The sequence below is a fragment of the Saccostrea cucullata genome, unplaced genomic scaffold (genome assembly GCF_032062105.1).
Source record: "Saccostrea cucullata isolate Sc308-1 unplaced genomic scaffold, CSIRO_AGI_Scuc_v1 ctg820, whole genome shotgun sequence".
NCBI lineage: Eukaryota > Metazoa > Mollusca > Bivalvia > Ostreida > Ostreidae > Saccostrea > Saccostrea cuccullata.
Window position 1 is genome coordinate 10528 of NW_026919509.1, and position 69843 is coordinate 80370.

General features: G+C 33.1%; 9 protein-coding genes across 12 annotated transcripts in view; 2 read left to right on the top strand and 7 right to left on the bottom strand.

Annotated features, from left to right (window-relative positions):
* Nucleotides 1-2787: 2787 nt before the first annotated feature.
* Nucleotides 2788-5176, bottom strand: LOC134232843 (perlucin-like). Its single transcript, XM_062714820.1, has 5 exons — nt 5164-5176; nt 4104-4243; nt 3853-3952; nt 3486-3741; nt 2788-2912 (listed from the first exon to the last, which is right to left on the bottom strand). Exons 1-5 carry the CDS (start codon nt 5174-5176, stop codon nt 2891-2893), a joined length of 531 nt encoding a protein of 176 aa, XP_062570804.1. The 3' UTR covers nt 2788-2890.
* A 32-nt stretch (nt 5177-5208) lies between these two features.
* Nucleotides 5209-6648, top strand: LOC134232852 (C-type lectin domain family 17, member A-like). Its single transcript, XM_062714830.1, has 5 exons — nt 5209-5335; nt 5431-5534; nt 5863-5953; nt 6143-6365; nt 6584-6648. Exons 1-5 carry the CDS (start codon nt 5284-5286, stop codon nt 6612-6614), a joined length of 501 nt encoding a protein of 166 aa, XP_062570814.1. The 5' UTR covers nt 5209-5283; the 3' UTR covers nt 6615-6648.
* Nucleotides 6649-6965: 317 nt separating this feature from the next.
* LOC134232921 (mini-chromosome maintenance complex-binding protein-like) lies at nt 6966-16519 on the top strand. The gene is made up of 15 exons (XM_062714920.1): nt 6966-7063; nt 8165-8244; nt 8447-8629; nt 9410-9511; nt 9680-9863; nt 13274-13347; nt 13514-13614; nt 13738-13904; nt 14163-14286; nt 14541-14658; nt 14835-15000; nt 15347-15480; nt 15842-16006; nt 16107-16195; nt 16302-16519. The coding sequence occupies exons 1-15, from the start codon at nt 7006-7008 to the stop codon at nt 16414-16416; spliced, it is 1860 nt and encodes a 619-aa protein (XP_062570904.1). The 5' UTR covers nt 6966-7005; the 3' UTR covers nt 16417-16519.
* A 105-nt stretch (nt 16520-16624) lies between these two features.
* LOC134232911 (uncharacterized) lies at nt 16625-22835 on the bottom strand. Its single transcript, XM_062714910.1, has 11 exons — nt 22781-22835; nt 21586-21654; nt 21218-21473; nt 20730-21076; nt 20514-20576; nt 19672-20022; nt 18665-18976; nt 18262-18516; nt 18056-18136; nt 17047-17142; nt 16625-16915 (listed from the first exon to the last, which is right to left on the bottom strand). The coding sequence occupies exons 1-11, from the start codon at nt 22833-22835 to the stop codon at nt 16749-16751; spliced, it is 2052 nt and encodes a 683-aa protein (XP_062570894.1). The 3' UTR covers nt 16625-16748.
* A 357-nt stretch (nt 22836-23192) lies between these two features.
* LOC134232862 (uncharacterized) lies at nt 23193-28266 on the bottom strand. Its single transcript, XM_062714840.1, has 4 exons — nt 27996-28266; nt 27526-27688; nt 25284-25359; nt 23193-23520 (listed from the first exon to the last, which is right to left on the bottom strand). The coding sequence occupies exons 1-4, from the start codon at nt 28124-28126 to the stop codon at nt 23348-23350; spliced, it is 543 nt and encodes a 180-aa protein (XP_062570824.1). The 5' UTR covers nt 28127-28266; the 3' UTR covers nt 23193-23347.
* A 1499-nt stretch (nt 28267-29765) lies between these two features.
* On the bottom strand, nt 29766-32121 carry LOC134232872 (protein shisa-4-like). The gene is made up of 4 exons (XM_062714848.1): nt 32011-32121; nt 31687-31807; nt 30198-30322; nt 29766-29995 (listed from the first exon to the last, which is right to left on the bottom strand). Exons 1-4 carry the CDS (start codon nt 32057-32059, stop codon nt 29811-29813), a joined length of 480 nt encoding a protein of 159 aa, XP_062570832.1. The 5' UTR covers nt 32060-32121; the 3' UTR covers nt 29766-29810.
* Nucleotides 32122-35004: 2883 nt separating this feature from the next.
* LOC134232880 (protein shisa-like-2A) lies at nt 35005-38027 on the bottom strand. 4 transcript variants are annotated; one of them, XM_062714870.1, is made up of 5 exons: nt 37796-37965; nt 36883-37044; nt 36160-36307; nt 35551-35693; nt 35005-35308 (listed from the first exon to the last, which is right to left on the bottom strand). In XM_062714870.1, the coding sequence occupies exons 1-5, from the start codon at nt 37857-37859 to the stop codon at nt 35172-35174; spliced, it is 654 nt and encodes a 217-aa protein (XP_062570854.1). In that variant the 5' UTR covers nt 37860-37965; the 3' UTR covers nt 35005-35171. The 4 variants fall into 4 exon arrangements, with proteins under 4 accessions (XP_062570854.1, XP_062570863.1, XP_062570873.1 ...); XM_062714879.1 differs by having other exon boundaries at nt 35007-35311; nt 36160-36304; XM_062714889.1 differs by lacking the exon at nt 37796-37965 and adding an exon at nt 37972-38027 and having other exon boundaries at nt 35009-35311.
* A 6022-nt stretch (nt 38028-44049) lies between these two features.
* LOC134232940 (uncharacterized) lies at nt 44050-59208 on the bottom strand. Its single transcript, XM_062714938.1, has 4 exons — nt 59025-59208; nt 55184-55361; nt 45014-45171; nt 44050-44714 (listed from the first exon to the last, which is right to left on the bottom strand). The coding sequence occupies exons 1-4, from the start codon at nt 59074-59076 to the stop codon at nt 44575-44577; spliced, it is 528 nt and encodes a 175-aa protein (XP_062570922.1). The 5' UTR covers nt 59077-59208; the 3' UTR covers nt 44050-44574.
* Nucleotides 59209-62955: 3747 nt separating this feature from the next.
* LOC134232930 (dynein assembly factor with WD repeat domains 1-like) overlaps nt 62956-69843 on the bottom strand; it is an 11308-nt gene continuing 4420 nt past the window's right edge. The window contains exons 7-13 of the mRNA XM_062714931.1: nt 68767-68866; nt 66960-67067; nt 66388-66494; nt 64663-64784; nt 64114-64286; nt 63702-63864; nt 62956-63384 (exon numbers count right to left, since the gene is read on the bottom strand). Of these exons, the coding sequence (XP_062570915.1) occupies nt 63350-63384; nt 63702-63864; nt 64114-64286; nt 64663-64784; nt 66388-66494; nt 66960-67067; nt 68767-68866 (808 nt within the window). The 3' untranslated portion in view covers nt 62956-63349. The remainder of the gene's footprint in view (nt 63385-63701; nt 63865-64113; nt 64287-64662; nt 64785-66387; nt 66495-66959; nt 67068-68766; nt 68867-69843) is intronic.

The window sequence follows — 69843 nt, forward strand, 5'->3', positions numbered from 1 at the left end:
GATAATAGTAAATTCACACTGATGTAAGCTTTTCAGCTAGAACAACATTTTGACCACAACCTTTCCTTTGACTTCTCTTTTCTTAAAACAAAGTGTTAAGCTCAGTTTCATTAAATCATTCAAGATATTTTTATCAAACATAATAAGCTAATATGTATTAGTGAGAGCTATTCAGCTGCATCAAAAACTTCATCTTGCACATTCCTGTGACCTTGACCTCCCTCCTCTTTAATATGTATTTTGCTTAGTTTTTAAGAAATAATTTAAGACATTTTTATGTTTAACATGCACTTATACATAATTTGATGAGAATTTATTATCTATATCCAATTTATTTATATTTTAGTTTCAATTCTGAAAAAAAAACTATTTAAGATATTTTCATCAAACTTTATACACAAATACAAATTTTAGTTTTTAGTTTTTAGCTCACCTGAGCCGAAGGCTCAAGTGAGCTTTTCTGATCATATTTTGTCCGGCGTCTGTCTGTCTGTCTGTCTAGCTGTCTGTAAACTTTTCACCTTTTCGACTTCTTCTCAAGAACCACTGGGCCATTTCAACCAAACTTGCCACAAAGCATCCTTGGGTGAAGGGGATTCAAGTTTTTTCAAATGAAGGGCCATGCCCTCATTCAAGGGGAGATAATTGGGAATTAATGAAAATTTGGTGGCATGTTTTAAAAATCTTCTTCTCAAGAACCACTGTGCCAGGAAAGATGAAACTTATGGGTTAACATCCTCAGGTAGTGTAGATTCAAATTTGTTCAAATCATGACCCCCGGGGGTAGGGCAGGGCCAAAATGGCCGACCAAAGTTTTATATAGAAATATATTGGAAAATTCTTTAATAATCTTCTTCTCAAGAACCACTGTGCCAGGAAAGATGAAACTTATGGAGTAACATCCTCAGATAGTGTAGATTCAAGTTTGTTCAAATCATGACCCCCGGGGGTAGGGCAGGGCCAAAATGGCTGACCAAAGTTTTACATAGAAATACATAGGAAAATTCTTTAAAAATCTTCTTCTCAAGAATGACAAAGCCATAATTCATCAAATTTATATGGAAGCATCCTCAGGTAGTGAAGATTCAAGTTTGTTCAAATCATGACCCTGGGGGTAGGGCGGGGCCAAAAAGGCCGACCAAAGTTTTACATAGAAATTTATGGGAAAATTCCTTAAAAATCTTCTTCTCAAGAATGACAAATCCATAATTCATCATATTTATATGGAAGCATCTTCAGGTAGTGTAGATTCAAATTTATACAAATCATGACCCCAGTGGGTAGGGCGGGGCCAAAATGGCCGACCAAAGTTTTACATAGAAATATATGGGAAAATTCTTTGAAGAAAAGCAAATCCATGATTGATCATGGGATTACTTTTGGATTTTAACTTTTCAATAATAAAGCAATTTCTACTTTTTCTTAGCTTCAGTACTCAGGTGAGCGATGTGGCCCATGGGCCTCTTGTTTAATGTACCATTAGTAATACACATCTGTCCTATAGACATATTTCTAGTTTTTCAAATCATCACCTCAGGTTAGGGTCAGGCCACAATTAGGGATCAAAGTTTTATTCAGGAATAAAAGGAAACACATCTTTAAAGTTCTTCTTTTCAGGAACACCAAGAGCATGATTAATATGGAAATATTCTCAAGAGGTGTAGATTCAAGTTTGTACAAATCATGACCACCAGGGTTAGGGAGGTGCCATATTTTTCCAGCCCCTTTTTGCCATCCATATGAAAATTCAAATTTTGAAACCATTTTACACATACACAAAACAAACCAATCATTTTCTAAATGATCATGGTTTAAAGCTATTGCAGCATAAGATATTAGGGAAGTTCTTGAAAGCAGGGTGATTAAACATGTCAAATATATGTAAAAAAAAAAATATATATATAAAAATTCTACCTCGATTTGATCCCCATCCCCCCCACCCCCCGGGCAAAATGAAAATTCCGAAACCTTACTGCACATCTACATGACACCACCAACCATCTCTTAAAAGATGATAAGGCTTCTGAGTAAAATGTAGAAGGAGTTCAGGGAAGAAGGGGCTTTTTGTATAAAAAACGTCATTTTTCGACCCCCATTTGATCCCCCGGGGCAAAATCAAAATTCCGAAACCTTACTGCACATCTACATGACACCACCAACCATCTCTCAAAAGATGATTAGGCTGCTGAGTAAAATATAGAAGGAGTTCAGGGAAGAAGGGGCTTTTTGTATAAAAAACGTCATTTTTTGACCCCCATTTGATCCCCTGGGGCAAAATCAAAATTCCGAAACCTTACTGCACATCTACATGACACCACCAACCATCTCTCAAAAGATGATAAGGCTGCTGAGTAAAATGTAGAAGGAGTTCAGGGAAGAAGGGGCTTTTTGTATAAAAAACGTCATTTTTCGACCCCCATTTGATCCCCCGGGGCAAAATCAAAATTCCGAAACCTTACTGCACATCTACATGACACCACCAACCATCTCTCAAAAGATGATTAGGCTGCTGAGTAAAATGTAGAAGGAGTTCAGGGAAGAAGGGGCTTTTTGTATAAAAAACGTCATTTTTCGACCCCCATTTGATCCCCCGGGGCAAAATCAAAATTCCGAAAACTTACTGCACATCTACATGACACCCCTAACCATCTCCCAAAGGATGATTAAGCTACTGTGAAAAATGTAGGAGGAGTTCAGGGAAGAAAAGTGTGACAGACGGACGGACGGACGGACGGACATGAGTAACAGCAATATACCCGAACTTTCTTTCGAAAGTGCGGGTATAAAGAATAGGGAATTAGTGAAGGGTATCTTCGACTGTCTCAATCATTAGAACTTTATTATGTTAGTATGTACATAAAATATGTCCATAGTTTTTACTGTGTTATGTTCAATCCTCTATTAGACCCAGACTGAAAAGAAGAAATGAAGAAATAATAAATAAATTATAGCAATGCTCAGATGAAACCTTTTCTAACCTTTTTCTCTATATGTAGGTCATCTTTGTTAATTGCAAAGTGTTTTTTTTTTCTTTTTGTATGAGGACATTAAAAATACATGATTATATACATTACGTATATGATTTTTTCTCATAAAAGGAGTTGATCCCTACACTGTTCATAAGAATGATAGAATGTTACGGACAGCTGATACGTTCCTCAATAATATATAATTTTTTCCAAGGTTTTGTCATTGAAGTATTGCTACTTTAATATGTTTACTCACAAAAAATTGAGGTACCTTACCAGACATTTGTGCAAGATATCAGAGGGTAGTGTGTTTAGATAATCCTTAAACTTATTTTTTTTAAATCAAATTTTTTGGTGTTTCAATTTTTTTAAGACGATTAGAAATAGAAATCAGAATGTACCTAAAATTTCTGAATATTTTTCATACATTACAAAAATATAGAAAAACAGACATTTGAGGAACGTTATAGTCTGCCCTTAAGGCAGAAAGTATCTACCTCTTTTTCGTCACGTTACCTGTCCTCACAAATGGCGTGCAGTAGTGCACTACACGGCCAGTCCCCGTACAGAAATCCACCCTCAGCCCACAGTCCCGCGCAGTCCTCGTTAGGGTGGTCGTCTGGTTGATGTGGACCCCACTTCACGTACGTAGCCAGCTCGTTGTTGGGGGAGTCCTGCGGTGCGTTCAGTCTTGTGTTTCCCATCCACATCCACTCTCCCTGTACAAGGGCGTCTGACAGGTTAATCCAGTACTCCTTTACATCGAAAGAGGCTAACAAAAAAAATAGTCAATTTCAATTCACTGAAAAAAATGCTAAATACGCTTCAAAATTTAAATAATTTGAATAATGAAGACAGGTTGTTGTTCCTTAATTGTTCTTACTGTCATTTGCTTTTAATTGATTTGCTACTTGAATCAAAAAGTTGTGCTCTGCGGCTGACTCGATTCGAACAAGTTCGCCTCCAAGTGTTGCACAGTACGTCTACAAAATCAGGATTTGTATGTGTATTTTCTGTAGGTGAATGTAACAAACAACATACATTTACATTGTATTAATTGCCATCGATAGGGCACACTACATTGCACACCTTGTTCAATTGGTACTCTGGGTTTTCAAACTAGTATATACTTACGATAGCTTCTGGCCAACTGAAATGTTCATGCACAAATTTGTAGCATGACTGGTGAAAAGTATAAGTGTTTGATCCCAGCTGACAATTCGGTTGGCCTTGACACGATATTACGAATGCTAGAGCTACATGTATTGCAATACCTAAAAGAAATCGACAAAAACGAGCAATGTATTACAAAATCCAAGCAGAATCAAGATGTGTTTGTGAAACACTATGCGCCCGGCGGCAGCAAAGTTCGAAAAAGCTACTTTTTAGTATTTTTAGCATATAGATCACAGTCAAGGTCACAAGGTCATTGACTTTGGTTTTATTTGAAAGAACTTGATTAGTGGAGAATGCAATTCAAATATGCAGTGTCTATCTTCTGTGGTTTAAAAGTTATGGCGAAGTTACAAGAAAGCTTTATTTAGCATACAGGCCACAGTCAACGTCACAGTCATTGAACTTGATGTCATTTGAAAGAGCTTGATTAGTGGAGTATGCATACCAAATATGAAGTCTCTAATATCTTTCATAGTTCAGAAGTATATATATGGCGAAGGTTAAATTAAGTTTGCAGACAAAAAGCTATTTTTAGCATATGGGTCACAGTCAAGGTCACAAGGTCATTGACCTTGGTGTCATTTGAAAGAGCTTAATTAGTGGAGTATGCATACTAAATGTGAAGTCTTAATCTTTCAAAAGTTATGGCGAAGGTTAAACTTTGCAGACAAATAGACAGACAGACAGGACAAAAACAATATACGCCCCGGATCTATCGATCTGGGCGCATAAAAATCGGTTAACATTTATACATCTTCGCTAGCCAAGGATTTCTGATACGCTTCTCTCATTTATGAGGGGAGTAGCGTATCAGAATCCTTTGGCTTCTAGCGAAGATGACATTTGTAAAGCTAGGGCTGTCTTAATTCATCTTTTCCTCTTGCCATACATAGAGGATATATTAGTATTATTCCACAACTGTTGAAGACGTTAGGTCAATTTTTGATAGAACAAGTGTTAACAAAATTTTGATTTTATTTATAAAAAGAATTTTAAAAAACTATGGAAATGTACTTACATAGAAGTAACATGTTTATCAAAGCGGCTTTTATTGCATTAGTGTATGAAATTATACACTCTCCTTTCCTTATCATAGACTATTAGATAAGAAACTATATGGGGAATAATTCACTTACCGATGACAATGAACAAATGTGATTTATTGGGACTTTTTCTCTACTTATTTTCAAGTTAGTAAACAAAAAAAATTCTCTCTCTCTCTCTCTCTCTCTCTCTCCAGCCTTAGGCATGCGTTGTGTGAGCCTATATAATTGTTGTCTTGTAGTCCAGGTCACAGAATCTATAGAAGTCTGTCCTGATGGATTCATCAAACATCACGGTTCCTGTTACAAGTTCCTACACCATCATCTCAGCTGGCCGGAGTCTATTGTCGGTTTTACACAATATTACAAAATTACACACTCCTTTATGTTTTTGATTCCCTAAAGAGCAAGGCCTGTAAAACTCAAATTCATCGACATTATAGTCAATATTTTGGTTCATACCCCAATGTACTTTCAAAAATAAAGTTAATTACTTTCTCTAATCGAGTAATTATTACATGTACACCGAGTTAACGTTAATTGAACACGTTTAGATTACCAACATTATAACGCAGGTTATTATCATAGCCTTTGAGACTCCAAAATGTACAATTTTTTCTTATAAAATATATCTCAGAATACTTGTATTTTAAAGAGTGTACTAATCTTTCTAGACTTTCTGTAAAGTGATTGGTGCTCACCTTGTTACCATAGAAACAGAAAATGAACACAATTTTCTGATACAGAAAATTCATGAAATCGAAGGTATTATCTTCAAATATACATGTAAATACACATTTGATACATGTATATACTACTACCAAATGTATTATCTTATTCTCATTTTTTATCTCTAAATTTGAAAATGGCGTACGATGCTAATTAGTGTATTGAATTATTATTAATATTCAAGAATACGTGATCCAGTTATTTACATATAGCCTATACATGTAGGTTCTTTCGATGTCAAGGACTTTTGGATTGACCTAAACGACGCAGCAGACCAGGGTACATGGATGTGGAGCCTAACCCACACACAGGCCACTTACCTCAAATGGGGAGGGGGTAACCCCAATTATTTCGCCCGGGAGGACTGCGGGGGGCTGTTTCACGGTGGTCAGTACTTCTTTGGAGACTTCGTATGTGACCGGAAACAACACCTTATCTGCGAAATAAAGTACGTGGTTGTTAGATTTTGATATATTTTTTCAATATATTATTAAGGAAGATTAATTTTTTGGAAAAATATTTAAGAATTTCAACAATGTATACATTTTTCAATAATTAATAAGTTTCTCTCTCTATATTCAAAAATAACTGAGTTAAAAGTTTTACCAGATTGAATTTTATTAACTTCTTAAAATATTAATTATCAATTTTTTATGTAATTTTCAGTTTAAACTTTGGAGAGGCAATTATTGGATAAAATTGCTGCTGTATACAGAGGATTTCATTCAAGACATATAAGAAAAATAAAGCATTGTATGACAAGCCAGCACTGGTGTCTTTTTTTCTCTCTCGGGAAATAACATAAATTATCATTTTTTATCGAAAAATGATATAATAATATTAAATTTTTACCATTTTTAAAGTGATAGTGATTAGACTTGATCTAACTCTGTTGTGGTTAGTATTTTTGTCAAACGGCATTTTTGAATGACGCGTTGCCGTTTGGTAAATCTTCTCCCCATTCGATTGACGCTCTTTTGCGTTATGAATAAGAAAATCAAAAGAACGACTTATCTAGCGCCCACGTGACTCTGTCATTTCCCGCCATAATTCATCTCTTTGTAAACATCAGAAGGAAAAGGATAACCATGCCTGGCGTTGAAGATTGGACAACTAACCCTTTAGGAATCGTTCAGAGTATTTATGGTAGGCGTCATTTTGATGATTATTTTATTAGAAATCAGCAGCACCTACGGACGTGTGTTTAAAGTCGCACATGTGCACACTATATGGCACGTCCAATCGCTTGATTCAGCTTTATAGCTTTAATGCCATCAATAGCCCCAAAACTTATAGAACTTTGAGTACAAAGTCTCACAAGGAAACGCAATTTAGTGACTGATTTCTGTATATATATACTTCACATATAAAAATACACAAGGGAAGAATCGAAAGTAGCACACGATTTTTAAAAAAAGTCAAAAAACTTACTTGAGAAAAGTTACACAAATCCTGAAAGGAACTAGCGTAAATAATGTCCTAGAACTTATCCAGGCTAAAATATTCCAGATATATCCATCGAAAATAGCTTTATCCAACTAAAACCCCAGCTTTCTGCACAGTGTGAAACTCTTCGCCCAAGAAAAGATAACTCACCCGGATGACAATAGAGTAGTACCCGAAGTCTTCCAATGGCACTCGGAAGGCCTCGGGTCCTACCCTATTGTCATCCGGGTGAGTTATCTTTTCTTGGGCGAAGAGTTTCACACTGTGCAGAAAGCTGGGGTTTTAGTTGGATAAAAGCTATTTTCGATGGATATATCTGGAATATTTTAGCCTGGATAAGCACTAGGACATTATTTGCGCTAGTTTCTTTCAGGATTTGTGTAACTTTTCTCAAGTAAGTTGTTTTTTGACTTTTTTTAAAAATCGTGTGCTACTTTCGATTCTTCCCTTGTGTATTTTTATATGTGAAGTAGAGAACAGAGTGGATAAGATGCCCCTGTGCTTTGAACTTCAAAGTAGAATATTATCAGTACACTTTTTGTACACGCTGAGAAAATAACACATTTTGGAAAAAGTGTAATGAAATAGCTTAATAAAGCTATTCTGAATAGCTTAATAAAGCTATATAGCTTAATCAAGAGATCGTGCCGGACCTGACTAATAAGTGTTGCAGCTTGCATGTGCTTAGATCTGTAAAGTGTGAGTAAATGTGAAAATGATAGATGTTTGTCAAGACTCAAGACCACTTATTCTGAAGTTATTCATAAACATTCCATTATTAAATGATTTTGTTTATTGTAGACAAGCATGGATCAGCAAGTTCTGAAAAGGTCCAAGAATACTTTCATAGCAAAACAAACTCAGAAACCGCTCGCCTATGGGTAAGATTAATTTTAAGACGATTTTGGTTAGACCTTGAAGGTGAGAATTATTTAAGATTGGTGAATGTTATATTTTCTATTTTAAATGTTTAATAAAGTACAACAACTGAACAAACTTTAACCAAACACCCCCCCACCCCCCACCCCCCGACAATTATTTAAAAAGCAGATTTAAATATTCATACCTGTTTTGATGTTTCAGATACCCAGTTTAAATGACACACCTCTTCACTGTCTCCTGCCCAATTCCTTGGTGCGATACCGGTGTATGGTCCAGGACATGTTTGACCCAGAGTTCTACATGGGGGAGTATGAAGTGTCAGATGTCAATACAAAGGCTACCTCCATGAAGTCGGGGAAATACAAGGATATAGCAGAATGTGCTGTATGTAATATACACACTACATATTTTATTTAAGAAATATTTTTTTGTCAGGCATTTACAGAAAAAGGCCTGCAGATTAAGTTTCAATATGATTCAAAACATATTAGACCTAGCTGCAGAACTGTAGCATTATGGTTATACATATATGTATATATTAGTATACATATATGTATATATTAGTGAAGTCTTTGACCATAAAACTACAGTTCTCGTAATGCAAAAAATGTGCAATTTACGGTGCAAAATTTTTTGCGCACTGTTTGTGATTATGTCTCCTCTTTCCAACTTTGGTAAATCATCTACCTTTCACTCCCTAGTTCCAGACACATTCTTAAACCAATTTTTATATTTTATACAACCCTTTACAGTCGCCTCTACAGGTGATTTGAATTTTCTGAGGGATTACAGCTAATTCTAGTTCAAGGGAGTTTATCGCTTCTAGAGACCATTATGAAATATATATATAAAGGTAGATGATTAACCAATGTTACACTGCGCAAAAAATCTTGCGCCCTAAATTGCACTTTTTTTAGCATTTCGGGATCTGTAGCGTTATGGTCAAAGACTAACATTTAAAACCATAACGCTACAATTCTGCAGCTATATTAGACCATGAAAATTCCCATACTTTAGAATAGGACAATCTTGTTAAAATAAATTGAATACTAATAAAGAAAGAAATGGTAAATGTCACTCAGCAGAGCAAAAAAAAAAAATGCTATGGATGATGTGATTGTGAATTGTAAAAGAAAAGATTTACCTTTTTATGTTACTTTGTAGAAGCATCAAGAAATCAACATGGATTCAGATAAAAATGTTACAATGGAGAGACAGACTCTGTACTGTGTCCCTATTCCAGGAGAAACTGAATGGGTCAAGTCAATATCCTTTTGCAATAATATTAGTTAGCTGTAGCCGCATGCTGTCTCCACATTAGCAGCCATGGCATGCACAATAAGTTAGTAAAATTACTCTCAAGTTTGTGAAAAGTTCATTCCAGCAAGCTCAGTGGGATTCAGATTATAGTACAAGATTCCTTAACTTTGTAACGGTTACTCAGACAAAGCCGGGAAGAAGAGTTTTCCCACGTCCTCTGTGTCCTCCGGTAGGACCAAGCGAGGACTGGAGGAGGAGGAGCCTCGGTCTGATACTCACATGGAGGAGGAGTCTGAGGGGACAGGGAGGAAACCCGAGGACACCACCAATAAAAGACCACGGCCAGATAGTGGGGAAGGTGAATAACTCAAATCCTGTACAACCTCTGTAACAATTGCACATGTAGTATCTAATCTGTAGCCATTATTTATAATACTGTAGATTCCTAAATATAAGCGTGGAATTAATTATCGCATAATTTCGCATGAAGCACAACACGCCAAATTAAATTACTTGCCTTTATTTTTATGGTGCTGAAATCTATGTTAAAACTCTTGATCAACCGCCCATTCGCGAATTCTTATTCTCGCGATTTGCTGTTGAAGAGCTCATTCGCGATAAAAAGTACTCGCGAACAATAAGGAATCTACAGTAATTGTCATCAGGTTTGTAATTCTGAACTTATATAAGGTGATTCGTTCATTGTGTTAGTTTGGACTCCCAACAAATTTTCTCTATGATTCGTGCACAATGTAATTACACAAATGGTGAAAACACTTTATTAAGGTCTTCCGTTTCCAACGGAAGACCTTCTACTGAGTCTGTTGGTAAAGATTATTAAGGTCTTCCGTCTTCAGCGGAAGACCTTATTGTTTTTCTTAGGTTTCTTTTCCACTATTTTTATTATTATTGTTTTTTTTTCTTACCGATTTTGTACGCGCGATTTCTCGAGAACGGCTCGATCGATGTTCATGAAACTTTCAGGTCTGATAATACATCAAAAAATCTAGACATATATTTTTTTATTTTGATGACGTCACTTCCGGTTCGGAGTTTTCTGCGATTTAGTGATTTTTAGAGGGTCACTTTGTCCGGCAGTTTTCTCAAAAAGCACTGAACACAGAAGCTTGAAATTTTCAGTGATGCTAGAGCAACCTTTGGAGAAGTGCACTAAGTATATCACAACTACCGGAAGTACGAAGCGCCGACGCTCGCTATGGCCCGAAAATAGTCCTATCAAGAATTTCAAAATTTTAAGCACCTTTTCAACGATAACTTTTTACCTAGAAATATTTTGTTAAAGCATGTAGAACAAAAATGGTTTAGAATTTAAAGATCTTTCAAATGACATCTCGAAAAAAGGGCTGGCCCCTTAAATCAGGGGCCTGGTGGGGCCAAAAGTTTTTCCTTTATATCTCAAAAAGTATTGAGAATTTGTGATGCGTCAAAGAAGCAAAGTTGTTGAAAATGTCAAGCTTAATCTATTGAAGTCGTCAAAATACGTCCGGCGTCGTCACTTCCGGCCAAACCGGAAGTAGTCGGAAAACGCGTATTTTTGCCGTTCTTGACAAGTTTTTTGGTTACACATGTCTCTGGGAGCATTAAAATTAATTTTCCGTCCGTTGTCGTCACTTCCGGTCAAACCGGAAGTAACAGAAAATGGCTTGTTTTTGCAATAATTAACATGGATTTAGAGGAATCAAACAATTTTTGGACGTTATTTCTCATTTTTGTTAAAAATGAAAGCCACTTCCGGTCAAACATGACGGAAGACCTACTCGTTGCTTTGCAACGAGCTTTGCTCTAGTTATTCTTTTTTTTTCTTCTACTTCCTAGACGCCAACTTTGAAGCCTCGTATCTCACTCATTTCTCAATAGATTTCGCTCAAAATTTCAGAGTTTATAGACGTTGCTAAACTCTATTAAAATATTGTCTATTATTTCAAAAATTCACTTCCAGTTTTGAGTTATTTCCCTTTAAACGAAAATTTATAGGCTTTCATTTCCAGATAAAGGCTCAGAGACCACAAGGGCTGGAACAGACATTTTACTTATTTTAGATAATAGAAGTATTGAAGTTGTGCACATCAGTTTTTGTTTCTCGATTTCTCTACTGTAAATCACTTTTTATTCGCGAGAACTTTATTTTCGCATAATTACGCGAGACAGTGTACTCGCCAAAATTTAATTCTCGCGTATAATAGTATTCCTTAAGAATATATAGAGCAATAACCACAATTCGCGAAAATTTTGTCTCGCTAATCAAGAGTCAATAACTATGTCACAAAAATAAGGTGTCGCGAAAATTTAGTGATCTACAGTATTCAAAATGGCGCTATATAGGGGTAAAAAATTAGAACGCCTAAAAGAGCGAAAATTTACACATATTTTCCTTTTTATCTTCTAAACTAAATATATTTTGTTAAAACATATATAGTGATGGGGAATCGGAAAAAAATCAGAATCGATTATCGGTAATAATCGGCTGGGCATAATCGATTAATAATCGATTATAATCGAAATTTTGAACTTTAATAAAATTAATATAGAAAAGTTGAAACTTATTCAGATTTCTGTCAGACTTTTACAAAAAAAAAACAAACATTTACTTACATAAAATATTCAAAAATGTTATTTAAATTTCTTTTATAAAAAGTGGAAAATAATATTTTGTTTACTTTAAACAATATAGGACTATATAAGACTATTGAAACAGAATGGGAATTTATTTTTTTTTTTTATAAAGTCCATGCAATGGGTATTTTACTGATATTAGTCCCACCTTTCATTTAATACATGTATATTTTTCTTAAAATTAGTTTTAATTAGTTAAAATAATAAAATTGCAAGTCTTAAAAGTAAATATCCAGAAGTTAGACTTGTATTTATGATAATGATTACGTTTAAAGATTGACTAGACTAATTATGTTTTCCTTTGTATAGTAAAACCTTGCAATATTAGCGTTTCCTGGTATTAGTCTAACCACATATTTAATCATGGCGGTAAAAGTATCAACAAGACACGGAATCCTTCCATGTTTTCAACGTTCATCACTACTTTTATGCTCTTTGCGCTTAAATTTGGTAATAAAATTAAAGTATGACAATTTTATTTTTTGTTAGCGATGTCGGCGACATTTATTTTATAATCGATTAGTAGCATCGAAGAGCTTCTAACGACCGACAATCGATTGTCGGCGACAATCGTTCCATCACTAAAGATATAGAACAAAATTTGTGCAGAATTACAAGATCTTTCTAATGATGTCTCAGAAAAAGGACTGACCCCTAAATTAAGGGATCTAGAGGGGCCAAAAGTTTTTTTTCAGATATCTCAAAAAATATTAAGAATTTGTCAAACATCAAAGAAGCAAAGTTGTTCAAAATCTTTAGTAAATTCTATTGAGATCATCAAAATACGTCCTGTTATGTCACTTCCGGCCAAACCGGAAGTAGTCAGAAAATGCATATTTTTGCCGTTTTTGACACGTTTTTGGGAAATATTTGTCACTGAAAGTATAAAACTTAATTTTCCGTCCGTCGACGTCACTTCCGGTCGAACAGGAAGTAGCAAAAATTGCTTACTTTTGCAATTATCAACGTAGATTTGGAAGATTTAAATCATTAGAGACGTCATTTTTCTTTTCTTTTTTTTTTTAATAAAAGTTACTTCCGGTCAAACAGGACGGAAGACCTACTCGTTGCTTTGCAACGAGCTCGGCTCTAGTGTTTAGTTTTATAATAATATTTGGTTTTCTCTGATTATAGGATCAGTGCCAAGAAATAATACAGATCTAAATTTCCCTTTGCATGGAGAAAAAGGAATGCCATGTTTAGTGAAGGTATTTCCAAGATTTATGTTATTTAGTAAAATCTTTCATTCGTTTAATCAAATATTAAAAATGTAGAAAGATGATGCATGAACAATGTTTTCAACATTTATTTTGTTATTTGTATATACATTGCAAATAAAAGGGGTGTTATCAGTGTATACTATTCTATCTACAGATTTATGAAGATATGGATGGATTTGCAGTAAATGATATGGTGGAATTTATAGGGGTTCTTTCAGTTGATCCATCATTGGCTCATTTCCATGAAGAAAACAGGTACATATAAGAAGCAGTTTGAATTAGATATATGATTCTAGCATTTATTTCATATAAAGAATTTTTACAGAAAATTAACTTACTAGTGGTGAAGTAATTTCTTTTGATTTTATGTTGGAACAGGTCAGATGGCATACAGAGCAGTATAGAGGGTTATGAGGAACCCATGGAAGAGAAGGATGCACATGCCCCGCCCCCTTCTCTGGTGCCCAGACTTCACGCTCTGGTTCACCACAAACTGAAGCACAATAACCCCCATGTATCCACAGAGAAAGACAAGTTAGAGTCAGGTAAAGGGGATCCTTTATGTGCCGTGCTCTTGTGCATTGTAAAAGAATGTGAATTTTTATACTTTAGCATAGTTAATTTTTAAAGACAAAATACCACATCAAAAGTATTGAAAAGAAATTATCTCTCTCTCAAATATGGTTAAAGCAGAGAAATAGGAAAGATGTATTTAAGGTTTAAGCTAAATGATATATATCTGTGACTCTGTGTAATTCCGTTGTGAATAGTATTGATATGATGTTTTTCTATGGGTTTTACAGATGTGAGTTCCCTTAGGACAGAGATCTTCACGTTACGACGTCAGATCCTGTCAGCCCTGGAGCAGGTCATGCTGGGAGATTCTCTGGCAGCCGAGTACTTCCTGTGTCATTTGATCTCCTCTGTGTAAGACAGTCATTGATTTATTGCTTATTCTTTCCCATTATAACATAACAGTTGTGTTATCTTCAGAAAAGTATACTGTTTAGGTAGAATTTTTAGTAAGGATTCGATTCTGGTATTAACAAAGGTTCTGAGATTTCTAATATAAAATATAGCATTTTAATTTGTTCCTTATTGGTTATTATAGCTTTCTCTATTGACTTTTTAAAATCCCTTAAAGATTCCAATTTCATTTTAAATGTACTTTTTGCATTCAGGTATGGAAGAGCTGATGTGATGCCTTTAGGAAAGTTTAGTTTGAATATCACCCACTGTCCCCCAACTAAAGAGTATGGACAACTAATACACACTTTTATGGAAGCACTTACCACTAAGGTAGCAATTTGATGATTGGATAGAAAGAAGGGCATTTAATATTTATATTTGAAATTTTTTTTGGAAAAAAAATGTTCAAAATAATCTTTCAAGTTAAAGAACATCTGATAAGGGATAAAAGGGGAGGGGAAATCATTTTTTTCGAAGTGTTTTTCAAGTAATCTTACAATTCACAGTGCCACTTTCTTCCCTTGTCCATTGAAAACATGAACAACTTGAGGCTGTGTCCAGAGAAGGACTACACAGCTAACCGGCTGAAGAGTGGGGTGTTACAGCTGTCTGCAGACACCTCCCTTATCATTGACGAGACACAGCTACAACCAGGACAGCTGGAGGCAGTAGGTCAGTCACAGTGTAAAACTTAAAAGCTGAAGAAATTGAAAATGTTTAAGAACATGAAAGGGGTTCATGAGGATCCTTATCTGACACTGTTTTAAAAGTCAAGAATATTTAGTTTTAGTAACTAATGCATAAATCAAACTTGTCAAATACATGTGATGTAATATTCCACTAATATCTGTGTAGTAATTTCATGATTCATGGCATAGTTTGTACTTCATGCATTCATTTCAAAAAGGCCAGTATTTAGGCAGGATTTCAATGTTCCTGCACATTTAAAAAATCAGATCCAAATATTATTTGGTTGTACCAGTAATAGATAGTTAACTGTATTTTCTTATCTTCTCAGGTGTGAGAAACATCACAGCTCTTGGAAACCTCATTAGTTGGCAGAAGGTGGAATATGATTTTCGTTTCCATAGACAAGATTTCTTGTCCAATGTTTCTGTTCTGATTTTATCTGAAGCAAAGTCTATCTTACCAGTAAGTATCAATTAGGCAACATCCTCTACAAGATGTCTCTCACAAAAATAATCAAATTTTGGAACTTCACTCCCCCTCTTATGAATTGTTCTTATTCTACATGTAAACTTGCTTAAACTTGTATGTGAACATAGAAATTACATAATTTTGGGGTAACTTTCACTGTATGAAACTTTGCAGTTTGGAACTGTTCTTTGTATTGTTGATGTAAACCAAAAGCAAGTTTGATAAAATCCATGAAAAATGATCCTTCACACCACTCTTCAGTCTGTTGTGAATTTTAAAATTAAAATTAATAATCAATGTGTCCAAAATCATGAATATTTGTCACTTGTGAATAATTAAACAATTATCATTGCAGAGTGATTGCCTGGTGCCTATGAACCCAGCCTGTAAAGTAGAAAATCTCCAGCGACATTTCTCACAGCTTGATGTACTTCTCACCCCAGAGTTTCTGGGTCGTCTGAGGAGCTATCTGACCATCTGTAAACTTTTGGAATACACAATAGATGACACCATGCAAAAGGTAAACTAAATGATAAGGAAGAAGTAAGGACTCTCTGCTAGCATTTAAGAGTTTCTTAGAAGTATATAGGTTGATGCTAATTTTAATTTTATCATTTCAGTCAATACAAGATGACTTTGTAGAAATAAGGAAGACCGATCCAAAGTCCATGTCTGTGGATGACTTTCACACATTGCTAAATTTAGTCAGGTATAGATATTTTTAAACATTTATTACAAGCCTTTGCTATGGCCTTGAATTTGTCATTTAGGTCTCTGTTTCATCAATTACTATTTTCTTTCTCATTTACTAACAGGTTGTTATCATTGAGTGCTATGGAAACTGCCCCAACACAAAGTACATGGGAGAAAGCTAAAACCATGGAGTCGGAAAGGAAAAGGAGAATTCTAATGATGAACAATAGTCAGTGATTCTGGGTCTATGACAGTTGTTTAGAGTTTGTGAGAGAAAAGGGACATTTCCAGGAATGGAAAATGGCATATGCAATATTATATATACAAGTATATTACTTTGTTTACAATATTTACTTCTTGCATGTATATACATGTAGTTTTGTACATTTTGTTTACAAATAGTACCTCTATTTTTCAAAAATTGATTTTACAAATATGATACCTACAAGTATAATAAATTATGGTAATGGATTTGCCAATGATTAATTGTAAAATGTCAGAATAGAGAAGCATCACTGGAGATCACAGCAATCATGTTGTATTTTCCAGTCAGTGCATTGAACACCTGATTATTTTTTCACCATCTTTTTTGATGCACTTTTGCTTGTTTTCTTCTGAATCTTGGTATTTTGAATTCCTCCATTTTGTGTTGAGTAGGAATGAACTGTTATTTCGTCTACATTGAAGGTGACTATCTTTGGATGTAGAGATGTAAAGGAAGGTTTGTTGACCGTTTCTGCAGGACAAAAAAGTTGGTTGATTTCGCATTTATTAATGAATAATTGAATGCTTATAGATACAGAGTGAAGGCTTTAAATATTATTGAATAAGAATACACTTTAAATATTCTCGAGTTAAAATACAAACTGTTTGTTAAAGAGGACTTCTCCCTTTTTAGTGCAGGGACTGGTAATGAGTCTTTTTCTGGAGAGTTGTTTAATGTCTTCTTGTCAGTTGGTTTCTCTGTATCAAGGCATAAAGTGAATAAATTAAAAATAAAGTTCCATTGTTGAAAAACACCCCTTTTAGCCAAGAATTGCAAATATTATGGTCAGTAATTCAGAATGTCATTTTTGAGTCCATTCCCGAGTAGCTATAACCTTCTTGGACCAAACTTGCATGATTGATGCATCTAAGAATGTAGGCCTACTAAATACATTTGGAAGCAGCATGAAACCTACTATTAAAGGCTTGGAAATGTTATAGGTTTGGAGCAGGTCAGTTCATCAGTATTATATCAACACCATTCTTCGTCCGAAATATCTGACGTTTTCCTGGCATGTAAAATATGAAAATCGTAAAAAAGTCTGGAAAACGTCAATTTTTCGGACTAACCATTCTCAACAAACTCGGCTGGATGTTGCCTTCAAGTTTTAGATGCTCACTACCACCCTAGCTTAAATTGGATGTTTATTCCAACTTTTAATACGGCATTAGTTGTCTATCCCAGAGCTAAGCCACCACAGTTTAGCACTGCCAAGTTCGAGTTGGCAGGTTGCAAAACGGTCTTGGACTGAAATATCTTGCAGAACATACTGAGAGTTCATTCTTGACACAAAGTTTGTGTACTATGTATGTCCTAATCTTGACTGACAAGCACCATTTGGAAAGGAATCTAGCAGAAAAATGTACGGACTTTCATATAATAGAGAAACTAAGAAATCTACTTGATAAGATAATAAAACTAAAGAATGTGATGTAACTTGACAAGAAATGTTGCACAAATCAATATTGGAATGGAAGAGGGTGGGTATGCTTTCTCACAAGCCCAGTTAAGATACTGGTTATGATGTCCAAAAGGTCATTTGATGAAGATCTACCTCGACCAAGGTAAAAATCGGAAGTAATCTTGTAGAAAGGTAAGTACTTAACCAACCTTTCTTCAGTAAGACGGTTGAAATCCGAAAATTGTAGACGTTGTGCTTCCTCTGGGTATAAGTTGTAAAGTTCTTGTCACCTGCTAAGAAAAGTCAGATGTAATCTTCCACTGCAGTGGATAACAAGCCAACCAAGATACTAGCACCTAATGCCTCAATCTACTTAAAATTAGCGGTAGCGGATTCGGAACCCGCAAAATAATACCTGGGCACTTGCAGTCATATTCTGTAAGCCCGGTGAATGATGTTATGGATCTAGTGACCTTACTGAATCTGTCTAGAGCCGTGTCACACTCCAGCACATGTTTGAGGAGGGCCTGGGGTGTTCTGTACTGCCCCCTGCTGTCTTTGTAGTTCGTGTGATGTGAGTGACAGGGCGGGTCAGTGTAGTCAAGGATTCTCACATCTATTTCATCGCGAACCTCCTCGTAATTCTTCAAAATAGTTCTGCGCTGGCATTCTGTAATAAGATTATATAAGTTGTATAAAATTTTAGGTAGATAATTTAATTTTCATGTTTGATTTTTTTATAAATTGAACACATTTAATGCTAGTATAGTGACGAAAAACTAAAGCAAAATACATACAACAAATGGTGATTACTCTACCTTTGCACTGAAAAGTTATGGGTGTTGAAGGAAAAAGCTGCTCCAATAGAAAAGTTTCTTTTGACATTTTTAGTTCGTCCACGAAGACTTCCAAAGCAGGTTTTCTCTTGACTTGCAATAAACTGAGGAACCCTCTTGCTCTGCTTCGCCTACTACCCAGCCCCTTAATCCAAGTTACCTCTTTTTCTGAAAATATGTCATCTTGTTGGAAGCGTGAGAGAAAATCGAATGGTTCTAACTCGTCTTCTAACAGCGATCTGTTGTCTGCTAATAGCTCGACCAGAGAACTTCTGTCTACTTCCCATTGCTCTCCTTTCAATCCATAAAAAGAAATTGAATTTAGACTTTATTGTCTTCGTTTTATTTTGAAAATTCTTTTCATGAATGCAAATGGAACACTTGGGTAGTGTTGATATTAAATTTTAAAATCATGACCCCGGGGGTAGAGCGGGCCCACAGTAGGGAATCCAAGTATTACATAGAAATATATAGAACAAATCTTTAAAAATCTTCTTCCAATATCTTCTGGAAGTCTTGGGTAGGAAATAATTAACCTACAATGTTCAGAAATTTAGAACAAATCTTTAAATATCTTCTTCTCAAAAACACTGGGCCAGTAAAGCTGAAACTTATGTGGAAGATCCTGCATAAAAGTGTTAAAATCATTTGGGGAAGACCATTAATTATAGGCAAATGCCTCTTGTTTTTTTTTTTTTTCATTGCCACTTTAGCAGGAGACAATTTCCCGGAAAATGTCTAAAAGAACCACGAAAGTATATATCTGTAATCATTTTATAGGTTTGCCATTTTGTTTGTCATACGTTATTTTTGTATAGCAAAATGGTGGAACATAATTTTGTAGGTAACTCTACGCTGTGCATTCATTGATTCAATACGTTTGCAAAATAACGGTGGCTGAGGGCGACTGAATGACCAACCAAATCCACGAACATTGGACCCCAACGAACAAAGTAATGATATTTCCTCAGTAATAAACATGATCGAACCTTCCATGAATCCATTTGTTATTGTTTCTACTTGAAGCTGGAGAGTTCCCAATGGCAGGATCTCCGAGATTTGAGGATCCTCTAGTATCTTCTGGATAAACATCTTCAGACTGTTTTTGTCCAGATTCTCTGCTGCAGTGCTTGTCAGGGCTTTCAAGTATAGAACTATGGACCCGGCATGACCATCCTGTATGCTCATATGCATGAATCTATTGGCCAGTTCGTCTAGTTTTGAATCCTTGTTTTGGATTCTGCGAACAAACGTCTTTTCTAATGCGTGTATTTTCCGCAAATGTTGATTTCTGAATTTGAAAATGATCACATGGTCTCCTTCGTCATCTTCACTGTTAACTGTAAGTAAAACTGTGTAATTAAAGTAAAAAGGTTTTAAAAAGTTAGCAAGAGAGCAGATTCAACCCAAATATTACATGCAAAGCCTTGGTAATATGTTTCATCATTCCAGTGTAATGTTTTTTTGGTTTTATTACATGTTAGAGATCACCAATCATTCATGAAGCTTTAAGTTTTTTTGTGCTACGTAATATTTATGTTTGTGTTTCATGCTTAGATAGACCTATAGTTTTGAAGAAGTTCGACGTAGTAAACGGTTTAAGGGAAAAATTCTATATCCTATGTGTGCTCGTTAGTTAAAAGTGTTCTCCCAAATCTGGTGTTCTTTACTTTTTAATTCTCAATAGACAATAGACACTTTTAGACAGCAAGTCTATACCTATCTGTATGTCTCTTGGTTTTAATAAAATCTGAAAATTGTCTTTTAGAAAGTTTTTGGAGAAAAATCGTTAACTTTTACACGCATAAGTTAAGAAAACTAATTGTCTTACCATCGACCACTTTCAGCAAATGCTCATCTTGGAATAACACTCTAACATGTTTTTCACGTACATCTGTGTGATGAAAATAAAATTTTATTTGTCAAATAACGCATCATGGATATGATGTAATTATTTTATTCATTTTCTATATGTTTTCGTAAAGTATTAGTGTTCTGACAACCTCTCTTGGATTCATAGTAATTAAGCAGACGTTTACACTTGTACCTTTTGTCTTGCTGAGGTCTGCTTTCTTTAGATTTTCGACGACAGACACACCGGGTAAAACATGACGTAAGCAGTCGACAGCGCAAAGGAAACAGTTCAAAACGTCAATATCATCCTTCATAACCTTCTTAAGAAGTGCTCTAGCCCGCCTCGATTTGGAGTTCTCATTTTGGATCTCGTCATGGTCATAAGTAGAGAATTTGTCATCCTCTAGCTCCTGTAACAAGAAATCAGCGGTGGAAACTGCTTCAATGGTTTTGCACAGGAAAGTTTCTTTCATGTTTACATGGTCTATTGTTATTTCTCTTTGCCACTGCGACCAATCTGTGTGTAAAAGGAAATGTGTTTATAGTTGTTTGATAGAACTCTATAAAGAATTCTTATATACCTTACAATTTAATGAGAAAGACTAAATAACAATTTAAGAAAGACTAATTTTCATATACCAAAAATCATTACAATGTACCTTCTTTAGTTTTTAAGTCTTTGTATTTTTTAAAGTATGAAGAATGTAACCATATCCATTGGCTGATAACATGTTGATAAATTTGTTACATGCAGATCTTCCCTGACGAAGAAGAAGTTTTAGCAGGATATCTACCTGCGCACACCTGGGGTTGGGATTACAAGCAACATTTATTTCAAGTTCAGATAGGATTGCTTCCTGATACAGAAAAGGCCAGATATATCCAACTGACAGCTCCTCTTTAAGGAATATGTAATTTCTGCGGACTATGATGTCCTCTGAGGGTAAGATAAAAATATAACCATAGTATTGTCAATAAAATAGCAAGTTAAAGAAACTGAAGATGTATTCGTGCATATAATAACTGGCAAATAATTACATTTTATTTACCTGGTAATATAGATATAACTATTTTAGCTTCGTTTCGTATAAGTTCATTTTGTTCTTCATCAGTTTCATCTGAAAAAAAGAATGTTATCAGTATTATCACTTTAATTTTTTTAATGACTTTAACAGATTATCAATTACTTTATAACAAAATCTCATAAACCGCTCCACACAATTTTGTCAAACTTTGCCTTTAATATCAATGTGTAAAAACATATTCAAAGAAATTCCGATTCCTTCATATTTTCGGGAATTTTTCAAACTAGATTTTTGCTATATCTTGAAATATACAGTTTGTCAGCACAAAAAAGCTGCACACAATTTTTACAAATTTACAAAGTGACACAAATTTACATGTATATTCAAAAAAATCCGATTCCTTTATTTTTTCCACGAATTTCAGCACTCCGACTTTTGAGGGAGCGTGGGGTATGTGAGCATTTTTTTTTATGAATTTAACAGATTATCAATTAATTTATAATAAAATCTGCCAAGGTTCCGTTTTACAAGAGAACTTACGACACTAAGACCAAAACTTTTGCTTTTAATATCATGCAAAAATAACCTGTTCAAAGTACTAGTACTTGAATAAAACGTCTTCTGTTTTTTTAAACGATTAAATTGACAACAGAAAAGGAAAAAAAATTAAATTCTTTTGAAAATGAAATATACAATTTTTAGAAAAGAGAGACAGAGAGAGATAGAGAAATTGTAAAAGCACATGTATATTGAACATTTCCTTCACCTTTCTCTTCTATGAAAGAAATAAACGTGATTCATTCTCATACATGTAAAAATATACACAGAAGAGAGAGAGAGAGAGAGAGAGAGAGAGAGAGAGAGAGAGAGAGAGAGAGAGAGAGAGAGAGAAATGGTAAAAGTGCATGTATATTGAACACATGAACATCAGAAATATAATCTTTTTGTAATAAAAACGAAAATTGATGTCAGCTCAAGAAGTGAAACTGTATTCATAGAAGATCATTATTTTATTTTTAAACATTAAAAAATGCATTAGTGCATTATACTCATGCATTAATGAGTATATATGTAATACAAATATTTCCAAATATGTGTAAAAGAAAAGAATATGATTGTTTTAATCTTAAATGCCTGCCACATAGGGGGAAAAATATCAGTTACTTTGTAATTATGACAAATAAACCAGTTTTAAAGATTTCTACTCCAAAAGCTTTACCATAAAATCCACTGGAATAGGTTACACCTCGTTCAAGATCTATCAAAGGATCCATTCCTTCGGCATCGTAAGGTGCAGCATAATTTAATCTGCGGTTGACATATCCTTAATTAATTTGTCGACTTGGTATTGAAATTCTTAAAGACACTTCTTTTACTATTTGAACTGTTTAAAAGTTTTTAACTGTATATAGTACAATGAGCAAACATCTCAAGGCTTTTTAAACCATTTAAAATCATTGTTTTAGTACGTTATTTAGAACAATATAAATGTACTTCCACGTAAACGCTTTCTCTTTAAATCTTAATGTAATAATACTTTATGGTAAAGACTAAATCATGTAAATAAAATGATAAGCTTGAAAAAAGGGCATTATTATTAATGAAAGCAGATATAACGAAAATATCTGTAAAGCAAATAATTTAATGTCATATTTACAGTATTAATAATAACATCAAAGATAAATAGCATAATTTACAAGTTGTACATTTAAAGGTTTAACACTGAAATGACATTCATTTGTATTTGTCCCTGTTCATTCTTTAAAATTGAAATTTTGAAAGTATTTTAACAAGCATATTTCGTCTCCACCCGGAAGTGGCCCTGGTTCGTGTCGGCTTTTACATGCTCCATGATAGGTTTGGGAACATCGACTTTTGGATTACAAATGAAGTAGACATTTGAAGAATACTTTGTCGGGTGGTCGATCACACTGCCATGGAACATTTGTAAAAATACTCCTTAAAAAGAAACAAACAATTCGCTATAGCCAAGTTGTTGGATTTACTCACCTGAGCCGAAGGATTATTTTTTGTCAAAATTTTCCGTAAACTGTCGTTGTCGTTGTCGTCGTCGTCGTCGGCGTAAACTTTTCACATTTTCATCTTCTTGTCAAAATCACTACCAAATTTAACCAAACTTGGCAAAAAGTATCCTTGGGTGAAAAGATACAATTTGTTCAAATGAAGGGCCACGCCCTTTTCCAAGGGGAAAATTGAATTTATTAAAAATTAATGGCACTTTTAAAAAATCTTCTTATATACCACTGGGCCAGGAAAGATGAAACTCATGTGGAAGCATCCTCTGGTAGCGAAGATTCAAATTTGTTCAAATCATGACCCCCGGCAAGGGTGGGGCCAAAATGGCTTCCCAAGTTTTACATAGGAATGTATAGGAAAAATCTTTAAAAATCTTCTTCTCAAGAACCACTAGGCCAGGAAAAATGAAACTCATGTGGAATCATCCTCAGGTAGTGTAGATTCAAGTTTGCTTAAATCCTCCGGCAAAATTCAAAATGGAACCCTAGTATTACATAGGAATATATAGGGAAAATCTTCAAAAATCTTCTTCTCCAGAACCACTGAGCCAGGAAAGATGAAACTCATGTGGAATCATCCTCGGATAGTGTAGATTCAAGTTTGTTCAAATCATGACCCCCGGGGCAAATGGGGCCAAAATGGCCCACCAAAAATTTTACATAGGAATATATAGGAAAAATCTTTAAAAATCTTCTTCTCAAGAACCACTGGGCCAGGAACTGGTGAAACTCATGTGGAATCTTTCTCAGGTAGTGTAGATTCAAGTTTGTTCAAACACACCCCTGGGGCAAGGGTGGGGCCAAAAAAAATTGTGTGTTTTAAATAGGGATATATAGAGAGACCTTTTAAAATTTTAATTTCAAGTACTTCAAAGCTATGATTAGTGATATTTATATGGAATCATCCTCAGGTAGTGTAGATTCTAGTTTGTTCAAATGATGAACGCCTGGAGGGGGGGGGGGGGGGTAAATTCAAGCCCGATGTGCTCAGGTGAGCGCTGTGGCCCCTGGGCCTCTTGTGTTGTTTTGTTTTTTTGTCATTTTCCTTTAACATTATTAAATACACTGTTAAGAAAAGAAAATTCTGTACTTTTTTTTTTTATTTTACACATTGTGTTGTATTCCTCTCTTTGATGATACCAATACTTATTCACTCCAGTCCATAAAAACCAAACCATAATGAGAGTAGAACATTGCGGCAACTATCTTAATCACTAAATCTTACAGCTATAGTACCCAGCTGACTATTCTAAACTCTATTTTGAACCATTTTACTACAGTTTATGATTGAATATGATGAAGATAACGAACAGTAATCAAGCAAAAAAAGTCCTTTGAAACTAAAAAATTTGAAACAAAGTAAAAACATCAGAGGTGGTACAAGGTGCCATGAAGGAGTAAGCATCCCCTATCGACGAGTCACATCTGCCATGTGATCAGGAAAACGGGAAAATCCGTTGACAATTCTGTGTGAAAAAATGGCGTTACAGATTACGTATTCAAAAATATCAGTCAACATTCGACTTAAAAATAGATAGTGCTTGCTGACTTTGACAAGGACATGGCCAAATAGGGAATCCGAAAAATGTTGGCCTTAAACGAGACTGTTGATTTATATTATTGTACCATCATTTTATTTCTCAATAGCTTGCCTTGTTTTAGAAATTGTTTCTAAGTTTAACCTACCATCTTTATATGGTGCTTGATCGAAAGCTGCCACTTCAGCGTCTCCCCAAGTAATGCAACCATTTGTGGGGTCCATCTGTAAGAAAGTAATAAGACAAACTGTTGAATGAATTCTCTATTTAAAGTTTTTGTCTTCTTATTCATGTTAAGTCCAAGTTGTTGCTAAGATTTTTCAACGGGCTACTCTTGCACTTGGAAGTGTGTATATTCATACGTTCTACTTCGTATTTATCAACTTAGCATTATCAAAAAAGTAGCAGTAATTGTAAGGGAAATGAAAGATAAGGAGATAAGGAACAGTATTCAAGATGAAAAGTCCATAAAACAATACAAAATAGGAGCTAAAAAACTTAAATATTTCATGTTATCAGGAAAGAATAAACATGCATTATACATTTTATAAAAACAGACGAGGTAATTGAATCTAAAATGTGAATGTTAATTTGATGTTAATTTCGGGACGCGAACAAATTCTTCGGCTTATACCGGTAATTGCTAAAAATATAAAGATGCACACATGTCTTGAATATGAAAAAAAAACCCATCATTTCCCTTCTAAGCGGGGTGAATCCTCGAAAACACTAATAGTATTTAGAAATTGACATCTGCAATATGTATTTTATAATTTATATTTTTAATCACAGTTTCTTATTTGCATGCTTTTGAAGAATCATTTCGTATATATGTACAAATTCTATAGCATATGAGGGCCGTTCAAAAATTACGCGGACTTGTTGCACAGAAAAAATATTTGACGACATAATCGGGCAAAATGTCACACATAATTAAAAGAATCTTTACTTATATGGTCTTCAAAATTTCATATCAAAATGTTGTAAATTGGTGTAAGAGGGGAGTAATAAACCCACAAAAGGGTAAGCCGCATTTTCCATGCCTATATGATGCATATCTTTCCAAAATAAGTGGGGAGGGGGCTAAACTCCCTCTCCTTGCCCTTCGCCTGGTTATGATGCCTATGCTATACCCAAACAATGGATATGTATTTAGACTATTTACATTACCGGTATGACGTTGAAAACTATCAATACTTTGATTAACTTAAAACAGTTGAAAACTAGAATTTTAAAAGTACTGTAAAACGCACGAGATTGAAAGAATTTTCATATATAGTCTTGGAAAATCAAATTGCCCCTTTTTCTTAAGATAAATGCTATTCCTTAAGTCGTTCACATTTAGCCCCCGCTCCCTACATCAACTAATTACAGACTAGAAATTTTAAAAAGAAACGAAATAATGATATTAAACAATCCTCTCTCTCTCTATTTCCTTTTACAATATTTATCAAAACCTAAAATATTTAAAACGTCAATACCTCAGGTCCTGAAGTGACCTTATCACCAAAAAGTTGTCCAACCAGGGTCAATTATTTATCATACGATACGATACGATGTCGATTATTTGTAAATACATTGATCAAGCTTTACATTTTTTCAAAGTGCGTTAATATGGTCGATATTAACGCACTTTGAAAATAAAAAAAATATTTGTTAAAGTGCGTTAACATCATGTCAAATTTAACGCACTTTGAAAAATTTTTTCAAAGTGCGTAATTTTTCAAAGTGCGTTGTAACAGTGGTGCGCCGTCAATTCAGGAGACGTCATTTTCACAGTCGTTTTCATGGGAATCGCAACAGAGAAAAATCACTATATTTCTGTTAGTACTTCAAATACCATGTCAGAAATCTAAATACATAATAATAGAACAATTTAAAAATACATTTGAGAAAATTGTCGAAAAATATCGCGAATTATAGAAAATTAATGAGTTAAATTTTGGATTCCGCATGCTTTTGCTTCAAATTTTTTGTCGTGCTGCTCCGTACCTCTCCATCAGCGATATCAACATACCGATAATTTTAGTAGAATTTTTCTAAAATATAGAAATTTTGCCCAAAATTTATTGGAATCTTTAAGATACACATTTCTGTGAAATTTCATAACTATATGACCTCTATAAGAGTAAATAATACCACAGTCCGCGTAATTTTTGAACGGCCCTCGTAAAATCCCCTTTTTTTGAACACCGAAATAAACAACTTTGAGGTATTTCTTAATTACAAAAACTTTCATGCGCTTTTAAATCATTGTTAAAAGCACAAAGGTTTTTGTCAGTCAGTTGCAGTACATAAGAAATACCTTTGCTTGTTTTATTCGGTATTCAAAAGAAATGAATCTTTATGTTATTTATATTATGTATATATATATATATATGAATTATTACAGTATATATAGATCCATTGGTGCTGCAGTTGTTGCTTATCATTGGTTTTTCATTACGACAAACAGACAACTGAATTGTGACGTTCATAGTGCTGTCAGCTGCTAAGTTGTCCCATTTGTTATTGCCAATCACGTACAATGTCTGCATCCTTATGAACGGCTTTCTAGAATAATGTGAAATCTAGAAAAGTAAGGATGAAATTAATATTCACTTATAGCATCAACTTATTAACTACTATTATATTAGTCCGATGGAATTTAATGAAAAAGGTAAAGATGGAGAAATTTTTTCACCAATGTAATGGTTTTGAAAAACTGTTTATCCTTTTATTGCCCTATTTAATTAGAAGCTGGATAGGAAGTGAAATGAAAGAGAAAACAATAATGCTTTGAATTTTAAGTTGTTTCTTTGTATATTCTTTAACTGCATTTAGTCAGATATATAAAATGAAACATAAAAAGAAAACTTACACATTCACTAAAGGAGTCAAATTATACGTCTTTCCCGAAGCATCTGTATATCTACATTGCTTAATTTCCTCTCTATAACCAAAAACTACGACAAAACAGGCAGCCAAAACTAAATATGAAGTAATTCGCATCTTGCTTGAAGAAAATATTGTTTGAGGACAATCAAACCCTATGATATATCACATGATTCCGATATAGATTCCACGGGTACATATAGGTCATGTATCAATAGTCAAATATCGTTTAAGACGGTGTTATCTGACACAGTTGTCTAATATTAGATTATTGTTATTACTGCTCTATCATGTTTGTATATATACAAATATAAAAGAGGTCGTCAGGTTCTGATGAATTTACCACAAAGTCATACCTTTACTCGGCATTCAGGACTATTGAGGATGAAGGTTCTTAAGCTTCTAATGCATGTCGCGTTTCGGGGAATCTGTTTCCATATTCAAAGACCCACAAAAAATTCTGTATATTATATTAAGCACATCGTTTCAAATATTTCTATATAAGATGAACAAAATATTTGCTGCGGCTTCCAATTAGAAATTAAGATACTAGTATGTCGACGACGTTTTCAATTAATGAAAGTAATTACCAATAATATTTCACATCGATATACTAGTATCCCAGTGCAGTGAATAGGCAGACATCACAGAGTTTGCCACATCTGTTGCATATATAGATGTTTTACTAGAAAAAGGTGTTGACGAATAAACCTAATAATTTTGAAAAAAAGAAATTTATGATAAACTTGATGTCTTTTAACTTCCTTTAATTACGGTATGTTTAGTACATGTAGCAATATACCATCATCGCCGGTAGATTTTTTCTGTTTTGATTCGATACACAAGAGAATGCTCTATACATGTACGAAGGAACAAATTCTAAAACGAGGCAAGCTATTGACAAACAAGTTGATAGGACAGGGATATAGTAATTCTCATTTAAAGTCAACATTTTTTATGTTCTTTGGTCGATACAATGACCTTGTCAGAGAACACAATTTATCATTAAGTCGAATGCTAAATGAAGTTTTAGGTCATTTATTATACACTAAATTGTCTACGGTTTTTTTCCTGATCATTGCAAGAAACATACAGCGCGTCTGTCAGGTCGATAGGGGTTGCTTGCACCTCCATGGCACCTGATCCCACCTCAATTGTTTAAGATCTCCAAGTGTGCTCTGCTTCCGATAACGAGGCAAGCACTTTGCCATTAGGCCACCGCGACAGGTAACTTGTTCTTGAAATCCGCAGTTCTTTTCAGAGGAATAATACCGGTATATTCAACAAGGAAGAAAAATTTTCCTGAGAACATGCATCTCTCGCATCTACATTGTTTAAATAAAAGAATTTTTATCCATTTCATTGTTTAGTTTTCCTTTATTATTTATTGTCAAATACTTCATGATGTATATCATATAAAATTTATATTTGAATTATATTATTCACATGAAATACAATTTTAAAAAAGGAAATTCCTATTTTTTATATAAATTTCCAAATTATCAAAACATCGAAGTCATACTGTACACTGTACAATGTATGTGTTATTGCTTCTCATACATTGACTTAAAACTAACATTCTGTCTTTTATTATTGTTGATTCAAATTGGAATAATGATAAAAATACGTATAACACAGAATAAATCATTTTGAAAATTATGATATTATGTCAACTTATGACCTTAAAAAATTCTATTGTAAACATTTCATTTTAACAACTCACTTGAAGCAGTGAATAGAAAAAGAGAAATGAATATATATTTTACTCAATGTTTATTGCTTTTAAAATTTATAAAGATTATCAGCTGTCCTCCATTGAGCCTGGAAAGTGATGAAAGTCTGACCCCGGTAATGGCGTCATATAACGTGGGGGCGGATCTGAGTGATATTCTGGCGGGCTGGGGTGATGCTGAAATTCGTAGGGTGGGGGCTTCGGAGAATCATGACGATAAATTCTTGAACACTGAAAATGTTCATTTCCTGCATCTGAAATGATACACTGAAATTATGCAATATGAAGTTTCATTATGCATAATATTTTAGAACCATAAATTAATATTCCTTTATAGCAGTTTGCAACATCAGCACATATTTTCTTATTCCAAGTTATCCGATTCTAAAAGTTTTCCTGATTGTTACATTAGAAATTTATTTAGGATTTGTTTAAAATATGTTTAATTTCTTTTACCGTTGTTTATATGACGATGTCGTCTGACACGTGTTTTCCCTTTGTATACACAACAAACTACGATTCCTATGATTAGGGCGACACATATCACCCCTCCCGCTATCGCGCCGACATATAAGGCTGTCCTGTGAATAAAAAGGCGAAAGATTGAAAGTTAAAGAAGGCATGGGTTTATTGTCAATTTTTTTTTGCTACCATAAATATGCATGTATTTTTAATATAAACTGTAATACGAGGTTGATCCAAAAGTGATGTGAAAATATGTTATTTTTTATTTTTGATAATTTTTTTAAAATTTTTTAAATTTGATATCATTTGATTCATGATTTTATGGCAGTTGTGACATTTCTTTTAAATCAACCTCGTTCATTCAGAAATAACTTAAATATTTTTTAAAGTATATTTTGCTTATTGTAAGCACAACTGCTTGATTATCATTATTTTTAATTGCAAGCAATCATTATAATTTATTTTTTATCATATTTTTAATCATATTATTTTATTATGATGTACATGTATATTTTTAAATGCACACTTTCATTTCATTAACCTTCTTCATGAAACATATTGGGATTACGAACAGTATTCAAGATCAAAGGTCCATAAAACAATACAAAAAAAGGAGCAGAGCAATTACGGACCTCCGAAACATCAGAGGTGGGATCAGGTGCCATGGAGGAGTGAGCTTCCCCTGCCGACCGGTCACACACCGGGAAATAACGGGAAAATCCGTCGTCAATTCAGTGTATAAATAATGGACTAACAATAAATATGAAAAACGTCAGTCAGCATTTGACTCAATGATAAATTGTATTTGCTGACAAGGTCATTGTATCGACCATAGAACTTACGAAATGATGACTTTAAATGAGATAACTGAAATTCTTGTTTCATCAACTTGTTTGTCAATAATTTACCTCGTTTTAGAAATTGTGCACACGTAGAGCATGCTCTTGCGTATCGAATCAACTGAGATATATAAACTCCGTATGCATGTGATGAAGGTATATTGCTGCATAGGTAAGGGATTATCATAGAGCTTGGTTGTTAGATTACCATAAATGTCTTTTTTTGTAAAATATCCAAATATGAAACAGATGTGTCAGATTTGGTGTATCTTTAATCTCAAGCTCACCAGGATATATCGTATTGACATAAGAATGGAAATTACTATTGTTAATTGACAGTACGTCGTCGATATATCTAAATGTCGAGTTAACGGCCACAGCAAGTGTTTTCTTCTTTTCACGCATAGGATTTTGCACAAATGAATTTCCTAAAAGTTGCTCACTTTTGATTTCAAAGGATACTCCAGGGATCAAATAAGGATCAAATAAAGAAAACTATCATATAGTGTCTACTTGGATGTAATCATCTTCCAAAGTCAAGAGTTTCAGATTCATTCCACTACATATAAATCGGAGTGGATCAAAAACTCTTTATATTTCTGATGATGTGATATAATAAATTAATAAATAATAATACATACGATGTTAGAGCACAACAGTACCGCTCATAGTAAGAACCACAACATGTGACGTCACAGTACATGTATTTAACACCACGTCCACCATTGTAATTATAGGAGCAGTACTCTCCCCCCAAACATCCTGAAACAATTACATTATATATTTTTAGTTTTTAATAAAATCAATAGAGATAATGAATTGATTCTTTGTACATATTATATAATTCTTTCTACATAGTAAATGAGGTTAAAAGGTGACATTTTAAGAAGAGAATTTGAAAAAGCATCATAATTTCTTTGGAGGTCACAAAAAAGAAATTTAGGAAAAAAGAAAAAAATACTTACCAGATATCAATATCAAGATCTCTGCAAAAACTACATTGTTTCTTGTCATTCCGATATTTTTTGTGTCTCCATAATATTGTAAACAGCTTTAACAAACGTACATGTATATACCTAATTTAAGCTAAATAATTATCAGGAATGATGTCTGTTTAGATTTAAATGTCCAAGTATTAAAACAAAAATCAGATAATGGTTTGTTTTATACAGAGCTTTTGACGGCCAGACCATCAAAGGTTTAAATCTCCGAGTTCGTTTATTTCTCAGTGTTCATTTAAAGAAAAAAATACGTATGTTCATTTCAAGGCATTGAAATTTACACAAGTGTTACAAAATGTAGACTTCTCTCCGAAAAGCGTCGTCAGAGCTCGAAGTGCTCAACCCTCCTTCTAAAGAAAGAATTCTAAAAGGAGAGACCTAATTGTGAATTGATTTATATACCCCCTCCCCAACCAGCACTGTTGTCTTTGATGGGAGTTACTATATCTCAGTGTTGAAAAACAAACAAAACGAACTATAAAAAAAAAAACGTTTAAGTTATACCTGATAATTAACTACTATAACTTTCGTCCAATTTAATATATATATACAACCTAATTTTTCAGTGGATAAAAATCCTATTAAAATCATTTTGTTCCATTAAGCATAAACTTTTAGTTTAAAAAGAAACTCTCAATATTTTTGACAGAAAAAATGAATTACTGTAGATTCCTTATTTTTTGCGAGTACTTATTATCACAAAATTGTTCTTTAACGTCAAATCGCGAGAACAATAATTAGCCAGTGGACGGTTGATCAGGATATTTTACATTGATTTCACAACCATAAAAATAGAAGCGAATAATTTTATTTCACGAATGGTGTTTCTCGCGAAATCACACGATTATTAATTCCTCGCGGATATTTAGGAATCTACAGTAACATTCGAGAAACAAAGACAATACGTGCAATCTAATTGCACATTTTCATTAAATGATCATTTATGTTACAATATAAATTTTGTTTCGTCGATACAGAAATCTTTTATTATGAGGAATTTGAATGTATTTTAGGTTTATATCAAATGAATTTTAGGGCTTGTTCTCAGTATTTTGTATGGTTAAGCTATTCTTATAAGATAAAATATATTATTTGTACATCAAGGAGATATAATCTTTGGGGAATCTTACCTTTCAGGTAACATTTTTCACTTTTGTAAAGAAAATCCTCATAAAATATCCAATTTCCTGTATGAAAATTAAAATTATTGACTTATTTTAAAAATCTTATGACAGTTGATCGATTTGATTAAAAATATTTCAATATTCCTACAGAATTAAAATTTAATTTCTTGGACGAGTTTACTTTCCTAAAGAGATAAAAAGAAAAATTTCATGGAGAAGAAAATGTCTCCATAGGTATTTTTTCGCTCTTTAAAAAGCACTTAAATAGAATAAAATTTTACAGGAATTTCAATTTCACTTCTGTAGGATTTTTTTTCTTTACATTATTTTCTAATTAATAAATGTTCATTTAAAACAAATCCATTGGGATTTTTTTTTAAATTACATGTACCACCATAGGACTTTTTGAATCATTTTATTTTCAGTGTGGTTATGTTTTATAAAATGTTTATTCTATTTATATGTGTGTGAGTGTTTCAAATTCGCAGGCAAGTTAAACAAGAGTAAGAAAACTCTCATCCTCTTAATGCAAGTACTTTATAATATTATATCACCGTGAATAAATAAATTGAAATACTTGTTATTATATCAAAAATCAATTTATCACAAACGTGAACAAATAAATTGAAATACATTTTTTTTTTAAAAGCAATAATATATATTGATGCTTTCCAGAGGTTAAAAATATTCATTATCGAAAACGTTCCGATAAAGTAAAATTAAAAAAAAACAAACAGAAAATATCTTATTTTTTAAAAACCAATTTTAAAAGTTAATATATCATTTTAAAAATATCACTACGTGCATTTCAATCACAATCAAAATCCTCTGTTGTGGTAATTTTTTTTTTCAAATTTAAATTTACTTGATGTAAAAGATTTTAAGATATTCAATAAAATGTTCTACCTATATGTAGCTCCTATCAGTGCTCATCGCAAAGTACTTTATATTAATTATTGTGAAGGAGAAACATTTTAAGCAACATGTGGAACCTAACCGGGGTCCACGTATACGTTATATTAATTATTGTGAAGGAAAAACTGAACATTTACTAAACAACATGTTCGACCTCTGGAACATAACCGGGGTCCACGTATACTATACCCTGTTCACGAATTTATATTGCTGAAAAGATTCTTGTCTATCTTCTCCTTTTCTGTTCTTATGTAATGAAATATATATGGAGATATAATTAACAGTGGTCAGACTCAAAAGTCCACACAAACAAACATTTCAGGAGTAGAGCAAACACGGACCTCTAAAACATCAGAGGTGGGATCAGGTGCCATGGAGTAGTGAGCATCCCCTATCCAACGGTTACACCCGTCATGTGCTTCCTTTCATGATCGAAAAACAATGGGAAAATATATCTACAATTGATAAATTGCATTTTATATTATGGAATTTTATAGTTTGCTCACAAATGTAACCGGTAATCTGTCAATAAGTTAAAATATATATAGTTTTACTGTGCATCGATCAGAAGACAACATGCGAAAATGCCAAAGATGTCAAGCATCCCTAACAGACCGGTCATACCCACTGTTTGTTCCTTGACATGATCAGACAAACGGGAAAATCAGTAGGCAAATTTTATCCATGTAAAAAAAATGTAGGTGTATGGTTTTGTCTTTTATTAAAATTATCAACAGAAACAATTACACGTTATACACAATTATCTAACGTGACAAGAGTTTATACGATCATATTTTACAGTTACATATCAAAACTGTAAAATCTTTGAATGTTTTCAACTGCCAAAATATAAAATAAAAATATCTTTAAACACAAATAAAATTATTTATCTTCATTTATCTTCAACATATTATATTATTTAATAAGCAAATCTAAGCATTAAAAAAAATTAATATATCTTCAAACCTGTACAATAACATGAAACTTACAAAATTGATTAATTGATTCAGTAATTGATTGAAAATAACCACAAGACTATATCTTTACAAAATATTTATATTAAAAATGTATGTACGGAGCTGTATTTTATTGTTTTTTACTGTCGAACAGAACACCGCTAGTTCTGGAGAAGCTAACATTGGGAGTAAGTGCTTGATTTCCTGTAGAAATGGCTTGTTCATACAGCGGGGGAGCCGAGGGCCACTGATATTGAGTCCTCTGTGCTGCTGAAAAAAAAATCGGCTCATGAAGATTATTTTTCATTTTCAGTCTTTATTTGAAAAAAGATTCGGGTTATTTTACATAAAATATATTTGTTATGTAAAAGTTTCAATTTCAATTCATTTAGGGAGAGGGCTAAAAGAGGCTTTGCCTGCTGCCCAATCCCATTCACTTTTATTTGTGAATAAAATTTGTATGAATAATCAAAAAAAGTTTCTATTGCAATATCCCTTTACATACTAACCTAACATTTGATTGTGCGACTCTGGACTGATTCCGACGATGACGTTCTTTTTGTTGTATTTATGGATGCAGCAACATGAGACTGACACGATCAATACAACCAATACAACGGTAGCTGCAGCGATTCCAACATATAGACCAATGCTGTTTAAAAGGTGCTTTGGTTTTATTATGCCCATTTTATTCATTAAACATTTATCTTAGACATAAATATATTACATGTATCATCTTTTTTTCTGCTTGACTTGTATAAAAATTAAAGAAATCTCATGAAACCTTCACTTCGGTGCATTTTTGTGATGCCTTTATTTTTATTTTTTTCATATAAAATTACAAAGCAGTTTTCAAATTTACACCATTTTTTACCACAAAACATGACAAATAAACTGTCGTTTGTTTAAATATTTATGCATCACAAAAGTATAAGTATTAGTTTTGCATTTTGTCCATTGTTGTATATTCACTAAGTATTTTATAAGGCTTTAATGATAATTTAAATATTGGAAACAGAAAAAAAAACATATACAGTGACAAAAATAACCTCGAACGTGTATATTTACTTACATATTTTTCTTAACTATTTAACTATTTTTAGATTTAAGGTCCTTACTGGTGCTTAGTTTCACAGCAGTAGTGGTTATCCCTGACACCACAACATCCAGTAGAGCAATAGATGTATGACGTCATCGGCCACTTGAACCCGAAACTGTCTGTCCGGTAAGAGACTTGTGGACATTCGGCTCCCTTGGTAAGTGCTTCTAAATATTAATAAGAATTTTTTAAAAATATATATATATTTTAAATTATAGAAAAAAAGGATTTTAAAAACTTCTATCATTGCGAGAGAAGATTCAAACCAGTGATGATTATATACATGTAACATCGTCTTACAACATTATAATACCGATGTAGTTATACCATTTGCATTACATAGTTTACTTTTATATAAATGAATCATCCGACAAAATTATTTCGTTTAAATAGAAACAAGAGATCTATCAAAGCACATATACTACATGTATATATTGATGGACAATAGACAATAGAATATACTAGTACTCTCTTCTTCTCCCCCCTCTTCCCCCCTCCCCTTTCCCCTCCTATTTCTCTACACAGACCTCACTCCTCTTCTCAATTTTACTTTTCCTCTGATACCCTCTCCCTCAAAATAACTTAAGATTCATGCAAAAAGTGTTGTTACACTACATATCATACATGGTTATTATGGTCTTGGTTTTGAGAAAATATTAAGTTTATCTATGAATCTGTATATGGTACATTATTTACTAAAATATGGAATTAATGTCTTTAAGAATATTAACATTTTTCTAACCATTAACCACCGGTTTCTGACAGCTGTAGGAATAACAGTCATTGTCACAGCACTTCTCCTCCCCCTCGCAGTCATAGTCTCCCGTACAGAAATAATTACAACTCCCTGTCAGGGACGGCGAAACAGCAGGGCATGTACCCGGCTTCTTTAAATGGTCTGCTTCTACAAATTATATCTCAATATGGTCTGAATTTATAGTGATATAGCTAAAAAGTAACAAAGAACTAAATAGCTTCAAAGATTGCAGTTTGCAGTGCTTTGTCCGATTTAAAAGCAATACATGTAAATATTTTTTATAAGGTTTGTTATATCTGAATTGTTGTGATAACTAAATTAGTAGCAGTATTAAAAAAAACTTAAAAGAGTAAATTAAAGTGATGAAATACATGTATACATATCTTTAAACCTTATATTATAATAGTGGTATATCTGTAAATACTAAGGAAAAGAGGCATATTTTCAAGAATTCCTTAAACATGAAGCATTAAAAATAAGAAGTTTATTCAAAGTCCTTCCAACCGTCAATCTTAAAAACAAGGAAAAATTATCTGTTTAATAGATTTTCAATCATTTTTGTTTGTACACAGCTCTCTTTAATGACGAAAATATTAATGGTTTGTTAGAAGAAATACGATCCAAGTAACCAGAAAGAAAATCGATTGTCTTTGTTATTTTTATGTCGAGGTGATGTTGTGATGCAGAATTATACCTTTTGTACATAAAAATATGTGTTTATTCAGATATACAATTGAAATAAATAAATGAATATATTATTTATATTTATTTAAATATATCCATATTTATTTGTATACAATGAAAAATACAGATTTTCTGATACAGAAATCACAAATAAGAGAAAGAATCACTTATACCTAACATACTAATGTTTGATAAGGTGAAAGAAATATCGTACCTCCAAATCCGTTCCAAATTATCCAAAGCAGACAACTGGTTTCTAGATAAATGACGGCTTTCATTTTGAGTTTCGTGTTTTTTTTTCAAATAATGGTGGAATCACAAGACTTGATTTTCCAATAACTAGTCAGGCGAAACAAATGTACCCGAGAACACGACGTAAACAGCGCTTACCTTGCATCTGTGTTTTGCGGAGGCTTAATTAATAGGGTTTTATATCTCTTGCTCATTCATGAAAACATTTGTATATAATTATAATTAAGAAATTTTAGTGTAAGGTGGTATTGAACAGTTTATTACCCAACACAAATATTAAATCTCACTTTGCTCAACGGTCTAGGAAGTTACTTTCATCTGTAAGAGAAAATGTATTTTTAATGAATTAGTTTTTGAACCAATCAATTCTCGTTTTTCCTTTATGTACCCATAACTTTAACTCGGCAACCTGTATCGTCCTCCTATCATAAACTTACATGTACGTGCATCGTTTATATATATATCTTTGATTTACTTTTTTTCAAAATACAATTTTTACTAGTAATAACTACAATCAAAACCTTTTGAGATTTACCCGACAAAGGTAGGTCCTTATTTAAAGTACATGCACATACACATTAACTAGAAGTACCCATGAACTCTCATTTCAGATATTATTTCGATTAAAAAGCCATTCAGGTGCATACAGATAATTGCTGTTTATCACATTTATGCAGATTTTTTTTCATTTAATTAAAAAATGAAATGGGTGCATAGTCTGAGCAAAACAACTCAATGACATGTTTACATACCTGTAGATATTTTGATATAATTGTAATTTGTGCATTGCAACAAACTGCAGAATGAAACATATGGAGATAGCAAACAGTATTCAGGCTCAAAAGTCCATTAAACAATACAAAATAGGAGCAGAGCAAACACAGGCCTCCAAAACATTAGAGGTGGGATAAGGTGCCATGGAGGAGTGAGCATCCTCTGCCGACCGGTCACACCTGCCTTGTGCTCCTTGTCATGATCGGGAAAAAATGGGAAAATCCATCGTCAATTCAATGTATAAATACTGTAAAATCACATATTTTCGAAGGGTCAAATTTTCGTGGTTTGAGGAAAATATATTGGATCATGGGAATTTGATTTCGTGGTCGAAGAATTGTTCAGTAGTAATACATGCGTAAAAATCGCATTTCGTTGTGGACATAAATTCGTGGGTCTCTTCATACCTTAAAAACAACGAAAATTAAACCCCCACGAAAATTAGTGATTTCACAGTAATGGACTAACTTTAAACGAGACTGCTTATATTCTTGTTTCATCAAATTGTTTGTCAATAATTTACATCTTTTAGGAATTGTACATACATAGAACATGCTCTTGTGTTTAGAATCAACTGAGAGAAATCAACTCCTTATGCAGGTGATGAAGGTATATTGCTGCATAGGTAAATGAAGTTGACAATTAAAAAGTTGAAGTCATCACGTTTATCATAGAGCTTGGTTGTTGGATTACCATTAACGTCCTTTTCATGTAAAATATCCAAATATGAGAAAGATGTTAGACTCTGTGGTATCTTTGTATCGGTATTACAAAACAGACTATGTTATGACTGCAAAAGGATTTAGGCATGTTCCCTGACATAAGTATATCTCACTTTTATATACTCTAAAACTGTCATGTTTCACCTTTCTAAAATGATGACAATGTCATCAAATTGTGTTCATGTTCAATTATTGGAAATCAAAAGTAACGAATGTCCGAAAAAAAGTAAAAGTTTACAAAAGCACTTTGTAATACATGTTTCCAGGACTTAATAACTCTTACATTAAGGTCCCTTAAAAGACCCTGTCCCAGTTGAAAATGTAATCCCCAACCCACCCCCATCGATATAGGCAAAATTCCTAAATGACACAGAGAATTATTTATATGGTTTTTTTTTTTACATTTAGTAAATAATTTTGAAAAAGTTTAATTTTGGAATTTTCATGACTCATAAGGATGTGGACAAGTTCTTAAATAAAAGAGATAGATTTATCTTATAGTTGGGCTTTATCATCTATAGTCAGTCTGTTGTCTCTGTTTATTCAAGTTGAATGGGATATGACGAATTGACACATGAATGCGCCTACACATTATAATTCGAGTTGAAAGCCCCGGCTGGTGTTTTCTTCCTCTCATATAGGAGAAATTCTGCTTCAGAGGAATATAAAAACAGGTCGGCTAATAAAGGAGCACAATTGTTGCCCATCGGAATTCCATCAGTTTGATGGAAGACTTTCTATATGAAAACTACACAAAGTTTGTCAATGAGGAACACCAGCATCATTTTAATATCAATTTCAGGGTGCTGCTTGTGTGTTAAATCAAAATCATTTTTAACAAGGTAATATTGGTGATTGCCAATCATAAGACTGGAAAATTTATCACTTCCATTTATGTTGAAAGGGCAGCTGCGTATGAAATCAGCAAAAAGATTTATCGTGAGAAATGGTTGTATAAAATGTAGAAAATGAACATTATGGTGCTACTGATTTTTGTAAAATTTGTCTTCAATTTTCTTAAAGTCCTTTGGATTTTTTTCAGAATTTACCTCTGATTTTCATCATTTATAAAATATCCTGTAGGATAATACGTCTGAAGTTTCTCCTTTACAGATATTAATATGTTTGTTAGTAAGGATTGTTTGTTGCAATCTATCTATTTGTAAAGATTTTCTGAAGGTTAGGAATTCAGTATAGGTAACCTTGGTTGCAAAACTAAAATGTGATTTTCATATTTAGAACGTGAATTGCGAGTTTAAATTGGATTTCCAAAAGTAGAATTGAAACCAAGTTCTCCTGAAACACATGCAGTTATAAAAATGAGCCTTGCAAACAAAGACGATATTATTATAAGCCTTCTCGGTTGGAACCATAACACATGTTGTTTTTGTAATCTTTCTAATTCTTTCATCACCGACGATTTAGTAAAAACGTTAAGATGGATGGTGCACATATTGCCTTTTAATTTTTTTTAATACGATTCTTTAAAAGATTTCTGAAACATTCACCCGTTCTGACAAAAGGTTCATATCTTCCTTTATTATATTAAGCCCAACGTCTAGCATAATCTAAGACAGACTTCATACATGTAATTCAACAGTGTTTTGAACTTTAGACTAGATAAATTTCTTCAAGAACATAATTTAATTCATCAATCTCAAATGGGTTTTACCAAAAATGCACGAACATCTGATCACCTATTTGTTCTAAAATGTCTAATTGACAAATACTGTAGCACAAAAGAAGGAAGACTCTATGCATGTTTTGTTGACTTTCATAAAGCTTTTGACAGTGTTATACATACAGGATTAAAGCTAAAATTACTTAACATGAATGTTGGATCTAAATTTTATAATATCATTAGTAATATATATAAGAATAGTCAAGCATGTGTGAAAATTGGGAGATTCTTCTCAGATCCATTTCAAATAGCTATAGGCGTCCGTCAAGGGGATAATTTGAGCCCCTCCTTATTTAAAATATTTATCAATGACTTTCCTTCATATTTAGATTCATGTATTGATGAAGTATCGCTTCAGACACAAACTGTTAATTGTTTAATGTATGCAGATGACATTGTTATTTTATCCTCATCAGCTAAAGGTATACAAGCAAGACTCGCTAAACTTGAAAAGTATTGCTCTGATTGGTGTTTAAAGGTAAACATTCAAAAAACAAAAGTCATGATCTTTAATAAGGCTGGTCGTAATATTACACAAAAACTAATATTTCAAAATAATATGATAGAATGTGTGCCCAGCTACAAATATCTTGGAGTCCACCTGAGTGTATCTGGAAGCTTTCATGTAGCAAGATTAGAGCTTTATAAAAAAGCATTAAAAGCATATTATAAATTAAGAAAGGATTTTATTGATTTGAACCCTGGGATTAAAACCAGTATACATGTATTTGACTCTACCATTAAACCAATTCTTTTGTATAATGCAGAGGTGTGGGGTGCAAGTAATATAAATACTAAAAAATTCCTAAACAGTCAAAATTTAACAGTTGAAGATTGCTTTAAAAATCTACCCTGTGAAAGAATACACCTTAAATTCTGTAAATATATTCTAGGCGTTCATAAGAAAAGCACAAATTTTGCAGTACTGTCTGAATTGAAAAAAGGTTCCCCCTGCATTATGATATTGCCAGGTTGTTGATTAAAAGTTGGTATAGATTTGAGAATTTGTCCATAGAATTTCCTTTACTTAAAGATGCCTATGAATGTAGTAAAAAGCTTTTTGCGAATGGAAAGAACTCATGGTTTGCATTTATACAGAAATTAAGAAAATTACTGAATATTAAAGATGAAGTTATTTGTTATGGAAAATATAAATTTAAGTCATTCTGTCATAAAATTTTATTAGATTATTATGTGAAGAAATGGTATACAAGTTATAAAAGTTACACCAATGGCAAATTATCCACATATGTGAAACTCAAACAAAATTGGGGTTATGAGAATTATTTATCAGTTGTTAAAAATTTTCATCACAGAAAATCTTTATGTAAATTAAGAATTTCCTGTCACAGATTACAAATTGAAGTGGGAAGATTTACCAATATTCCTCGAGAAGATCGATTATGTAATAGATGTAATTCTAACAACATAGATGATGAAACTCATTTTTTAATAACATGTAAAAAATTTGATCATCAAAGAAAAGAAATGTTTCAGTTAATTAATCATAAATTTCCACTATTTTCAGCTTTAGATGATGAACAAAAACTTTATTGGTTACTCAATACAGAAGATAAGGAAACTCTTAATTTTGTGGGCAAATTTATAAATGATAACATGTTATAGTACCATTAGTCTTTTACACATACATGCATATTTGATGTATTCCTTTTAGACAGGATTATTGTTGAAATCATTTATGTCAACTGCTAATTGTATAATTGTTTTGCTATTCATTGGCTTATCTTTTCCTTATTATTGTAACAATTTCATACTTGTCTGTTATGGGCTCTAAATTAGAAATAAAATGTTCTGTTCTGTTCTGTTCTATGTTGTAATAGAAATAAAGTTCTGTCGCCAATTGAAAGATCCGTGTTCCCTGTAATTAGAACATTTTAAGATGATTGCTCAAAGGTCTTTACTTTCAACTTTATTGGCATCACGACGTGTGATTGACGTGTCCAGCGGGACTGTAGATGAAGGAAGACGAAGAAGAGCAACAACAGAGAGAATTTTCCCTGAAATATAGATATCTAGGCTTTGTAATGTTTGTGTATAACTGAAAAAAATTGTGAAAAAAGAGGCTTTAAGGGTACAGAGAAAAAAATATAAAGAAATGTTAATTCTGGTCATGCGTACTGCTGAGAAAGATTCTAAGAATTTTGGAATAAATATCTGGAAATGTAAGGATGTAAAGGTTATTTTCAATGATGGTTCAAAACCTGAATGTATGATTATAAAAGGCGGATCCATACAAACGCAAATCTTTGATGTACGATAATTAGTGTTCAAGGTTTTTCAGCATCTTTGAAGGACCACAATTAGTATCGTTTCAAAAACAAAACAAAAACACTCATAAACATTATAATTTCAGAAGAAGGACAACAAACTCAAGAAAAACAATTTATAGACCAGGAAGATGCTGCTGGTAAATTAATGTAGGAAAGCACATTAAGTCGAACAAATTTCCTCGGAGACTCTCCGTGATGTCTCACTAGCTAATGGAAAGGAAGTTATTTATGTTCTTCGTTAATTACTCTTTTCGTCTTAAGACCATGGCATTTAATAGCCGTCAACGAATAGAAGAATCTTATTTTTTGTATTTAAAAGTCTGAAAAAGTAATTAAATTAGGTTACGAAAGAAAGAGGACAAACATTTTACATTGACAAAAATAACACTACTCCAGACTTTTTTATTATTAGTGAGTCAACAAAGATAATACAAAATATTATTCAGTTCTGTCATTCTACATGACTAAGATGAAAACAATATCTTTCATTTGCTCTGAAGCCTTAATGAAACATTTCATCATGAATAAATGAATTCAAATACAAGGCTAAAAACTTCAAGTTCTATATTCCATTGTGTTTTTTCTTGCAATGTCAAAATTGTAGGCCTATATATAACATCGAAAAGGAACAAGAAATAATATAGATCAGTAATAAAAAAGTACACACAAAATTAAGCATTTGATACTGAGCATAGTGTATATAAGTTTAAGTATTTAAAGATGTTTAAATCTGTAAGCTATTGTTAAATACATATATGTTTAATGGCAAACGTGTGTAAAAAAGATCTCAGAAATATTTAAAAATAAGCGCTTTACATAAATTATTGTTACTAACATTGCATTTAAATCTTGCACTTTACATGCGAACGTATTTTCTAACCTGCAATGCATCCTGATAAAGTACATTGAAACTTAAGTACATAGAAATGGGAGAAAAATGAATAAAAAAACACAACTTCTGTGATGAATTTTAGAAAAATTATGCGTCTTAATAAAAGAGCCAACTTTGGACGTACATATATGTAACGAAGTGCAAAGAAAATTTATAACTAACAATTAACTTTAAATTGCCGTACATGTTTATGATCAAGCATATCAAAACAAAACAATTTTTAAATGAAATTAAATAAGCTTTTAAACAAATGTACAAGCATGCACTAAAAAGATTTAACGTAGAAATAAAACTTTAATACAGAGTGTATCTCTTATCCCCATATCTTAAGTAAGCTACTACGTTTATCAAAAACTCTCCAAAAAGGGGTAAAGTCGATTTTTATGTGGAAGTGAACAACTTTCCACTAGTCCTGGTATATCTGACAGAAGTGTCACGTGGTGCAGTGGGCGTGGCAGCTGGAGAGACGGTGTGTTCATACGCAGGTGGAGGGGACATCACTCTGTCCTCAATATCCTGAACTAAAACCACATCATAATTCAATTCATATGTGATGAATATTGATTTTGAAATACAATCTAACGGTTATTTCTACAGGAGTTAGGTTTTTTTAATTTTATGTTTCAATCTAAAATTACACCAAATTAAGGAATTCTATGGGTAAAAATAAAAAAAAAGAAAAAAGAAAACAAAATCAGATAAAAACATTTCAGAAATAATAAGGTATATATTTTTTATTTTGTCAGATTGTCCATCTATGCACTACTAACACAACATGAGTAAAACATTATTACTAGACAATAAAATATCGGCTTTCTACCTGTCAAAATTCGGGCTCGAGATCCATCTGACCACCGAGGGTCTACTCCAACAGTGACATTCTTCTTATTGTATTTACTAATACAGCAGCAAGTGACGGAGATGATACACACAATGGCTACCACAGTACCAGACACGACTCCAAGGTACAAACTGGCACTGGAGAAGAAAGTTATGAAAAAGTCTAAGGATAGGGGAAATAATACAAGAGTCTAAGGATCAGATATGGTACACAATATACTAGTAATAAGAAGCTTGGGTAGAGGAAATAATAATCCGAATGGCAATGTAGGAGTCTGAGGATGAAGAAAACAATAAAGGGGTCTTGGAATGAGGGAAAGTATAGATGTTTTAAGAAAACGAGTCAATGTAGTATGTTAGAATGAGAAAACAGTGTGTGGATGAAGAAAATCTTGAAAGAGTATATAGATGAAGAAACGATGAGTGTGTCTCCGCATTCGATAACAATAAAGGAGGTTTGGAATGAGAAAAGCAACGTAGGAGTGTAGGTGTAAAGAAAACAATGTGAATTGATAGAAAAAGGAAAAATGATCTAGGTGTTAAAGTACGAGGAAAACAGTAGAGGTGCTCTTAGATTAAGAAAAAAACGTATGTGTCTAAGGATGAGGAAAACTTTATTTAAAGGGAATCTTAGAACGAACTAAACAATGTAGGAGTCTTAGGATAATGAAAACAATGAAGGACCAATGGGGAAAACGATGTAGGTGACCTAGGATGCAAGTACATGTATCTTAGAATGTGGAAAACACTGGAGGAATCTTAGGATGGGAGAAAACTGTAGAAGTCTTAGGATGATCAAAACCAAAGCAACGGCAAAAAAGAGATATACATATGTAAGTGCCCTAGAATGAAGAAAACAATGAGGAATTCTTAAGGTGAGACTTACAACCTAAGAGTATAAGAATTAGATAAACAAAATCAAAGTTTAAGGATAAAAAAAATGCAAGAATACTGAGATGAGGAAAACAATATAAAATTCTTCAGATGAGGACAAAAATTTAGGAATTGTAAAATATGTTCACGATTGAGAAAAAAAGTTCTAATGTCAATAAAATAAAACTCTTAGAAAATAAGGTAGGTCTATTTTGATGAGCCAAACCATGAAGGAATCTTGGGATGTAGAAATTAAAACGAGTATTAGGGTGAGAAAATTAATGAAACAGTCATAGGTTCAGACAAGTGATGAAGGAGTCCTAGGAAATCAATATAGGGATCTAATCTTAGGATAAGGAAAACAATGTCATGAAAAAAATGGAAGTCTGAAGGTTAAAAAATAAAATAGAAGTTCTATTATAAATAATGTCAGACTAGATTGTGACGAACAAAGAAGAAGCATTCAACGAGGAAAGAATATAAACGCCTTCGAAAGAGGAAACTAACGGAATAGTTTTAACATAAGAAAAATTTTATAGAAGTTTGAGGATGAAAAAAAAAATCTAAGGTGAAAAATAGAGAAGTATTATGGTGAGAAAAAAAATGAAGTACGACTTCTTGGATTTGGCAAACGCTGTAGGTTATTAGGATGAGGAAAACAATTCAGAAAATCTCAGATGAGGAAAACAATATAGGGGTCCTGTGATGAGACAAGACAAGAGGTTAAGGATGATGTAATCAATGAAGGGGGTTTTGGGGGAGAAAAGAAAGGCTGAAGTCTTAGGCTGAGGAAAGCAATGTAGAAATTTTAAGATAAGATAAGAAAAACAATATAAAAGTCTTCGGATGAAAAAGAAAATGTAGGAGACTTTAGGAGAGAAAAATAGAAGCGTGAGGATAAAAACAATAAAATAACAAATGGTGAATAATGTAGAACTATTGGAATGAAACAAATAATGTAGGCGTCTTTGGATGAGGAAAACAACGAAGATGTTCTGAGATGAAGAATACAATGTCAGAGTCTTAGAATTGACAAAAAAAATGTAGCAGTTTTAGGACAAGGAAAACAACGTTGAAGTTTTAGTACGAAATGAACTATGTATCAGTTTTAGTAGAAAAACAACGTTACAGTTTTACGGCGAGGAAAACAATGTATCAGTTTTAGTTCGAGGAGAACAACTTTGAAGTTTTTAGACGATGAAAACACTGTAGCAGTTTAAGTACGAGGAGAACAATATAGCATATTTGTATGAAGAAAACACCGATAAAGATTTCAGTTGAGGAAAGCAATGAAGAGCAGTTTTAGGATGTGGAAAATAGTGTATTAGTTTTGGTTGAGGATAACTCAGGCACCTGACGTTACTTATTTTTCTTTTAATAAAAAAAATACATGTATACCCATACCTTATTAGGTATGGGTATATTTTTTTCTATTAAAAGAAAAATATATAAGTAACGTCAGGTGTCTGTGGAGGATAACTACGTTGAAGTTTTAGTACGAGGAGAACAATGTAGCAGTTTTAGGATGGAGAAATTGTATTCGCTGGATGGGCATAAACAATTCATTATTCCTTCATATTTATTTGTTTATTTTATGTATATGGATTCCACTTATAGTGAAAGCTGGGGCTGTGTTATTACATACTTTATACCCTTTGCCAACTGTGATTTGTTTTCGTTTTTGTTGGATAATTCTGATTGATTTAAGAATATATCACTCTCTTAATGGACTTTCGCGAGAAGCTCTGACTTCTACAGTTGAGGCTTACCTTTACACTAGAACAATGGACGGAAACTCTTTAACGATGTAAATATCTAGCTCAACATTTAATTCAACGAAAACAGAGGGTTATTTCAAAGCACGAATCAGTTGTCCTTAAAGAAAACGACAACCACCCTACCCTCAACTCCCGGCCTTCACACGTTAGTGCCCCCTAACAACATTTGGGGCACTACCTATGACCTCAAGCAAGGGTTTCTTTTCTTTTATCAATTCTGTACCTTCGTACATGATACTTGTAGGTTGAAATGTCAAAGTAAATGTCAACTGTAAAAGTAAGAGCTTCTTACAAAATTCAAAAATAAGACGTGATCAAGTATTCCGACTCTTCTCTAATTATAGTAACTCTCACTGGTCTTTGGTATCATGTATTCAAAATTTCTTTCGTGGTTTCCAAATTTATGGTCTTTTGGACATAAGATAAATGTACGTTTACTAAAAAGAAACGATTTTATAGTGATTTTGCCACACCACTTCCAGAATGACTACAGCCTAGAAAGAAGCTTATTAAATTTTCTAAGAACGCATCGTCGTCAGTTATAAGGGAATGTGCAGCTTTGTAGTTAATTTATTTATTTGTAAATGAATATTCAAAACTAGATGCTGTCATGAGACAGTAATACCCGCACTATGGTGTTTGCCTCTAAATACACCGCTGCATTTCATTTCCGGAAATATGCATAGCATTTCCGACAATTTTTTATTTCATTTCCGACATTTTTTGTTTTCATTTCCGACATAATATTTCTTTCATTTCCGGAATTTACCTGTGCGGCAATTCAATGTTTTCTTAAAGTATTTATACCAAAATATTGATACAAAATAATAATAATAATAATAATAATAATAATAATAATAATAAAAAACAGCTTTACATTTATGCATATATGTAGAACTAAGTCTAGGTAAAGGAGTTCAATGAGCATAAAACTTTTTCAACACATTTAATGTGCACCAAATAAAATGTCAGTGACAGCAGCATACTCATGTCCAAGTCTTTGATAGATTTACAAAACTGGATTTCAATGATTTATTTCTGATTTATTCCTTAAAAATTTTCATAAGTTCAGTTATCAAATCTGTTACTATAGGTACTATATATGTATTTGAAAAATGTCGGAATGAAAACAAAAAAATGTCGGAAATGAAAAGTTGATAATTACCAAAAATTCCGGAAATGAAATGCAGCCAAATACACACTCCTTCATATTGGACTTTCCAAGGAAGAAGTCAAAATAATTCTATAATTATCACCGTACACGTATTCGTCAAATTGAACATGAAATTTTCAGGTGACCATATGATCTATGAGCCTCACATATGTATTTTGAATACTTAATTCATTACCAGTCTGAAATAACAGAATTTAATTAATGATTGAAGTAAATTACTTAATTAGATTCAGATAAATATTTTGCCCATAATTTGGAACTTTTTAAATTTACTTTCTCAACGACATATTATTTTAGTACAAAGCGTTTTTGATGAATTTATCAAAATGTGCAAACTGATTTTAGTACTTGGTCGGGAAAAAAACCCATTGAAAATACAACCCGATTAATTTGTCAATGCCTATCTCTCTCTCTCTCCCCCCCCCCCCACACACACTCTCTCTCTCTCACTCTCACATTTTTTAACCAGAAGTCTCTGTCGAGACTGTAGCTCTACTGGTTTGTACTTATACCAAAGGATGAGAAAAGAAGCCACTGCCATCAGACCAAAACTATAGAAGGAGTAGCGTTTTAAAAGAATTTCACAGACATTTCTATTCTTAGTAACAATTGAACACTGTTCATCGAAATCAAAAACCGATGCATTATTTTATGTATCTTAGTGTAGTCTACTTGTGTGCCAAGTAATACTGAAATCAGACCAAAACTGTAGAAAAAGTAGCGTTTTAAAGGAATTTCACAGAAAATTCTATTTTTAGTAACCATGGCAACACCGTTCATCGAAATCAAAAACCGATGCACTATTCTATGTATCTTAGTGTAGTCTACTTGTGTGCCAAGTAATATTGAAATCTAACCAAAACTGTAGAAGGAGTAGCATTTTAAAGGAATTTCACAGAAAATTCTATTTTTAGTAACCAAGGCAACACCGTTCATCGAAATCAAAAACCGATGCACTATTCTATGTATCTTAGTGTAGTCTACTTGTGTGCCAGGTTATATTGAAATCAGATCAAAACTGTAGGAGAAGTTGCATTTTAAAGGAATTTCACAGAAAATTTTATTTTTAGTAACCATGGCAACACCGTTCATCGAAATCAAAAACCGATGCACTATTTTATGTATCTTAATCTAGTCTACTTGTGTGCCAAGTAATATTGAAATCAGATCAAAACTGTAGGAGGAGTAGCGTTTTAAAGGAATTTCACAGAAAATTCTATTTTTAGTAACCATGGCAACATCGTTCATCGAAATCAAAAACCGATGCACTATTTTATGAATCTTAGTGTAGTCTACTTGTGTGCCAAGTTATATTGAAATCAGACCAAAACTGTAGGAGGAGTAGGATTTTGTAAAATTGTTTACAGACAGACGGACAGACAGACAGACAGACGGACGGACGACGGACACCTTACTATCGCATAAGCTCTTCTGGTCTCTGACCAGTAGAGCTAAAAACCGATACACAGAATTGTGTATCTTAGTGTAGTCTACTTGTGTGCCAAGTTATATTGAAATCAGTCTAAAACTGTAGGAGGAGTAGCATTTTGAAAGAATTTCACAGAAATTTCTATTTTTAGTAACCACGGCAACACCGTTCATCGAAATCAAAAACCGATACACAGAATTATGTATCTTAGTGTAGTCTGCTTTTGTGCCAAGATATATTGAAATCAGACTAAAACTGTAGGAGGAGTAGCATTTTGAAAGAATTTCACAGAAATTTCTATTTTTAGTAACCACGGCAACACCGTTCATCGAAATCAAAAACCGATATACAGAATTATGTATCTTAGTGTAGTCTACTTGTGTGCCAAGTTATATTGAAATCAGACCAAAACTGTAGGAGGAGTAGCATTTTGAAAGAATTTCACAGAAATTTCTATTTTTAGTAACCACGGCAACACCGTTCATCGAAATCAAAAACCGATACACAGAATTATGTATCTTAGTGTAGTCTACTTGTGTGCCAAGTTATATTGAAATCGGACCAAAACTGTAGGAGGAGTAGCATTTTGAAAAATTGTTTACAGACAGACAGACAGACAGACGGACGGACGACGGACGCATTACTATCGCATAAGCTCTTCTGGTCTCTGACCAGTAGAGCTAAAAATAGACCTAGATGGCAAAGTTATGTTAAAACATAGTTTATTATGATAGTTTAAAATTTGTTCTTGTACTAAACAGTTTTACGTGTGAACATCTTATTTTCTACATTCACATTGGGTTTGCGTCACCCATTATCATATTTATAGATATCACCTCTCGGCACACCTCGGCCGATTCATACTGGCAACGGAATCAGCAAAGGTTTGTCGAATAAGATTATTTAGCACATGTATGCTGACGATGCAGTGTGGTCAGTTAAAATCATTTGTGTTTTAATTGGATTATATGGATTATATTTCATGAATTCGTTGTCACGACCTATGACATTCGGTAAGTACAAGATTTAGTATAGATTGCATAAAAATAAATAAATGCAAATGGTTAGGTTGAAGTTCAAAAAGGGTCAAAGATCATCGCATGCCACAGTCGACAAATTTCACATTGTCAAGTTATCTCCCGTTGCGGACATTCAGTATATACAGGCGCAGATCCAGAATTTTTTTTTCAGAAAGGGGAGGGGGGGGGGGTGTCACACCTCAGTCAAAAAAATCAGCCCAAGATTTCCTGAGAAGCAAATAAAAAATAATAATAATAACAATGATGGTGGAGTCCCTGTTTTCTAAGGGGGAGGATGTCCAAAGTCATTTTTATTCTCTACAGTACATAGTCTTATTTAAATAACTGGGGGGGGGGGGGGGGGGGGGGGGGGGGTCTGATCTCCCTAGCCACTGACTCCCTGTACCTGAAATGACAATTGATCTTATGACTCCATAATAGTAGAAAATTTTTTCATTTGACTATATATACATATTTTGTTTCCTATGTTTATGTATGTTTGTCTGTCCACAGAAACTTTAACCTTGCCCATAAGTTTTAAGTGGATTGGGCTATACACATGGCTTCAATATTTCATAGGTAAATTTCTTTTGGCAAAACCTTTTAATGGGTACCACCAATTTTGACCTCTTAATCTCTTGACCTTGGAGTTTGACCCACTTTTACAAGAAAAATACCTTAAACTTGGCCTAAGTTTTGAACAGGCGGTGCTAGGACTTTCATGCTCTAACAATTTTGTGTAATCATTGTGAACTTTCAACAGGTATAATTATTTTTGACCTAGACCTTAGAGTTGAACCCAATTTAATTTTAACCTTGGCAATAACTTTTGAACAGGTGAGGAAGTTCTAGGGATTTCTCTCTTTTTTCACATGTGTATTCCTTGTGACAAGACTTTCCCTTTGATACCAACAATTTTGACCCTTTGACCTTGACCTTGGAGTTTGACTTACATTTGAGAAACTTCAACCTTTGCCAAAAGCTGCCATAACAGTTGCTGTCACAACAAACAAACAAATTACTAAAAAAACACAGTATACATGTACATATTTTATATTCAACAGATATACATCTGGTCATATCTCTAGTTCTCCCTTGAATGAGACACGGTGATATAAATTTTAAAAAATAATTATGATAAGAGTTGAAAAGGTTGTGCATATTAAAATATACTAAGCTCTGCGGATGAATTAGATATACCAGTTTAGATATACCAGTTTAGCTTAATTTTGCTACCCAAAGCACCTTGATTAACTATTTATAAGCATACTGTTTTCTGAAATGTACTGATTTCTGTTGTCCATCTGTTTGTCTGCAAACTTTTCACATTAACTTCTTAAGAACCACTGGGCCAATTTCAACCAATTTACATTTAAATATGCAGGGGACTTTTTCCAACATAAATCTTCTTCTCAAGAACAGCAAAGACATTTATTGTCCCCCATTTTCGCTAAGGTAGGGTACATTAAATCTCATTTGTTTGTCAATCTGCCCATCTGTCACAATAAATTTAACCTTGCAATTGGTCATCATGGTCGTATATTTTGAATGAGAAGAGACAGGACTTTTATATTAAACATGTGTATTAGTATTAAATGGGACAATACCATTCTAAATACACTATGATTTTTATTACCCATGACCTTGAAGTTTGACCTAATTTCATAAACAAATTAATTGCTTTGAATTAATCATTTTGAAAGATAAATGAAAGGGCATTCATATTACCTGTGATAAGACCTTTCCAAATGTATCATGACTTTTTGACTCTGTGACCTTGACCTTGAAGTTTAACTTAGTTTTCATTAATGTTGTATTTCCTTTTCATTGAGAAGAGATTCGACTTTCACATTTCAAGTGAACATTACCCATAACAAGATCTTTCCCAACATGCTATGATTTTTTACCCCTTGACCTTGATGTTTTAACAAAATTTCAAAAGAGTGAACTCTCCCAAAAGAGGATAAGACCACTGTTTAAAACGAAAAAGGAGTTTAGTGAAGACTGGGCTTTTTCCATAAAAAACGTCATTTTTCGACCCTCATTTGACCCCCCGGGCAAAATCAAAATTCCGAAACCTAACTGCACATCTACATGACCCCACCAACCATCTCCCAAAAGATGATTAGGCTGCTGAATAAAATGTAAGAGGAGTTCAGGGAAAAATGGGGCTTTTAGCATAAAAAACGTCATTTTTCGACCCCCATTTGACCCCCTGGGGCAAAATCAAAATTTAGAAACCTTACTACACATCTGCATGACCCCACCAACCATCTCCCAAAAGATGATTAGGCTGCTGAGTAAAATGTAAGAGGAGTTCAGGGAAAACTGGGCTTTTTGCATTAAAAAAGTCATTTTTCAACACCCATTTGACCCCCCAGGGCAAAATCAAAATTCTGAAACCTTACTGCACATCTACATGACACCACCAACCATCTCCCAAAAGATGATTAGGCTCCTGAGTAAAATGTAAGAGGAGTTCAGGGAAGACGGGGCTTTTTGCATAAAAAACATCATTTTTCGACCCCCATTTGACCCCCCGGGGCAAAATCAAAATTCCAAAACCTTACTGCACATCTACATGACACCACCAACCATCTCCCAAAAGATGATTAGGCTGCTGAATAAAATGTAAGAGGAGTTCAGGGAAGACGGAGCTTTTTGCTTAAAAAACGTCATTTTTCGACCCCCATTTGACCCCCCCAGGGCAAAATCAAAATTCCGAAACCTTACTGCACATCTACATGACACCACCAACCATCTCCCAAAAGATGATTAGGCTGCTGAGTAAAATGTAGGAGGAGTTCAGGGAAGAAAAGTGTGACAGACGGACGGACGGACGGACATGAGTAACAACAATATACCCGAACTTTCTTTAGAAAGTGCGGGTATAAACATGAATTCGTCAATACGAATTAACGTTTTATGGGACGTTTTAAAAAGTCAGGAGAAAAACAGATCGAGGGAATTTACCTACAGTAAGATACCTTAAGGGGAAACGCCATTTGCAACCATTTTAGCGATTGGCAGTAGAATCCAGACATAACATCGATTATTTAACTTGGCAGACTGGGGTTTGACAATAAAACATCATTCTTCATTGTTTAATTTAAATGGCAAATGGTTTATTTTTAATACACCTTTAGATCATATTGCATGCAATTATTGTATCGAAATCATCCGACTGTAAAAAAAATGCATTTTTTTCTTTTTCCTTAACATTAAATAGATCGAAATAATAAGAATCGACTTTCTTTCAATTTCCATAATTTTTGGCTCCTGTCCTTATAAAAAGCTCATTTGTTAGTTCACCTGCCCGACTCTAACCAAAACTCTACCCGTTGTTGAGACTTTCGAACGAGAAGAGTTATTGCCGTCAAATTTCACAGTGCATTTCTTAAATTATATACTACAAGTTCATACCACATGACCTTTACTTTCAAATTTAATTCTTTTTCAAAAGAACTTTTAAAGTAAATATGAGAGAAGACTCAGTTTTCAATTCAGTTGTGCATTTCTTGAGACAAGGTCTTTCCGAATACACTTTGACTTTACACCTCATGTCCTTGAATTTTGCCCTACCTTTAAAGAAATTCAACTTTGATAATAACTTCTATTGAGGAAAGAGGGATTCCATATTGATATTTGCAATAAATTAATGAAAATAATGAACAGTGATCACTCTGAAAATTATAATTATTTCAACAGCAAAAGTTTTGAGCAGAGATAACACAGAGCTGGGATCATGTGTGCATAAACTGTGATACTCCAACCCTTGAAGTTTGAATTTGAAATTTAGTGCTTAGCTATATATAGCCATTATTGAATTAAGACAATAAATTTCCTTTGAATTGTAATAATTATAGTACACTCTTACTTATCATTGTAGATTGGTTTTTCTGTTGTAGTGATCGGAGGTGTACAACAGAAGTCTCCATGTTGTCCACAACAGCCGTGTTCACAATGGACGTAAGTTCGTAATTTGTAAATTATTCCGAACCTATTCTGTCTGTAGGTGATTCTCGGGCACTCGTATCCTTCAGCATAATGTACAACTAAGATAAGTAGAAATACAAAACAAAAATAAGTAGAAATACAAAACAAAAATAAGTAGAAATATAAAACTAAAATAAGTAGAAATACAAAATATCGATAATGTTCAAAACTTTTTTTCTACAATTGACTAATTAGTTTTTCCTGATTATGCAAAGACTAATGAATTATTCTGAGTATCTGAACAAATTGTTCTGAGTATAATATATTATACAGTTGACTGGTAATTTATTCTGGGTATTTGATGTATAGAGGTAACAGCTTAATACATGTATACTGAATTTCTTTTACTGAGGACTATTTACTTATATTGATAATCTATTACTGAGGACCATTTAGTTACACTGAGTATCTGTTATTGATTGAGTACTAATTAGTTTTACTCCTAGGACTGAGGACTAAGAAGTTATATACTGAATCGATCTCTTTAGCTGGGGACTAGAATAGTTTTATGAATATTACTGAGGACTAATAAGTATTACTGAATATTTTTTTTACTGGGCAACAATTAGTTATACTGAATATCTTGAGGACGAATAAGTTTTTTCAGTATCTCTGATTTTGAACTAATTAGTAATACTGAGTATCTATTACTGAGGACAAATTAGTTATACTGAGTATCTTTTAATGAGGACTAGTGAGTTATATTGATTATTAATAAATGAGGACTAATTTAGTTATACTGAATATCTAATACTGAGGACTAATTTGTTGTACTGAGTATCTATTAATAAGGACTAATTAGTTTTACTGAATATCTATTACCGAGGACTAATTAGTTATACTGAGTTTCTTTTAATGAGGACTTAGTCTATAAAGTGATATTGATTATTACTAACTGAGGACTAATTAGTTTTACTGAATATCTATTACTGAGGACTAATTTGTTATACTGAGCTTCTGATACTGAATCACTCGAATCCAGGTGCATAAGTTACTTGTACAATCAACATCAGTAAAGACGAAATTTTACTACAAAGATAAATATCGAGTTACACTTACTGATATGGTATACTACAAAGTTTACTTGAGTATCATTGATTCGGAAGACTAATTAATTATCCTAGGTACGGTGTCTAATACCTAAGATTATTTACTAATCTTGAGTATTTGCTTTCAAAATTTAATTTGTCATCCTGAGTTTCCAATACCAAAATTAATTAAAGCAATATGAGCTGCATTTATGAAATATTGATTTTGCCGTTAAAATATGATGTTTTAAAAAATCTGTATGTAAAACAACCCTTTATGATAAATAAGAACAAAACGAAGTACTAATTGTTTCTGTAGAAAGAATTCTGTACAATAAAATGTATAGTATTATATAAGAAATCAATATTGTAGATGACGACAATAATTGATCAAAGCTTATAGATAGTTCTACTGCAAATATGAACGACTAAAATTTATTGATATTAAATTAATATTCTTTTTATAATGTTGTAATAGTGAATTACAATATTGTATTAACAAAAATTTCCAACATAATTAAAGTTGTAGCTCGTATTGATTTAACTAATTAATAAGAGGAATTGTCAGTTATCTTGGGTGTCTGATCAATATCAATTACTGTAACATTCCCCCCAAGTCAAGCCATGCCCTGGAAGGTACCCGCGAAATTTTCATTGAAAATGATCGGTATACTTGAAGGAGTTGCTTTTGTATATTACTATAGTATAAGGCTTACTTCCTTGGATGTATCATCAGGACGTATCATTTTCGCGCGTAGAACTTTTGAAACATACATGGAAAGCTTTGTTACAACGCACTTTGAAAAATTACGCACTTTGAAAAATTTTTTCAAAGTGCGTTAATTTTTGGGACCAGGTTAACGCACTTTGAAAAAATTTTTCAAAGTGCGTTGAATTTGGGACCAAATCAACGCACTTTGAAAAATTTTTTCAAAGTGCGTTAAGACTGTACATCATAATTTTACACCATGTAAACATTTAACGCACTTTGAAAAAATTTTCATGAAACAAAAGGAATTAGACTTATATTTTAGAAATAGACAACAGTATTACCCCCTCGCAACGTATGATGGGAAATAGTGATGCGATTATGTGTTTTATTACTTTAAAAATTTATATGTATGTTTTGTGTGTGTGTGTGGAATTGATGTAATTTGTATCGCGATCGATGTCAAATGCTGCCTTGATTTACTGAACATTCTTTTTGGGAAGGAATGCTCCGCTTTGCTGTGCCCTTACTTTGATGTGTTTCTTTCTAAAAACTGATGGATTGAAGAACCTAGAAACGGACAACAAAGAAAAGACTGGCTGAATTAAGGCCTATCAGCTCAACTCTTAATCATTCCCACCCAGATGTATCTATTTCTATAACTCCTAAACTTAAGTGTCAATGATATTTGAACAAAAAGAGCATTCTAAAAACAGTACATGTATAAGCACTGTACAAGGAAGTCTTTAGTTAATCGAAATTTTGTTCTTTTAAATCTCAAAGTCTATTTATGTTCATTTTCAGGAAAATAAGAATATTAATTACATTAATTACATTTAATTATATTAAGTACCTGTCTGCTTTTCGATGTTAATTTAATACCATATCTGATAATCTCTCTATTAACGTCCAGGTATTTAACTTACATGATATTTTCATAGGAAATGTTCATTTAACATTATCTAATATCTTTTCGCATATTTTACGCAAATAAATAAAGCATATATGAATTAATAAAATACAATTATTTAGTTTTAAATAGCTTTAAAATTTGTGAAAAATAAGCATTTTTTTCGTTTTTTGTCTATAATCATATGCCCCCTCCCCCCGTGAAACACAAAAAGCATTGGCAGAAATTTGTAAAATGACAGTCCATATTATCTGTAAAAAGGAATTTTTGTTTCACAGGGGGGGGGGGGTGTTTTAAAAATATTTCAGTTTTCCGTTGATTTCTATAGTGGAAAACACAAGTTTTGCCAAAATTATAGAGTTATTTCTCTTTGGTATCCAAAAAAAGTAAGGTTTTATAAAAATTCATATAAATATGTATAAAAATTTTGAGAATCATTCCAAGTTGATAACTTTTGAGAATTGACTTAGAGATAGGCGGAAGAATAATACTATCATTCGTATTTCTTTACGACCTTGAATGTTGAGCTTTTGACCCCAAATTAAAAAGGGGTCTTCCTAAGGCCACAGGAATTCTCTTATGTTAAATTTCATTGAAAAGCTCAGGGGTTGTCGAGATATCGTGTGGAAACGAAAGCGTTACAGAAAGACGGATGGACGGACAGCTAGACGGACGGACGGACAGGTAGACCCAAATTTATATCCCCCACTTTTCAAGCGGGGGACAAAAAGTATCAAATCAGGTTCAAATGATTAGTTATCATACTTAAGATTTGTAGGAATATTGACGAAGCCATGCAGAATTTTTTTTCAAAGTGCGTTAATATGGTCCATATTAACGCACTTTGAAAAAAAATTTATTTTTTCAAAGTGCGTTAACCTGGTCCCAAAAATTAACGCACTTTGAAAAAATTTTTCAAAGTGCGTAATTTTTTCAAAGTGCGTTGCCACAAAGCTTCCACATGGCTAAGTTAGGAAAGTCATTTAAATATTGGAAACGGAAAATGTTAATTAATTAATTTAAATTAATTATTACACCAACAAAGTAAATACTTCTTAATATTATAATATCATACCTTCAGTTAAGAAGAAAACCAGTGTCAACAAAAGAAAAACCATAATTTCCATTGCTAGAAATTAAGTTCCTTTCTGAGATCACATAATTGTAACAAATGTGTTGTGTTTGGACCCAGTCGTAGAAAGATGTCACACATCAGCAAAGTGCACTATTGATTAAAATACGGATGTTAATATGGTACCCATTCAGCGTGAAATTACAATGGATTTGGAAAAGTTTCAAGTTTCCAGATAGGTAATAAAATCCATGAATTTTAAATGATGCCTGTATTATTTTCAAACATCGCAATGAATGTCTACGCCGAATCTTTCATGGCCCAAAAACAATTGGACGAATTCATAATTTAAACTTTACAACTACATGCAATACAAAAAATGATTTGTAAGGTATAGAGAAACTAAATATTGTTCTTTAGTTAAATTATAAAAATGCATTTTTCATGACTTCCAAGCTATTATTTTGATAAAGGGTAACTTCAATATGATGCAATGATGAGACTTGTAACAATATAAGGTGCTGTGTCCCACCTCAAATGTCTTCATCTCAAATTTGTGACATTCTGAAACAAACCAAACAAAAAAATATGATTCTGCTTTACGTCTTATCGTTATCAATTCATTTTGATTGAACTTGTTTCTATATTTTATCTTGCATCAATATACTAGTAATTATATGTAGCGGAATTTATTCAATTTGTTCTACATTTTGGCCTTCAATTTAACAGTTAGATATATCAATCAATGTTTTCATCAATTAACAATATTCATCTTCAATTCTACATTGATTCGATTTATCCCTTTGAACCCAAAGTATAGTTACATTGTACCAAAGAATCAGACACATTTGTTTCATATTTTGGATAAGACCAGAGGATAAGGCGTTATCGATAATGGTAATCTAACAACAAACCTCTGTAATAAACGTGATTACTTCAACTTTTCTTTCGCCAACTTCTTTTCCTTATTTAGCCTTATATTAACATCTGTCTGTTAAGTTTATATCTCAAATTGATTCGATACGCAAGAGCAAAATCTACATATAAACAATTTCTAAAACGAGGAAAGCTATTGACAAACAAGTTAATAAACAAGGATATCAACAGTCTTGTTTATTCTCATTTCGTAGGTCCTATGGTCGATACATTGATCTCGTCAGCAAATACAATCTACCATTGAAGTCAAATGTTGACTGACGTTTTTTTTTTTCATGCAAAGTTAGAAGCCATTGTAACGATTTTTTTTCAGTAAGAGATGAGATTTAAAGATGACATTTTAAGCACTTTCTTCCTGATATATATATATCTTTTTTTACTATAGCGCTTTTAAATTATTCAACTTTTTTTCAAATTTAAAGGTTTAAGAAGTTAAGTACCTGTGAATGGAAGTGGTCAAATATTTTTATTGTATGGCATCAATACACAAAAATTATTGTGCATGAGACAATTATTAGTAACTGTATTTGAAATGTCTTTTTATAAGTAAAAACAAATATGGACTTCGAGATTCAAGTGGTTTGATTTTATAATAAAAGGATTGCCTCAAACAGGCACAGTGATTCTAAATTTCCCTTGTGAAGTCAGTTTTATAAATTTTGTATAAACAGAACTTCTTCATCCGATACACTAAGGTAACATTTCATCATTATTCAAAAAACAAAAACAAACAATGGACATATAAGGCTTCAACTCTCCTGATATTTTGTACTTCTTTAATTGAATTTCTATAAGTATTAACCAAAATTGCACTGGCAAATTCAAAAGAACCAGCATGCATATGCAAAACAAGAGCAAACTGACAAACTCTTCAACAAAATCTATCTGTACTTTTGAATACTAACCACTCAAATATCTTCCATGCAAATGAAAACACCATCTAACAACTTACAAATATCTATTACTGTTAAATGTATTCTCTTTCATTTTGTAAATTTGAGATTTTTTCTTAGTAAAAGACTGCTAAATATTGATAAACCATAGTTTACTGCAATATTTGTACCATGCCTTTGAAACTGAGTGTTTGCACTCAATGATAGAGAAATATTACTGTAAATCACTATTTATTCGCGTTTAATAGTATCCCTTAAGATTATATAGAGCAATGACCACAATTCGTGAAAATTTTGTCTCACTAATAAAGAGTCAATGACTATCTCGCGAAAATAAGGTGTCGCGAAAATTAAGTGATGTACAGTACTACAAATTAAAAAAATTCTTTTCATGTGTAACTTTTAACAATATGGAGAAAGGACAAAATAGGAATATTCATTATAGTCTATAAGCATTCAAGGTCTTATACGTGTAAGACCCAACTTCTGAACCATGCTCTTTCTACTATTCTTTACAACACTCACCTATTAAAAAAAGCAACATTTTTATAATAAATTAAGTACACACAAGCATTAAAAAGCCCAACAACAAAGAATTTCAACCTACATATGCAAAAATGTCTTCACAAATCTTAGAATCAATTTTCACTCTGACATTTTTGTGAAAGAATAAATGTGACAATAAATCCTTGTGCATTTCAAAACAGCAAAATAAAGTGTAAAGTGTGAAGGCAGATTCAGTAAACTTTACCCATAAATAATCAAACATTAATTTTCATATTCAAACAAGTAAACTTTTAAATTTTGTTCATACAAGGAATTACTAGAAATACAAAGATAAAATTTATTAACTTGGCTTGAATGGCTCACCAATAATGCTGATATTCTATTTTAAAATGTGTTTTGCATGTAAATGGTACAATTATAAACAATAATGATCAAAACAAATTTTAACAAAACTTGAGATCCTGTCAATATTTCCTGTGACCTTGAACTTTTCTGCAACAATATTTGCGCAATATTTCAAAGTAACATGCTAAAACTAAAATTACATCCAGTTAATGCCATAGGACTATTTGACAGATGGTTATCACTGAGAATGCTACTTTCTTTCTCAAGTATAATGTTTTCCAAGTCTGAGATTAACAAAACTGACAGTTTTCAAAAATAAAAATCAGAAATATCTTTCACAATTCTATTAATGCATATATTGATTAATTATTTAAGGAATCACTGTCTAGTTAGTATAGTATGCCAGGGACATTAACAAAAGTGGGAAACATGGGATAATTTGCATAACGGGCGAAGCCCGTTATGCATAAATTATCCCATGTTTCCCACTATTGTTGATGTCCCTGGCATACTATACTAACTAGACAGTGATTCCTTATATTTCCATTTCCTTGTAAAATAAAATTGTAGATTTAGACTTTAAAAATGCAGACATATATTTAAATTACACGAGGATTCCCATCCCAATTTTAATACCGGTAGTCTTCGCCCACTGATGTCAAACACAACGGCAGCTGCACGAGATTTTCATGCATATTTGGCCTCCTTAGCATTAGACTCAGAGACAGATGAGCACGAGATTTGCATGCATTTTAGGCCTCCTTAGCTCCTGACCTATTGACCTGTTTAATTTACATTCCGGTAGAATTATCAAGAAATTAACTCCGCTAACTTTCAAAGAGTTATCACAGTGAGAAAAATTAGAAATGGAAATATTAACATTTAAATATAAGAATTAAAGTTTGCAACTGGTCATACAAGTAAATGCAGAACTATATATTCTTGGTTCAAAATACAATTAACAACATAATAAGTTTATACACGTAATTGTACATACTGGAATGTGCATTAAAAACAATGTATATAAAGCATATAAGTACTGAAAATAAATTTAAAATTGTATGTAGAAAGTCACAAAATAACCTCTGTTGTGAAAATCAACAAGTATATATTTTTTCTTTAAATATTACAACTGGTTGTCATTCAATCATCAATAATTATAGGACGGAAATATAAATGTAAAATTTGAAGAAAAAAAAAACACAAAGAAAACTATTAAAAAAAAATATAATCTATACATAAATAAGGTTGGAAGGAATGGATTTCAGTTAAATAAACAGTTGATATTAATTATGTACAGATGTAAATTAATTGGTTCTAGGAACCAAAAATATTTTTTTACCGCATAAAGAAAAGGATTTCAACAATTGGACACTTCACAAATAGATAAAGAAAGATGTAAATAACAGTCCTTCAAACAACATTCCCTAAATCTTGGCCAGAATTAATTTTTTGGGTAAATATTGAAATGTCCAGATGATGGCTTTAATAAACAACTCTTGGAGCTTCCTCTGTGAATATGGAATTAACATGCTGATGTTTTTTTAAATGCTTTTAAGTCCATCGAGGGCATACGACGACACAGACAAAATGAGGCATCAAGCATTGGCACCATAATACTGTTTATTATTAGAACATTAACCTCTCTCATCTCCATATTCTGCATGTGTTATCTTTACTTCCTACAAAAAAGCAAATAAGCTCAATAATTTATATTTTGCCATAAAAAGCATGTAAACTAGAACAAAAACAATTTTTAATATGGATCAGAGAAACAAAACACAATAACTGAAATTATATAAATGCCAAAAAATTTAATTCTAAATAATCAAAACATAACATACATGTACCAAAACTAATCCAACATAATTCTTCAAAACATATATAATTTATCATTATTTACTTCCCATCAGCTTTACATTAAAGGGATTAGAAACATTTTTGAAAATTAATATTATAAATAAATAGCAAAGTTGATAGTGTAACTGTATTTCTTTACCAGTAATGATGGTGTTTCCCTCGTAGTTAAATGCACAGCTGAAGATTTCGTCTGTGTGCCCCTCCAGGATCTGTTTACATCTCCCCGTTTCTGGGTCCCAGAGTCGTGCCGTCTTATCCGAACTGGCTGTCAACACTGAGGTTCCTTGGGGGTTAAATGTTATCTGTAAAAAGGAGAATATAATCAATCCAAATACCCAAATTTTGAATTGATTCTCTATATGCTTCTTTTTGCTGATACTTAGTTTAAAATAATTTACACTGCAAGAGGGAGATTGAAATACATTTCACCTGATTCCTAACACCAATAATTTCACTCTGAATAACACCATGGGACAAAACTTGCACTTCAAATTGAAGCATAAAATTATTTTCATATGTCGTAACAATTTCAAAAACTTCCACGTGCTCACCTTAGAGATTTCCCCTTCATGGCCCTCAAACTTTGAGATGAGATTGTGGGAGACAGCGTTGTAGCACCGGGCAGTCCCATCAGCTGATGCTGTCAGTAACATCTGACCCGTGTAGTCAAAGGCCACGTCTAACACCTCATCGTCATGACCTCTCAGGGTACCTATACATCGGCCTGTGTAGGAAGAAAGAATCAGGGATTTATAATTATTGTTATCCAATCTCTCTGTACTTCAACAGCTTGACGGTATCCCAATTGTAAATGCATAAAAACAATATAATCATAGTTCTTGATTACACACATAACCAAATGCAGTCCTTTAAATTCAATTTTTATCGGTTGAATATACAATCAAACTTCAAGTTATCTCAAACCTGATGGGACTGAGATAAAACTTCGAGATATCCGAGGATTCGAGATATCAAAGGTTAAATACTTAAAGAATATGTGGTTGGGACTTCCAAATCACGTCGACATATCCATGGTATTCGAGATATTGGAGTTCGAGATACCAAAGTTCAATTGTATATTTATTTTGAGATTGACCAACCTGAAGGTGGATCCCAGATTTTACAGGTTTTGTCCATGGAGCCTGTGGCAATAAGTGAGCAATCCCAGTTAAACTGTGCACTACTGATCTCCGCTTTGTGTCCTATTAGTGAATGTATCCTCCTACAAAAATAAAACTCGGTGATAATTCCAACCACTGTCTAGTGCAAGATTTTGTTTTTTTCTTGCATTTATTTGCAGACTTTTGAAGGATGCAGTTAGACTTTTGACCTCACTTACATACAAGAGGCCCAAGGGCCACAGCGCTCACCTGAGCACGTCGGCTAGGAAAAAGCACATATCAGATCAGAACTGAAAGTTTACTGAGGTGATGGTGGTGGTGGTGGGGGGGGGGGGCTTGAATTTTAACCCCCCACGGGTTCATGATTTGAACTAGAATCTACACTACCTTAGGTTGATTCCATATAAATATCACTAATCATGGCTTTGAAGTACTTGAAAAGAAGATTTTAAATATATTGGTTTCCTAATATATTCCTATGTAAAACTTGGGTCGGCCATTTTGGCCCCATCCTAGCCCCAGGAGTCATGATTGGAACAAACCTGAATCTTCACTACCTGAGGATAATTTCACATGAGTTTTATCTTTCCTGTCTTAATGGTTCTTGAGAAGAAGATTTTTAAAGATTTTTCCTATATCTTCCTATGTAAAACTTGGGTTGGCCATTTTGGCCCCGCCCTAGCCCCGGGGGTCATGATTTTAACAAATTTGAATCTACACTACCTCAGGATGATTCCACATGAGTTTCATCTTTCTTGGCCCAGTTGTTCTTGAAAAGAAGATTTTTTTAAAGATTTTTCCTATATATTCCTTTGTAAAACTTGGGTCGGCCATTTTGGCCCCACCCTTGCCCTGGGGGTCATGATTTGAACAAACTTGAATCTACACTACTTCAGGATGATTCCACATGATTTTCATTTTTCCTAGCCCAGTGGTTCTTGAGAAGAAGATTTTTAAAGATTTTTCCTATATATTCCTATGTAAAACTTGGGTCGGCCATTTTGGCCCCACCCTTGCCCCGGGGGTCATGATTTGAACAAACTTGAATCTACACTACCTCAGGATGATTCCACATGATTTTCATTTTTCCTAGCCCAGTGGTTCTTGAGAAGAAGATTTTTAAAGAATTTTCCTATATATTCCTATGTAAAACTTGGGTCGGCCATTTTGGCCCCACCCTTGCTCCGGGGGTTATGATTTGAACAAACTTGAATCTACACTACCTGAAGATGCTTCCACATGAGTTTCATTTTTCCTGGCCCAGCGGTTCTGGAGAAGAAGATTTTTTAAAAATGCCATTAATTTTTAACAAATTCATGATTATCTCCCCTTGGAAAAGGGCGTGGCCCTTCATTTGAACAAACTTTAATCCCCTTTACCCAAGGATACTTTGTGCCAAGTTTGGTTGAAATTGGCCCAGTGGTTCTTGAGAAGAAGATGAAAATGTGAAAAGTTTACGACGACGACGACAACAACAACGACAACAACGACAACAACGACGACGACGACAGACAACGGACAGATTGTGATCAGAAAAGCTCACTTGAGCCTTTGGCTCAGGTGAGCTAAAAATCAGATGACATATGCAGAACTTTGATTGGCATATATTAAGAGTGGAATTACATTATTTTCACTTACTAAAAACTGAAATCATGAACTATTTCTGTAAATTTTATATTATTAAGTCTATTACAATGTACTTACTTTCCTGAGTTGATGTCCCACACGGAAACTGTGTGATCAAAGGACCCCGTTATAAGCTGAGTACCAGTGGAGTTAAAAGAAAGGGAGATAATCTCAGCAGAATGACCCTGAAATTAAATGATATACCTCATGAAGAGTCTACTTCGACACTGTTTATGCATAGTTCTTGACAGTTTGTTTCATGGATTTTTCTGTTTTTCCAATTTTCTAGGTCATAAATTAATCAAAGCTGTATGATAGTCAGTTGTGGTCTCTCTATTTAGAAATCTGATGTGCTAGGTCTGTTGAGCAATTGAAAATCTGGTAAACATGTAATTGTGACACATTAATAGTACTTAATACAAAAACACATCTGTGAAATAAGCAAAAACTCAGACAGAAATAAGACAGATAATCTATTTCATGTTTGTGACAAATTCAGAATAACTCAACAGTGTCATACAATTTTACTGACCTGTGGCTAAAATTTTAAAATAAAATAGAGAATTAAATGTACCAAAATCAGAACTTAACATATCATCTATAATGCCCTTCATATATCAGGATGTAAATTTACAGAACACAACACTTACAGAAAGAGAGACGAGTTCCTGTCCCGTTTGGACGTCCCATAATTTGGCCGTGGTGTCCATACTTCCAGTGGCCACTACAGAACTCTGGGGGTTAAAACTCAGACACACCTACAAAGTTACAGTGGTGCTTAAATCACACAAGAGACATAACATAAATGACATACCGTAATTTTCGGATAACAGGTCGATGGGGTATATAGGTCGAATGGCTCATTTTTCAGCCTTAATTTTTGAAAAATCCTAAGATAGGACGAACTTACTATATAGGACGAGGCTTTATTTCCCTTTTCTAAAGATTCTTACGCAGATACAACGTATCAGAACAGGTAAACCTCTAAAATTACCGGGGCAATTCCGTGACATGAACGTATCAAGAAAACAAACAGGTATTTTAATGAGTACAGCATTTAAATAAAGTTTTTAAAAAAATGTAGTTAAAACTTATTTGATTTGTGTTATTACTTATTTTTCTCCAACTTGCCTGTTCAATGCCTCCGTAGTTTCATACTGTTGTTTAACCAGAGGCAAAAATAACACGTAAATACGTTTTTATTTTACAGCTATAATTCGGGAAATACCCGAGATCAAAGAATAATAATTCTGATTTCAGAACAACTTGGACACATTCTTAATATATTTTATTCAGACATTATTTACCGGTGGACGACAATTGCTTCGATGTCCGCCATTTTCATTTTTGTTCTTCAGGGATTTGCTAAAACCCGCAACGACCATTGAATGTATATATAAAGCAACGGTAAAGAATTGAAATAATATTACCACGCTGCAAGTTTAATTTATAAATTTAATTGAGAGTACCGGTACATTCACAATTTGACAGTCATTATGAATTTCATGGCTTTGTTTGTTCAATGATGTGTAACACTAATACCCTACAACGGCACGTGGATTTGCTAATCATGCCCTGCGGGTATTAAACCAAAACAGGTGTTGAAACCTTTGCGTGTACACACAGTGTAAATCCTTTTATCTGTCAGATAATTAAAATTCTTTAGAAGCCAATCTTTGTATAGCGGTAATGACTATCGGTTTATTTGGTAATTGACTGGCAACAATTTATTTCACTCATTTTACATTAAAATAAATATAAGACTGTCACAATAAAAAAAAATAATACTATTTCAATTTATCAATCTACTAATAAATGGTAAAACACTACACTTCTGATCTTGAAAAAATTTCCGTATTTTAAATTTTGATACGGTTGCGGTTTTACTTTTAGTAAACGGTAGCGACTTCCTAACTTCACAAGATGGCTACCGCATGATGGCAATGGATAACACGTTGATGAATTATTTACTTGATGAAGCACAGTTTTTTCCTTTGTCATCAACGGATATTTAATGGAATTTATTTTGTAAGAAAGCTATAGAATAAATATTTTATTGTTTACCTAGGTATTAATTTTTCTGCGTAAAATAATGAAAAAAGTTATGAAAGTGGCACAGATTTGCTTTGAAATTTAGGTAAATTTTATTGATTTTTGGGCATTTTTCGTAAACTTTGGCCTTAGAAAGGTCGAATTCGTATATTGGGCGACCCCAGCGGTTCTGAGAAAAAAAGTATCGACCTATTACCCGAAAATTACGGTAATATAAGGACATAACAATTCAAATATATCAGGTTATCATAAGGTGTAATCTATAATGATCAGTTATCTAAAGAATTCACCTTAAATATTTAATCTGTCTTCTGAAGCTTTGAATATGTTGTAAAGAAAGGCCTTTTAACTGACAATTTTTATAATTACATGTATTTGGAAATTTTCTTGATCAGATTTACTTACAATTTCTGCTGAATGCCCTCTAAATGTGTGATAACATTTCCCCGTTTCTGAACTCCACAGTTTACAAGTTTTGTCAAAGGAACCTGTGGCTATCTTGTCTCTAAAATAATATATATATATTAATACAATTACTTTCAATATACTTTAGGACTAACACTTAATAAAACGACAGAAAAAAAAAAAGAAGAAAGAAAACATTAAGCACTCCCATCAACTCAAGACTAAGTGAAAATTTTCATTTATTGTTTTGATACTTTCTACTTTTGAAATTTCAATTTCTCTTCTTCATTCATGGTGGGGGGGGGCTTGAATTTTAACCCCCTAGGGGATTATGATTTGAACGAACTAGAATCTACATTACCTGAGGATGATTCCATATAAATATTACTAATCATGGCTTTGAAGTACCTGAAAAGAAGATTTTAAAAGGTTTCCCTATATACTTTGGTCGGCCATTTTGGCCCCACCCTACCCCAGGGGTCATGACTTGAACAAACTTGAATCTACACTACCTGAGGATAATTTCACATGAGTTTCATCTCTCCTGTCTCAATGGTTCTTGAGAAGAAGATTTTTAAAGATTTTTCAAATATATTCTTATGCAAAACTTTGATCGGCCATTTCGGCCCCACCCTACCCCCGGGGGTCATGATTTGAACAAACTTGAATCTACACTACATGAGGATGATTCCACCTGAGTTTAATCTTTCCTGGCCCAGTGGTTCTTGAGAAGAAGATTTTTAAAGATTTTTCCTATATATTTCTATGTAAAACTTTGATCAGTCATTTTGGCCCCACCCTACCCCAGGGGGTCATGATTTGAAAAACTTGAATATACACTACCTGAAGATGATTCCACATGAGTTTCAATTTTCCTGGCCCAGTGGTTCTTGAGAAGAAGATTTTTAAAGTTTTTTTCTATATACTCCTATGTAAAACTTTGATCGGCCATTTTGGCCCCACCCTACCCCCGGGGGTCATGATTTGAACAAACTTAAATCTATACTACCTGAGGATGAATCCACATGAGTTTCATCTTTCCTGGCCCAGTGGTTCTTGAGAAGAAGATTTTTAAAG

Bases quoted from the DNA above. Each gene is read 5' to 3' on its own strand.
- LOC134232843 (XM_062714820.1), bottom strand. The intron at 3,953-4,103 runs GTAAGTATATAC...CTGATTTTGTAG, and splicing joins TCAGTTGGCCAGAAGCTATC to ACGTACTGTGCAACACTTGG. The intron at 3,742-3,852 runs GTAAGAACAATT...TTTTTTTGTTAG, and splicing joins TCAATTAAAAGCAAATGACA to CCTCTTTCGATGTAAAGGAG.
- LOC134232852 (XM_062714830.1), top strand. From the start codon at position 5,284: ATGACAATGAACAAATGTGATTTATTGGGACTTTTTCTCTACTTATTT. The intron at 5,336-5,430 runs GTTAGTAAACAA...GTTGTCTTGTAG, and splicing joins TTTTCTCTACTTATTTTCAA to TCCAGGTCACAGAATCTATA. The intron at 5,954-6,142 runs GTATTATCTTCA...CTATACATGTAG, and splicing joins GAAAATTCATGAAATCGAAG to GTTCTTTCGATGTCAAGGAC.
- LOC134232921 (XM_062714920.1), top strand. From the start codon at position 7,006: ATGCCTGGCGTTGAAGATTGGACAACTAACCCTTTAGGAATCGTTCAG. The intron at 13,348-13,513 runs GTATTTCCAAGA...TTCTATCTACAG, and splicing joins GAATGCCATGTTTAGTGAAG to ATTTATGAAGATATGGATGG. The intron at 16,007-16,106 runs GTAAACTAAATG...TTATCATTTCAG, and splicing joins TAGATGACACCATGCAAAAG to TCAATACAAGATGACTTTGT.
- LOC134232911 (XM_062714910.1), bottom strand. From the start codon at position 22,835: ATGGATCCTTTGATAGATCTTGAACGAGGTGTAACCTATTCCAGTGGA. The intron at 20,023-20,513 runs GTAAGACAATTA...TTTTACTTACAG, and splicing joins TTTGCTGAAAGTGGTCGATG to TTAACAGTGAAGATGACGAA. The intron at 18,517-18,664 runs GTAGAGTAATCA...ATCTTATTACAG, and splicing joins CATAACTTTTCAGTGCAAAG to AATGCCAGCGCAGAACTATT.
- LOC134232862 (XM_062714840.1), bottom strand. From the start codon at position 28,126: ATGCGAATTACTTCATATTTAGTTTTGGCTGCCTGTTTTGTCGTAGTT. The intron at 27,689-27,995 runs GTAAGTTTTCTT...ACATTATTCTAG, and splicing joins TTGACTCCTTTAGTGAATGT to AAAGCCGTTCATAAGGATGC. The intron at 23,521-25,283 runs GTAGGTTAAACT...TTTCTTTTTAAG, and splicing joins TCAAGCACCATATAAAGATG to GAGTATTTTTACAAATGTTC.
- LOC134232872 (XM_062714848.1), bottom strand. From the start codon at position 32,059: ATGACAAGAAACAATGTAGTTTTTGCAGAGATCTTGATATTGATATCT. The intron at 31,808-32,010 runs GTAAGTATTTTT...TAATTGTTTCAG, and splicing joins GATCTTGATATTGATATCTG to GATGTTTGGGGGGAGAGTAC. The intron at 30,323-31,686 runs GTATGTATTATT...TTTTATTCACAG, and splicing joins TACTGTTGTGCTCTAACATC to GACAGCCTTATATGTCGGCG.
- LOC134232880 (XM_062714861.1), bottom strand. From the start codon at position 37,859: ATGAAAGCCGTCATTTATCTAGAAACCAGTTGTCTGCTTTGGATAATT. The intron at 36,308-36,882 runs GTTAGAAAAATG...ATTAATATTTAG, and splicing joins TCAGAAACCGGTGGTTAATG to AAGCACTTACCAAGGGAGCC. The intron at 35,694-36,159 runs GTAAGGACCTTA...CCTTTTAAACAG, and splicing joins TGCTGTGAAACTAAGCACCA to CATTGGTCTATATGTTGGAA.
- LOC134232940 (XM_062714938.1), bottom strand. From the start codon at position 59,076: ATGGAAATTATGGTTTTTCTTTTGTTGACACTGGTTTTCTTCTTAACT. The intron at 45,172-55,183 runs GTAAGAGTGTAC...TTTCTTCTCCAG, and splicing joins AAACCAATCTACAATGATAA to TGCCAGTTTGTACCTTGGAG. The intron at 44,715-45,013 runs GTAGAAAGCCGA...ATGTGGTTTTAG, and splicing joins TCGAGCCCGAATTTTGACAG to TTCAGGATATTGAGGACAGA.